General features: G+C 46.3%; 2 protein-coding genes and 1 pseudogene across 2 annotated transcripts in view; 1 reads left to right on the top strand and 2 right to left on the bottom strand.

Moving 5' to 3' along the window:
* The window catches only part of LOC142574648 (uncharacterized), a 2,657-nt gene extending 18 nt beyond the window's left edge, over nucleotides 1–2,639 (top strand). The window contains exons 1-2 of the mRNA XM_075683686.1: nucleotides 1–911; nucleotides 2,636–2,639. The exon at nucleotides 1–911 is cut by the window's left edge and continues 18 nt beyond it. Coding sequence (XP_075539801.1) covers nucleotides 1–911; nucleotides 2,636–2,639 — 915 coding nt within the window. The remainder of the gene's footprint in view (nucleotides 912–2,635) is intronic.
* Nucleotides 2,640–27,578: 24,939 nt separating this feature from the next.
* LOC142574647 (uncharacterized) lies at nucleotides 27,579–58,114 on the bottom strand (annotated as a pseudogene).
* A 12,046-nt stretch (nucleotides 58,115–70,160) lies between these two features.
* LOC142574646 (uncharacterized) overlaps nucleotides 70,161–72,089 on the bottom strand; it is a 12,782-nt gene continuing 10,853 nt past the window's right edge. Inside the window, exons 5-6 of the mRNA XM_075683685.1 lie at nucleotides 70,384–71,326; nucleotides 70,161–70,279 (exon numbers count right to left, since the gene is read on the bottom strand). Coding sequence (XP_075539800.1) covers nucleotides 70,278–70,279; nucleotides 70,384–71,326 — 945 coding nt within the window. The 3' untranslated portion in view covers nucleotides 70,161–70,277. The remainder of the gene's footprint in view (nucleotides 70,280–70,383; nucleotides 71,327–72,089) is intronic.

The following is a 72,089-nucleotide window of genomic DNA, read 5'->3' as shown; positions in this document are numbered from 1 at the left end:
ATCTCTCAGCTGCGTGCCTGCATCGTCCTCGCCTTGGCCACCAGCGCCTTCGCTGGACACATTGCTGGAGGTTACAACCTCGCGAGCAACCTCGGTTACGGCCTAGGCTACGGAAGCCTCGGCTATGGCGGTCTCGGCTATGGTGGCCTGGGTCTCTCCCATTATGGCCTTTCCCATGGAGTCGGCTACTCTGGCCTCACTGGCTATGGTGTTGGTTACGGATACGGATACGCCCCAGCCGCTAGCTACGCTGTCGCTGCCCCAGCTGTTACCCGCACCGTTTCCACCTACCACGCTGCTCCAGCTGTGACCGCAGTCCACGCTGCCCCCGCCGTTACCGCTGTCCACGCCGCTCCAGCCGTCGCCACCTACGCTGCTGCCCCAGCCGTGACCAGCGTTGTCCGTTCTGCTCAAGTCGTTGCTGCCGCCCCAGCTGTCACCAGGGTGGTGCAGGCCGCTCCAGTTGTTCAGACCTACGCTGCCGCCCCAGCCGTCACTCGTGTCGCCACTTACGCTGCTCCAGCTGTCACCAAGGTTGTCCAGTCGGCTCCACTTGTCGCCAGCTACGCCGCTGCCCCAGCCGTGACCGCTGTCCACGCTGCCCCAGCTGTTACCACCGTTGCTCACGCTGCCCCAGCCGTCGCTACTTACGGCGTTTCCCACGTTGCCCACGCTGCCCCAGCGGTGGCCACCTACGGCGTTGCTCACGTCGCCCACGCTGCCCCAGCCGTCGCTACCTACGGTGTTGCTCACACTGCCCCAGCCTACTACGGTTACGGTGTTGGCTCCCTCGGCTACGGTGTTGGCAGCTACGGTTACGGTCACGGCCTCCTCGGCTACGGCCTGAACTACGGCTACGGCCTTGGCTCTCCTCTCAGCTACTCCACCCTGCTCCGCAAGAAGAAGTGTAAGTTCTACTTTATTTTCACTTTCTTTTTTATTTCAATGCCGCTTTTGAACTCTCCTTTCCCACTAACAACTATGTTTTCTTGTTCTTGCAGAAATTTTCTTGTTCGAGGCCGTCTGAAAGAATCCAGTGTACAGAGCAACGGAGAAGCAGTCTTCAATGCGTCAATTAAGTGTACGGATTGTTACTGGAAAATAAACTGCTTCCGCCAACTAAGCTATATCATGTGTATTTCCGCAGATACGGCTCCTTGAAGCAAACATGCAAGAAAAGCCTAATATTGGGTACTATAGCCATGTAAGCCTTCCCAGCAGTGCAAAAGTTCAAGATGGCATAGCAATAGCGAAGCACTGACGACGTTTAAGCAATGGTACTCCTTGTCTGCTCTTTGTCTGTTCATTAGCAGAACAGCAGACTTTGTGAGATCTCGTTAGTGCTGAGCTTTTGTCTAACCAGCTCGCTAACGTACTGAGCAATGCTTTGACTTGCTGTGGATTTCGCTGTTCACTAATTTGTGTTCTGGTAACTGGCAGATTGCTTGGATGATAATAGCTCAACCTATATAAGACTGTGCAGCAGTATCGGCACTTCTGGAGGGTCTATATTTACAGGGATTGCATTTTCTACAAACTTACCCTCTAAATTCAATCCTCACGCATACATTTCATGTATAAAAATATACTGCTGTAGCGTCGTCCTTTACGATATAATTGGAACGTTTTTAGGCCATGCATGCATACAATGCGGCACAAGTGCAGCATAAGTAGTGCTGAAAGCAATACAAGTATTCAAATACGTGATATATACGCGCCCCCAAATTATAGTCCTATCGTCCTCCCCTCACTCTATTGCTTTTGTCAGAGCAAATAGAGGAAGCATTAGCCATAAACATAGCAGGTTACCTATCAAAGTACAACGTTTTACGGTCCAATCAATTCGCTTTCAGGAGAGTCTTTTACACTATATTAGCTTTATGTTTCCTAAAAGATGCATAGGAATTGTCACTGGCCACCTTAACCTAGTTCATATATGATTTGCAGATTATTCTAAAGTTTCAAAAAATAATTGTTGTTTCTCGTATGAAAACTGAATGTTATCGGTGTCAATATTTCCGCTTTACAACTAATACGCACCGACCTTTTTTGTAGAGAGAAGCTTTTCGGTATTTCCAGAATTGCGTCGCGGCCGTAAATAATATAATACCGTTGGCCCACAAGGGCCAGTCCTTGGTCCTGTTTTATCCTTTATATATATATATATATATACATAAACAAGAATGCTTGCAGTGTTCTGACACAACTGTATTTGTTCTGCGAAAGACATGGACTTTTTTATTTTTAAGTTTAATAGCGATGCTAGCAGCGTTCTAAGCCGGTGAGAGAAAAAGATTATCTAGAATTATTATGGCTAAAACATATTTTTTCCTTCACGCAAATGTTTCGGAATGGATCGACGCAACGAATTACCGCAAGTACTGATCACACTAGGTTCGTTGCTGTAAAACTGGATAAGTATTTTAGATTTGACAAAAGTATAAATTACTCAAAAATCAGTGGCTTATGATAAAGGGATTGTAAAAAAAGTTGGTTCCTATTTACTACTGATGACCATATTCTCATTTATTGGAGCAAAACATCGTTTGCCTTTTGCTTCGTATTTCCAGCAGCCGCTGCTGCTTCTGCTGATGGCTGATGTTGCTGCTGCTTCTGGTTGGTTGTTGTCTTGCAGATAAGCTCCATCCAAATACCTATGCCATATTGAAAGCCACGTCGTCGTCAGGTTCTCGTCGTCGTACTATTCTCAATGCCCTTGGCTCCTCTCCAGTCATTGAGAATTGGCCGGGGATGGTCAAAATCGAAGAAAATAAAAACTACCGGAAAAGGTGTCATTCGAAGGTTCTTTTAACGAATGCATGCCACATCATAGAGGAAGACATTCAACAAAAGCGGACACTCCCATACAGCCCAGCGGCCGAAGTGACTGTAGCGCACCACGCAGAAGGGATTACCATCTTCCGGTTTCGGTTTTGGGGCGCGCATTTTGAACGCTTTCTGGTACGCACAACGCTGGCTGTGCTACTTGTTTTGTTTCTTGTTCTGCTTAATCTTGCACAATCTTAGTGCGGCATCGTTTATATAGTTAAAATGATTGCGAACGGTTTTTTCATGCCTCCATGAATGCGTGCCACATACAATTTGATTAAGTAGACGGAAGACACCTTATAAAGAGGAAATCTTTGTTTCGCACTTTATAAATGCTCGTTTCGGGATTTTGATGCCTTCATCCAACGTTGTTCCACCAGGTAAGCAGCAGTAGTTTCCGTGCGAAGCTCCACCGGACGGCATCAGCTGAAAAAAGTAAATTACAACTATGTGTCATTTTGGTATTTAGACCTTATAGGAAAACAACGTGTAAAGGGGAAACATGCAAAAATGGTGAATAGGCGACATTACTAATATAAGAAATTCGCTTTTACATACATGGCGATGGCGATAGAACGCTACATACACCGACGTGGCCACAACAGAGGCTTTCTGCCAAACCATTCTGGATGCTCGCACAATGCCTTTTGCTCGCATCAAGAATAATGCGTGGGTGCAAAGCCTTAAAAATTAAAACTAAATTATCGGGTTTTACGTGCCAAAACCACTATCTGATTAACAGGCACGCCGTAGTGGGGCACTCCGGACATTTTGACCACCTGGGGTTCTTTAACGTGCACATATATCTAAGTTCACAGGTGTTTTCGCATTTCGCCCCCATCGAAATGCAGCCGCCGTGGCCGGGATTCGATCCCACGACCTCGTGCTTAGCAGAGTGCAAAGCCTGTTTTCAGTCGCTCAGAAGACAGCATTTCTGAGTTCTTGGATTTTGAGCTCCTCGGTCGTATCTTTTGCGTGTTCTGCCCGCGCAAGCAACACACTCCAGTGCTGGCCTTCGCTCGTCGCGTCTTCGGCAAGCGTGAGTACAGAAAGAAGGTATATGTTGCGGGGCCATAGAAAGGCTTCACAGACATGTCTAATATTCAGTACACGCCAAACTAACTGTCAGCACGACCGGCTTGCTTTTTGCTGTATCACAACCCCAGGATCTGCGTGTGTGCCTCAACAGTATCCCCAAGAAGCAACGAAATTAATTACAATAAATTTGGGGGTCAGGAAATGCGTCACGAACTTCTCCCAGTAACATTCAGTACACGCGAAACTAACGGCGCCACACGGGCGAGCAGCTTTTTGGTAAATGCGCCACAACGCCAGGCGTGGCCACTGTGCATCAAAAGCCCCGCAAAACACATTGAAATTGGTTACAATAATCTTGTGGGATAGAGAAAGCCCTAAAACATGTCTCGGTAAGATTTAGTAGACAAGAAACTGCATCGCCTTTTTCGCTACTGGGTCACAAAGCCGGCGGCGGCGAGAGCGCTCAAAAACTACCGAAATAAGTTATAATAATGTAGCGACTCATAGAAAGCGCCCATAACATCTCGCAGTACGATTCATTAACACAAATTGACCCCTCCAGGATGGCCGGGCTGTTTTTCGCTAACTGCATCATAAGTCTCGGTTCCGTGCCGTAAAGACAAAATTGCTTTAAATGCGTCGCATAATTTCAAACAAATTTTTGTCCGTGCCGCTGTCAAATAATCCAGTGATGCCGTGCAGAGGGAACGGAAGAAAACGCCAAACAAACATTCTAATCCAAATGAGACGGGTCGCCAAACAGGCGAACTTCACATGCGCAGGCCTCGCGGGCTTCGGTGGTGCGACTGGCACATGACGCATGCAGCATGCATCTGTTGTACCTGACGTGCCGTTAGCTTGTTGCTAGGTAACGCAAAAAAAATTTGTCAATAAGTATAAGTTCATTTATGCGCGAAATTTTTTTAGTTTTAGCGGGAAAGACTAAAAAAACATTGTCTAAGTTCATTTGACATTCTTTTTTTCCATGCTCGCATAAGATAACAGATGGGATTAACACTAACCATGACGTGTTTCCTTGTGCCAGTTTTCGCTGAGTGTCCGCTCTTGATGAATTTCTTTCTATATGGCGACATACTAAAAGTAATGTATTCATCACACCATTGTCGTCCTACCACTGTCATCGCTTCTGGTTGCTGCCTACACTTTGCACAATTAAATGGTACCGCAATTAGTACAAATACCTGATACAGCATGAATTAACGCTACCAATTTAGCCAGTACCTGAGAAAGTGCAAACACCAGACATTTTGCGAATTAAGGCGGCCTACGGTACCTAACATGCAAGCAAATTCCGGCTGTAGTGCGAAATAAGGTGGCAGGATTGGCCAGTACCAGGCTTAGAACAAACAAACACTATATATACTGCAAATGAAGGCATACCGAGTTGCCGGCACCATAAACAGTGTAAACAAAGGAAGTATAGATAGCGACTGAAGTTGGTCATAAGATATAAACAAACACCGGATTTAGTGCAAATTAAATCGGCCCGGTTGAGCGGTACCGGGTATAGTGAAAACACGCACCGGATATAAATCGAATTAAGGTGGCCTGGTGAGAAGCGATGTATATGAATGCGGACGGGAGCTTAGACATCAACACGTGGTCACTGTCCTGCCGTCGTCTCAAGTCATGCCATCATGCCTTCATATCATCGTGATCAATTTTTCGTTGTCAAGTCGTGGATTCATTCCGCACTTTAGACTATTTCGTTAGCGCTGCATTGTCATATCGTCATTCCGCCGCCATCTTCAAGCTATCGTCGTCATTCTTTCGGGCACATTAGATTGTGGTCAGGCAGTAGACGTCATCGAATCGCCATCACAGGGTTGCCGTCATGACGTCCTGGTATTCCCATCGTTGTAATGTTTTGTCTATTTATTCCCGTTGTCGTCATGCAATTGTCGGCACGCATTAGTCACCATGCCATTACCATTCCATCTCAGAGACTCCCTTCGTCGCACCAACGTGTCCATGACGCCATTGTCATTCTATTAGCACAATTTTAGCATCGGCACCGCGTTATTGTGTGTCCGTTGTCGTCACACCAGCGTCGCAATCCCATGGTAAGCAGAGGATTGCCGTCACATCAATGTTTTCAAACCACTGTTGCAACTCCAGCGTCGCTATCCCATGGTCGCGATGCAGTCGCTGTGACAACAACGTAAGCAAGCCACCATCGCCATACCAGCTTTGTCAACCCATGGTAGGCGCTCCATCGTCGTTATACCATCGCCTTCACTCAAGCGTCCCCATCCCATGGTGTTTACGCAGTCGTCGTCACACCACCGTGATCATAACATCGTCGCCATTCCACTGTTGTCAAGTCAACTTCGTCGCTTCACTGTCCGAACACCGTCATCGCCATATCATCGTCGTAATGCAGTCGTCATCAACCGTTGCAGTCGTTCCATCATGGTCATGTTTATGGTAGTGGTTTTACTGTCACGAAACCCTTCCCCTCAGGCCTTAGTCATAATTTCAACGCCGATTAGCGTCGTCATCATACCGTTATCAGCCTTGAAGCGCAGCACCCGCCGTGTTGGCTTAGCGGCTATAGTGTTGTGCTGCTAAGCACCAGATTGCGAGAATAAACCCCGGCTGCGGCGGCCGCATTTCACTATTGGCGAAATGTAAAAACCCCATTTCCCGTGCCTTGTTGATGACGACTTACTGGCATCCCCTGTGAAGCAGGGGATGCCAGTAAGTAAGCATATTGACTTAATTTTCGTGAGTTACTCAGGTATTTTTTTGTACATCAAAATTTTAACCTTTTTTCTCTTCCTCAAATCTTTTCTGTCTACCTTGTGATGTTACCTATGCCTGTATTGGATCAGGCCACATCGCTCTCTTCCCCACTTTTTTTCATGAATTGTTTTTAGCTCCCGTTGTCGGCGACGTTCAAGTGACCTAGAGCCAAAACCCAGAGTCGTTATCCGTGCACTCAAAATAAAACAACCAGGCAAGTTGCGAGAACAAAACGATATCATCTGGTACAAAACTTTAAGGATGCCATCTCTCGCTACGAAACTTAAAAAAAAAATTATGGGCTTTTGATGCCAAAATCACTTTCTTATTATGAGGCACGCCGTAGTGGAGGACTCCGGAAATTTCGACCACCTGGAGTTCTTTAACGTGCACTCAAATCTAAGTACACGGGTGTTTTCGCATTTTCACCCCATCGAAATGCGGCCGTTGTGAGTGGGATTCGACCCCGCGACCTTGTGCTCGACTACCTAACACCATAGCCAGTGAGAAAACACGGTGGGTGCCACCAAACCTTTGTACAGGACCCGATTACAAGGGCTAGTTACGGCCCAAATAAGTTAAAAAATATTGCTTCCGAGGTTTTCCTAATGTTTATTCGCAATGTCACTCAAGCTAACCTCTAGTATGCCGAACCTTTATTTGTCATTTCCAGTAACGAAGTTCAAAAGGCAAATATAGTGCACCATACACTTCATTGTTATCTTTTGGCGCTGATATTTGGATCCCAGTGGTTCGTGACTTCTGCAGCACTGGTTTTGCGGCGCCTTGGGAGATGTTGCCATGCTGCGTGCACCCTCTTCAGGGGCTTCTTTTCGCCGTGGAGGGTTAGCGGTTATGGTGTTGTGCTGCTAAGAACGAGGTTACGAGATCAAGTACCGGCCGTGGCAGCCTCATTTCGATGGAGTCGAAATGCAAAAACGCCCACGTGCCGGGCATTGCGAGAAGGTTAAAGATTTCCTGGTGGTCAAAATTAATCCGGAGTCTCTCACTACGGTGCGTCTCATAATCGAATCATGCTTTCGCCATGCAAAGCCCCCGAATTCAATTCATTCTTCTAGCTGGACCGTGCGGTCTGTATCCTTGGCGTCTCTTACTGCCTGTCGCGCGGCCTTCAGCCGGTTTTAATTCTTTTAGCTGGGCAGTGTGCATATGGCCCCTTGCACAGATTGCGTGGAGCCATGTGGTACCATGTCGTGTAGGGGGGGGGGGAGAGGGGGGTGCCGTTGCAAATAATCACTGCACCGATTTTAAGATTGTGGTTAGTATCATCTCCAACCAATCTGCATTGGCGGTTGCCATTTCATGCTCACTGCTACTGTCGACAAGGGGAGAGCGAGCAGTTTTTTATTTCCACCAGTGGTCCAAACGTCTCTTGCTTCTCTCGACGGCTGACTGGTGATGCGTACTTCTACTTCAAATCCAAGGGCTTCAGGAAGATGTACGTTATCTGCGGATCTTATACTGCGTGAATTACTTTGCATTTGATCAGAATGTGCTGCATTTTTGCTGCAGCGTACACATGCCTCATCTAGTTGCAAATATTTTCATTGGGCCATGTTGAAGATCCCCTGCTGGTCAAAGATGTTCTGGAGCACCCAAATGCAGCGTGTCTCATAATGAAATTGTGCTTTTGGCAGGTAAAGCCCTGGAATTCATTCTTCATGCGCAGCCATTCCATCGGTGTCATTTCTTCGTCGACAGGTGTGTCATGTTCACGATCGAACACCGCATGTTTTTTGTTGAAGGAGGTAGTTCCCAGTGGAAATGTCCATATTGGTCGAGTGGCGTCAACTGTAAGTGGTCGCTAAGAATGACACCGTTCTTAAAATACTCTTGTAAAGGCTTGTTTTACACCAATTCCCCATAACGCGCGTCTTGTGCAGTTTGCAGTGCGTTCGTTCTCAGCCATATCCATTATTCTATTTGATCATTAGGCAATACATACCCAACCCATCGCACTCCTTGAAAACGTGTTAAAGATCAGACCTAGAAACATATAACAATTGGAACCATTTCATGCAACCCTTTGTCACTAATCGCAGACACCACATGTGACTTAGATATCCGACACACTTATATTTGCTGTTTCATTGCAATATTTATTGAATTGCCCTTCGTTAAGGGTTGCAGTTCTTAAATTTTTACTTTCATCTATGTAATCTGGCGCAAATCACCTAAATACTACACTGAATGTGTAGTTTCCCACGTGACCTCAATACTGCAATGAATTTTTAGTGTTCTTGTCATGCGTTGTAGAAGAGATCTTACATCGGTACTTGACCCTGGGAACTGTTTCTGTGTGTTCGTTTTACCACGTGTCTATGCATACAATTTAGTAATAAAGCTTGAAAGTTTTGGTTATAAGATTCTAGGCAGGCAGAACGAGCACTCATATATGACTCTATATATTCGCTTCTGGCAAAGATCTGATCTTGCTTCACTGTGCTAAGTGTCTTACCCCGATTAGACTCTACAACCGTTTCATTTATGGCACTAAAACAAAATATGGCTTGACGACGACGGAGTAACGCAAATGTTGAATGGACAGACGCACGAAGCTCTGGTTTGACCTTCTAAGTACTGTCAGAGTAAAATGACAGATTTCCAATACAGGGCTTGTAACATAAGATACGCAAGAGCGGCATAGAAATCGCGTTATGTCTTCATCGCTCTCTGCAGTTACCCGGTATTTCTCGCCATTTTACAGATTAAGTATCATTAGTGCGGATTTCTTGTCATCAGTTCAACTTGTATTTTGGGGGGAGCTCTGGCTACCTATTGTTCTTGTATTCGTAGTTATCGCGGCGCGTCTGCGTGGGATAATTTGACTGTTTTCCTTGTCTGCTATTCTGCTTGTGGTAACTGCTCATCCTCATAGGTGTTTAAAGGCTAGGAGTCCGCTCTGCGCTGCCCTGCCATCAGCGCCAATTCTTCAGACGGAACGCAATGCACTGCTTTTGTAACTCAGTCTGCTCTTCCCTTCATTTCACTAGTACTCATGCGTTGATGGCATTACATGCTACCAGCGCTACTTTCGGAACGGGCTGCAATTCCATTTTCCAGGCGTCGCGCATACGCCTTGCACTCCAGTTGCGAGGTATTGCCCTTTGATTCGCAATATGTAAGAGTGGCTCCATATACGTTGTTGAACTGAAATACTGGCTGGCTTAATCGGAACGCCGAGTGCACCGGGTGTACGTGGATCCACGTAAAATTATACGCTGAACAAAACAGTTCATATTGCTATCACTTAAATTGGTCCAGTGATTACCAACGAATAATCAGCTATTGGCTGTTTCTCTAAGAGCTTGTTTGAATGCATCGCATGAGGGCAGGTCCCAAGAGAGGCCCTGAGGGGTCGGGTGGCTGCAACAGTTCGAAAGCTCGCGCGATACACTGTAATGGTCTTTTTGGTGTCACATTTATCAAGATGGCAGCGAATAAATGTTATTCGGCAAAACTTGCCGTCACCTTTATGCGCCAGAATAGTGTGTCAGTACGCGACCTTCTTGAATGGATGCAATGAATTGTTGCGTATTCGAAATTTGGTGGCGTTGAATTCACGCCTGCTGGGGTACATTATTCGTCGGATACGGAGTAGCAATAAGGTCGGATTTGCGTCGCGCTATGACAGCGAGGACGTATTCGGCGCACGTAGAAACAGTCGTTCTACCGATGAGTAGCTGTTTTTTTTGCCCCTGTCGAAAAAGGAGAATGCTATGAGGATAACGCGTTCGTGTATGTTCGTTTTGCTTTGCTCGTTTAGCGGTCTACTCTCACCCATTGGCAGGCACGTTTTCGCCGTGCCTTCCTTTTCATCCACCAAGCTTTTTTCACTCATAGCGTTATTCAGGCTGGTCTGCCACAAAGTTTTCCCATTCTATACCGTAACGTCGCAGTGACAAAATCATGAAAAGGAAGAAAAAGAAACAATTAACTGATGCATGTTTCAAAACTAAGATGTGTTGGCTAAGCACATCATGATATCACCTAGCCCAATAGGTGGTGTCTAAATTTCAAGCCAAACGATTCCTCTCTTTGGGTAAGGTGAGGTATGCTCGAAGGCCATACTTTCGCTAACTGCGTGGGCTATAAGCGATTGTGAAACCTGAAACTTCATATGTGCTCTTTTCTTGAGAGCGACCATTACTGAGCACGATACGTGAGCTTGACGTCGAAAAACACACTCCGCTGCTTTTCATGCATGCCTGGAGGTCGGATTCGAAGGTTGATACCCGGGTGGAACGCTTAAGTTGCCTGTGCAGGTCACGTCAAGCATAGCATATTTAAAGAGCTTAACGCATTAGTCCTTCTTGCGTGGATTGCAGCAAAAAGTCACATTGAAAATGGTGGCCATCTGGTTCGTGTCTTCCAAGGAAAGGTAAAAGCTTTGTAACGTGTAATTTTAATGTTGCACGGAAATGGTGCCGTTATTTATTGCAGATAATTGGAAGCCACTTTTCCAGAACAGAATTCTTTGCTAATCACATTTTAAGTTCTCAGAGCAGCCTGTGTAAGATGCGAAGCACAGTACAGCCCGCGTTTTGCCTACCCAACGCTCACGGCATGAATTATTATAAAAACATTTAAATTTTTTTCCATCGACAAATATAATTTTTTCCGCAGACAAATTAAAGTTATGCCATTGTTAATGATACATAATAGTACGATAAAAACTGTCATAAAAAAATATTCCTTTCGACAGTCACTCATAATCATCATCATCAGCCTATTTTATGTCCCCTGGAGGACGAAGGCCTCTCCCGGTGATCTCCAAAAACCGCTGTCCTGCGCCAACTGATTCTAAGTTGCGCATGTGAACTTCCTAATTTCGTAGCCCCAACTATTTTTCTGCCGTCCTCGACTGCGCTTCTCTTTTCTTGGCGCCCATTCTGTAACTTTGTGTAACTGTAGTGGTCCACCAGTTATATATCCTACATATTACATGGCTTGCCCAGCTCATTTTGTTTCTCTTATGATCAATTAAAATAACGCCTATTCCCGTTTGCTCTCTGATACACACCGCTCACTTTCTGACTCAACGTTATGCCTAGCTGCCTAGAATTCTTAGTTCCATCGCTCTTTTCATGTCCTGAACTTGTTCTCCTGCTTTTTCGTGAGTACACCTTCCTTTTCAATGACAGTGGTAAGGTTCAAGTCAGGATCTGGCAATGTGTGCCGTCTGCACTAGAAACCATCTATATTCTTCTATAAATTTATTCTCATGGTCCGGGTCCACTGTGAGACTTGACCTTGGTAAGCTTACTCCTGAGAAGGTTCTCGAGGCTAACTCGTGATCTTAACTCGGGTTCCCTGGCCAGGCTGTGGAATATTATTTTTTGTTTTCTCAATATTAGTCTTCAAAGCCACTCTAGTTCTTTCACTGTTAGGGTCCTCAATAATCTGTTGCAATTTGTCCCCAGTGTTGCTGAACAAGACAACGTCATCTGCAAAGCGAAGATCACTGAGATATTCACCGTTGATCCTCACTCCTAAGGCTTCCCAGTTTAACAGCTCGAATACTTCATCCAAGTATGCAGCGAATAGCATTCGAAAGATTGTATCTTCTTGACTGGCCCATTTGTTTAAAGTAATTTTTTTACTTTTCTTGTGGAGAATCAAGGTAGCTGTGGAACCATTGCAGATATTTTTGAAGATATTGGCATATGACTCCTGTATTTCTTGATAACGTTATGCCTCTGTGATTACTGGTATTTCGACTGAATAAAATACCTTTTCATGCTCTATGAAACTCTTATAGGGAGTTAGACTGTACTCTGCAAATTTCTCGATTATCTGATTGGCGACAGGAATGTGGTCCATTGTAGCGTACCCCTCCTGAAGCCAACCTTCTCCCTTGGTTGACTAAAGTGTTGCTCCTATAATATTGGAAATTATCTTGGTGAATGTTTTTACAATACTATCTGTTTACCAGAGAATTTATTATGACACAGAGCGCTAGTGCGTACACTGTGACGAGGCGCCGCTTTACAGATGTAATCATTTCTAACGACTGCCATATAGGTAGAACTGGTGGTAGTGAACATATAATTATTGTAAAATATGAAGACGGCGTTAATTTGAGCAGAGATGATGCTAATTTCATCACCATTTTTTATTAACGAATAATGTACCGCAATATCTTTATAGTGCCTCTGTTTTTGAGATATTAAAAACGCGAATCCTTCTGCTCACTGGCCAAGTACAAAGTGCTTCAACGTTTCTAACCTTGAAAGGTTGCTTTGTTAGGATGCCATCAATTTAGGAGCGCAGTACCTGACAAATGATTCAGTATAGATTTGGGAAAAAGAACACCTTTCCGGCTCATATTCATATGCTATCGGTTGTCGACTATGTAGTTGTTAGTAAAGAGATGAATAATTAACTTTCCGTTAGGGCATGGCGGATGGGATTTTTGCGCTTCGCCCATATCGAAATGCGGCCGCCGCAGCCGGGATTTCATCGCTCGGCCTCGTGCTTGGCAGCGCAACACCATCGCCGCTAAGCCCCCACGACGAGTGCAGCGCTTCAAGCGTGATCACGGTATGATGACGACGCTACGTCGACGACGAAATTATGACTAAGGCATGAGGCGAAAGGCATCCCGACACTGAAATCACCACCATAAACACGACCGGGATGGAACGACTACAACGGCTTCACGACGACTGCATTACCGCGATTGTATGACAACGATGGTGTTCCCACAGCGACGCGACGACGTTGACTTGACAAAAGTGGAATGGCGACTATGGTATGATGACGATGGTGTGACGACGACTGCGCGAACACCATGAGATTGAGACGCCCGAGTGAATTTGATGGTATAACGACGACAGAGCGCCGACCATGGATTGACAACTCTGGTATGGCGATGCTGGTTTGACTACGTTGGTGTGACGGTGACTGCATCGCGACCATGGGATAGCGACACCGGAGTTGCAACAGTGGTTTGAAAACACTGATGTGGCGTCAATCCTGTCCTTACCATGATATTGCGACGCTGTTGTGACGACAGCGGACAAAATAATGTGATGTTGATGCTAAAATTATGCTAATTGTATGACAACGGCGTCATGACGATGTTGGTGCAACGTAGGGCGTCTCTTAGATGGAATGGTGATGGCATGGTGACTAATGCGCGTCGACAATTGCTTGACGAAAACGGGAAGAATTGGACAAAAAATTGCAACGATGGGAAGACCAGCACACCATGACGGCCTCCCTGTGATGGCGATGCGACGACGTCTACTGCCTGACTAAAATGTCATCATCATGATCATCATAGTTACTCCCGCTGCAGGGCAAAGGCCTCTCCCTTACTTCTCCAACTACCCCGGTTATGTACTAATTGTGGCCATGTCGTCCCTGCAAACTTCTTAACCTCATCTGCCCACCTAACCTTCTACCGCCCCCTGCGACGCTTCCCGTTCCTTCGAATCCGGTCCGTAACCCTTAATGACCATCGGTTAACTTCCCTCCTCATTACATGTCCTGCCCATGCCCCATTTCTTTTTCTTGATTTCAACTAAGATGTCATTAACTCGAGTCTGTTCCGTCACCCAATCTGCTCTTTTTTATCGCTTAACGTTGCACCTATCATTCCTCTTCCCATAGCTCTTTGCGTCGTCCTCAACTTAAGTAGAACCCTTTTCGTAAGCCTCCAGGTTTCTGCCCCGTACGTGAGTACTGGTAACACACACCGGTTATATACACTTTTCTCTTCAGGGATAATGGCAACCTGCTGTTCATCATCTCAGAATGCCTCCCAAACACACCCCAGCCCATTCTTATTCTTCTGATTATTTTAGTCTCATGATCCGGATCCGCGGTCACTATCTCCCCTAAGTAGATGTATTCCCTTACCACTTCCAGTGCCTCGCTACCTATCGTAAAGTGCTGTTCTCTTCCGAGACTGTTAAACGTCACTTTCGTTTTATGCAGAATAATTTTTAGACCCACTCTTCCGCTTTGCCTCTCCAGGTCAGTGTGCATGCACTGCAATTGGTCCCCTGAGTTACTGAGCAAGGCAATATCATCACCGTATCGCAAGTTACTAAGGTATTCTCCATTAACTCTTATCCCCAATTCTTCCTATCCGTGTCTCTGAATACCTCCTGTAAACACGCTGTGAATATCATTGGAGATATAGTTTCTCCCTGCCTGACGCCTTCCTTTATTGGGGTTTTGTTGCTTTCTTTATGGAGGACTATGGTGGCTGTGGTGTCGCTACAGATATCGTTCAGCATTTTTACGTACGGCTCGTCTACACTCTCATTACGTAATACCTCCATGACTGCTGAGGTTTCGACAGAATCAGACGCTTTCTCGTAATCAGTGAAAGCTATATATAGGGGTTGGGTATATTCCGCACATATCTCTATCACCTGATTGATACTGTGAATGTGGTCTATTGTTGAGTAGCCTTTACGGAATCCTGTCTGGTCATTTGGTTGGCAGAAATCTAAGGTGTTCCTGATTATATCTGCGATTACCTTAGTAAATATTTTGTAGCCAACGGACATTAAGCTGATCGGTCTATAATTCTTCAAGTCCATGGCGTCCCCTTTCTTATGGATTAGGTTTATGTTAGCATTCTTCCAAGATTCCGGTACGCTCGAGGTCATGAGGCATTGTGTATACAGGGTGGCCAGTTTTTCTAGAACAATCTGCCCATCATCATTCAACAAATCTGCTGTTACCTGATCCTCCTCAGCTGCGTTCCCCCTTTGCATAGCTTCCATGGCTTTGTTTACTTCTTCCGGCGTTACTTGTGGGATTTCAAATTCGTTTAGACTATTCGCTCTTTCATTATCGTCGTGGGTGCCACTAGTGCTGTATAAATCTCTATATACCTCCGCAGCCACTTGAACTATCTCATCCATATTAGTATTAGTATTGCCGGATTTGTCACTTACCGCATACATCTGATTCTTGCCATTTCCTAGTTTCTTCTTTACTGCTTCTAGGCTTCCTCGTTCCTGAGAGCATGTTCAGTTCTATCCATATTATACTTCCTTCTGTCAGCTGTCTTACGCTTGTTTATTGACTTAGAAAGTTCTGCCAGTTCTATGTGTAGGGTTAGAGGCCTTCATACATTGGCGTTTCTTGATCAGATCTTTCGTCTCCTGCGTTAGCTTACTGGTATCCTTTCTAATGGAGTTAACACCTTCTTCTATTGCACACTCTTTAATGATGCCCATAAGATAGCGTTCATTGCTTCAACATTAAGGTCACCTTCCTGAGCTAAAGTCGAATACCTGTTCTGCAGCTTTATCCGGAATTGCTCTATTTTTCCTCTTACTGCTAACTCATTGATCGGCTTCTTATGTACCAGTTTCTTCCCATATTAACCTCCCATATGAATACTGCAATGTAATGTGCCCGAAAGAATGACAACGATGGCTTGAAGATGGCGGCGTAATGACAATATGACACTGCAGTGACAACGAAATCGTCTAATGTGTGGAATGAAACCATGACTTGACAACGAAAAGTTTTTCACAATGGTATGAAGGCATCATGGCATGACTTGTGACGACGGCAGGACAATGACCATGTGTTGATGCCTAAGTTCCCATCCACATTCATACACATCGCTTCTCACCATGGGCCAGCTTAAATGATGGTGTATTCGGTGCGTGTTTTCACCATATTTGTTACCGGTCACACGGGGCGATTTCATTTGGATTAAATCCGTTGTTTGTTTACACTACGTCCAGTATCATATGACCTACTTCAGTCGCTGTCTACACTTCCTTCCTTTACACTGTTTATGGCCCCGGCAATTCGGGATGCCTTAATTTGCCGTACATATAGTGTTTGTTTGTTCTATGCCCGGTAGTGGCCAATCCTGCTACCTAATTTCGTACTACAACCGGCATTTGTTTGCATGTCTGGTACCTTGGGCGCCTTGATTCGCATTACCTCCAAAGTTTGTCTGCACTTTATCCGGTACAAGCCAACTGGGTAGCACTAGTTCGCGTTATGTCAGGTATTTACGCTAATTCCTGCACCGTGCAAACGAGTAAACTTTAGCCAGCACCCAGCAGCAATGACACTGTTACGACGATGATGGTGCGTTGAATACATTACTTTCAGTATGCCGCATGCATTCAGTAAGTGCACCTTCGATTCACACTATTTCCGGCGCTTGTTTAGATTATGACCCTTCTCGGCCAATCTTCAATGACAAGCAAGGAGCCAAGAGCGTTGAGAATAAAACCACGACGAGAGCATGATGACGATGTAACATTCAATATGACACAGGTATTTTGCTAGAATTTATCTGCAAGACAACAGCAACTAACCAGAAGCAACAGCAGCAGCAGCAGCGGCAAATCTTAAGGAAAGGGCAAACAGTGTTTTGCTTTATAAATGGGAATGCGCTAACCAGTAGTAAATACGAACCATTTTTTTAATCCGCTCATCATAGGCCACTTTTTGACTAATTTACACGTTTGTCAAATCTAAAATACTTATCCACTTCTACACCAATGAACGTAGTTTGCTCAGTAATAGGAGTAATTCCGTTGCCTCGATCCATTCAGAAACGTTTGTAGCAAGGAAAAAAATTGTTTTAGTGATATTTCTACAGAATTTTTTCTCACCGGCTTGGAACGCGGGTAAGTTCGCTGCTAAATATAGAAAAATAAATAGTCCATGTCTTTGGCAGAACAGGAAACAGTTGCGTCATCAGAACAACGGAAACATTGTGAGTATTCAAGGCACCGCGATACGACATTTATATTGATACATGCCTATTGTGTGTTTCTTCTGGACGATGCACGCGGGCGCTCGGACGAAGATGACGAACGCTCTCTAGCTGTCGAGCTGTCGGCTGAACGGGCCAGCGCTGCATTATCCTTTGTAAGTATACTTTGAAAATTGTCTCCGGTTCTCAATTCTTCGTTCGCGTAACTTTTTTGGGGGAGGGTGCCGTTCCCCATCCTCGCCACGGAGCTTCGCAGCGGCCGCACCGTCCTGCTTTCCGCCATGGCTCCCAGTGACTACACCTCGTCTGCTTCTACTCCTGCGACACCGCCAACAACGCACGTTACGGTCGCCAACTCCCGCGATCCTGGCATATTCTCCGGCCAAGATAATGTCAACGCTGAAGATTGGCTCAACCCGTATGAGCGTGTTAGACAAAACAACCGCAAGGACCCTACCATTATGCTAGCGAATGTCCTATTCTGTTTGGGCGGAACTCCTCGTGTGTGGGTCCGGACACATGAGGACGAGATCTCTAGCTGGGATGCTTTCAAGGAGAAGCTCAGCGACTACTTTGGAAATACCACCTGTCGGCGCCTGGCTGCTAAAAAAGAGCTCGCTACCCGAGTTCAGTCTTCTACTGAATCATATGTCTCGTAAATACAAGACGTGCTCGCTCTTTGCCGAAAATCGACGACAAAATAGCCTAGGTTGAAAAACTCGGCCACGCACTCGAACGGATTGCGGATGACGTGTTCAACTTGTTGGTCTTCAACAGTATGTTCAACATCGACGTCACTGTCAAAAAATGCCGCCGCTATGAGCTCGCCAAAAGCCGCCGCGTCGTTCCACAGTTCTCCCGGCTCCGTAACACGGCTGTGACGTCGTCTTGCGTCGACCATACTGCTCCACCACCCTTTAATGGACTAATTGTTTCACGAAGCGTCTGAATCATACCCTAATAGACATCCTTGGAAAGCATGTCTCGTGCGACCATACTGATTGGGACATTCCCCTACTATATGTCACTTTGCACATAATTCTTCGCGTCACAACACTGCCGGTTATTCCCCGTTCTTTTTGTTGTTTAGCCGAGAACCCACATTGCCACTGGACGCATCGCTTCCATCCGCCTAGCAGACACCAAGAGATTAGCGAATATGCATTTGACGCGATCACCGGGGGTGCGATTTTGTAGGAATTTTATTACTTTTTTATGCCTTTCGCCGCCATCACCGCGCAGCCATTGGTCGAAAATGACCGGGTCGCACCCATTTTGTGTGTCGTCACGCAACGTAAGGAACCCGCAAAAACCAGAAACGTCATAGTGACGTTGACGCACTCATTATGCGGAACATAAGGCATAGATTTTTGGCACGGCCAGAGGCTGGGTCGTTTCTAAAGGAATAAAAAATGGCTGCCCCTCTCATCGCTATGGCCGTGGCTCTTCGCCATCGCCGACGTGAACGCGGAGAGCCAGACGACGCGTTTGACATGCCGGATGACCATTCTCGACAGCGTTTTCGCCTCTCGAAGGGTGCGCTGCGGTTGTTGTGCTAGGAACTGGCTGGGGAACTAGAAGCGGAGCGAGCGACGGGACTGTCAGTGGAGCGGAAAGTGTTGTGTGCACTGCGCTTCTTTGCCGCCGGGAGCTTCCAAGCGTCTGTTGGGAGCGAGGAGACGAGCCGTGTGTCGCAGTCGACGGCGAGCGAGTGCGTGCGACGGGTGGCAGAGGCTGTCGTGAACGGAGGGACCCGCAACAAGTGGGTCCATTTTCCAAAAACGGCCGAGGAAAAGGCAGCCGTGAAGGAGGGTTTCCTTCGGCGCGGCGCTATCCCCCGCGTCATCGAATGCGTCGACTGCAGCCTTAAAGCCATTATCGCACCCAAGGGTGAGCGCCAGGCGGCATTCAGGCGCCGCAAGGGATACTACGCCCTCAACTGCACGTTCGTAAGTAAACGTCGCGTTCTTTGGTGCCGATCCTTTTCGAAAGTTATGTCGCTCTTGTCAATGGGATCTTGCTCTGTTTATGTTTTACCCCAGATCTGTGACGCGGACATGAAGATCTTGGCCTTGGACCCTCTGCGACCGGGGTAGGATACGACGCTTTCGTATGGCGGACATGTCTGCGCCGGCGGTTCCAAGCGGGGCGCATCGCGAATCCCGAGGAATACCTCCTTGGTGAGACAAAAGATATTTTTTGGCGCAGTCATGCTTCAGTAGCGCAGAACGCCGTGCCCACTCCAGCCCAAACTTTTAACCAAACTACAACAACATGAGTGAGTCGGGAGTAAAAAAAGAAAATGGAGACATTGACTGCCACCATTGGCAATGCTCGAAGTCTTAAGTTACAGGCACATTATGTGCCTGTGCGGAGCAGACGAAAGCAACACGTATTAGTGCTGCTACTGCACCCAATGCCTGCCAGAAGCAGAAGAAATGCACACATTAGTGCTACTACTACTACTACTACTACTACTACTATCATTCATAGCACCAACAAGTGTTGACTTCTGCTAGTGGAAGGCACCGAGTCGTGCACTTGTAAATTGGTTAAGTTTGTGTCGGGTATGGACATGCTCAATTCGTGCTTTTATTTAGGACTCACAACCTCTGAGGTCTACCTTTGTTGAATGATGCTATAGCTTTCCTCAGTTTACAACTTGCCTGTCGTCAAAGGAGAACTCAATGTACTATTTCCATCTTCGTGCAGGTGACAGTGGCTACGCCTTGGAGCCGTGGCTCCTGACCCCAGTTCCCGGCCATCCTCCAGTGCAGATAGCTGAGGGGCTGTACAACACAGCACATGCCGCCATGCATTCCGTGGTGGAGAGGTGCATTGGGCTCCTAAAGGCCGTTCCCGCTGTCTTCAGCTATATCGCACCCTCCTCTACGAGCCGGAACGTGCGCCAACGTTGTCGCGGAGGTTGTGCTGTGGTGCACAACCTTCGCCCTTCTGAAGGCGACATAGAATCAGGCGATGACAGCGATGATAGCGATGACGACAGCAGCAGCGTAAGTAGTAGTGAGCTCAACGGTAACGGCAACCCCATTCCGCACGGTCTGCCCCGAAACACTGGGTCTAGAATGCATAATTTGTGAGGGCGGGCTGTTCGTGACACTGTGATTGGCATGTTTGGCACAACCCGTGCGCAGCACATGCGTTACCTTAGCAGTGTGCGGCGGCAGCTACGACGTCAACAGCAGCGTCAGCATCGCTAGGTGCGTGCACACAGTTGTAGTGTAACACATGCCAAGTAATTGCATTGTGCATTTCATGCTGGGAAATTGCAGAGGCATTTCCTATGCTAGTTGTAGTTGACGTCTACGTTATGCAAAGCATTCATGATTTGTTGAGCAATGTAAATGTTGTGTATTGAAGGGTTATGCAAAGCCTGTATTTAGAGTAAGTGAAACAGTATCTTTAGGGGTGACATATAAGATTGAAAGCAAGCTAAATATAGGTGGATTTTCAAAGCGTCTGCCACGATTTGCTTCTTGCTGCCGTCTTCACCTAGATGCCCTGCGTGGCGTGCATGTAGCCTGCTGTTGTGTAATTTTTATTCTTACTCGTATCGGTGAGAGTTCTCTTGTCTTCTTACGCATTAATGAACATAAGCGCCTGTCTCCTCACTTTCTACTTGCGCAGAGGAGCTCACAAAAGCCAAAATGTATAGTGCACGTCAAACCTTCCGCTCCACAGAACCTGCTGGTATACGCGCAGCTTCTAGGTCCTCCACCATTTTGTCTCGCAACAACCGCAAAGTTACTTTCTATTGACGAAATGCCATCCAACTGGTCATCCAACATGTCATACGCTGTGGCTTCCGTGAAGTGTGTGCACGCATGAACAGTTGACAGATTTCAACAAAGTGACCTCACTTGTAAATAGCAGAACTCAGCAATGTTACGCAGTAATATTTGTACTGTGGAAGCTTGCACTAGAAATGGAGTTGCGATGTGTAAATAAAAGCACTAGAGGAAAACTGCACCTTTCTGTATTTCAGCCTTCAACGTACACTTTTTTACAGTAACACTTGTGTATGTACACACCATATGCGACAGTCTCTACATTGAAGAAGTGTGAGAATCATGAGTACTACAGTAGTAGAGACATTATGCAACATATAACAGACACGTTGGAAGAAATATTGCATCACATTGTTCTTGCATCTAAAGGATTCACAGGTAACTGTATAATAAAATATCGCAAGTAACGGCATGCATCGTTTAAGAAAACTGTTGTACGCTGCACAAGTACACAGTAATAGCAACTGGCTTAAGCTAGCAGAATAAATGTGCAGGCGCTTAATTCACACAGCAACAGAATATTTATCACAGCGAAATATATAGGTACATCACTACATGTGAAAGGAACCTGCTGTTGCGGCGTTCTGAAACTGAAAGAGCCATAACATCATACTCTGATATTCAGTAAGAGAAACATGCATAAATACTGCACACAAATTGTACCACAAAGGCTAAATATACTATGTATCACAACCTGAAAGATCACTGAATGACAACAAAATATTTGATAATAAGACAGATGTACAAGAAAAGAGACATTCCTGATCTGTATGCAGCGACACAAACAAATATACATATGCATATGCAACAAATAAAAAATAAACATTACAAATGAAATGAAGGAGCATAGGCAAGGAAGTTTCATAACTTTTTATTTCTTTTTTGCTGTGTATATTGACAGGTTGCTTTCGACAACATATTAAGGCCTGAAACTTTCACCATTCGATGACAAGGAGTAAATTGCAGAACACTTGCAGTGTGGCGTCGTGCTTAAATTGACATGACAATAACTAGGCCCCTCCGAATTGCAGTGCCACGGTCTGAATGCCCGCACACACCAGGCCTACTGGCACTTGCGCATGTAAGCCTGATGGTGCGGACGGTCTTATTGCTGAAGTATAACTTCAAGAAAAAATCAAGCTGCAATGGCTATGCTACTTGTGGTTGAATTAAAGGGTGACTTCAGCAATTATTTCTTTGCAAACTGGCAATATTCGCCCTTCATACCATCACTAATACATCAGCAAATTTTAAGATCAGTTACGAATTTCTTGCCTATGCTACCTTTGCTTCCTTTAATTATTTGGGGCCTGAGAGGGGGGAGGGGCTTGGCCGCCACCAGGCCCCAGTTCAGCCAGCAGCAGCTGAAGCACGCGCTCATTGGTCTCGTGCGACCGACGTGCCACTTCGAGGCGCTGCTGCTGCACTTCCCGCATACCCGCCACCTCCTCCCCAAGGTGCCGCAAGCTCTTCATGTTGGCCTTGTGGTGCTGCCGCAGGCTCTGCATGTGGGCCTCGTGGTGCTGTTAGCAAAGATGTGTAATTAGTATAATTACAGACGCTCAGTAACAAGACCTTCGTGTGTTGCATTCATCCGCATTTGAAGGCTATTGTCTTGTCGTTGTATATTCAAAAGCTGTAAACATCCTTTTGGCCCATCAAACTTGTGCCGTTCCATTCCATTGAGATGTGTTACATGGTTATACCTACTTCCATGAACTTAATGCCGCATTTTTTGCCACATAACTGCGTAGATATTTACAAATGTTATATTGTGCGAATGTGTACAAGATATCACCACAGCACTACATGCATACGTTATGCTCGTTCACTGATTAATATAATTTTTAGACAGGTCATATGCTCACCAATTTCATGCGCAGAACAATATACATCTGCGGCCTTAGAAATACCTCCCGGTTTCGCTCCAGCATGTGTTGGCGGAAGCGGGCCTTCTCTTGAGCTCTGGCTTCCGCCAACTGGCCCTGCCGAACGTATTCGGCAGTAGCCTCAAGAGAAAAGTATATAATAGCTGTGTCTTACCAGTACTCACATACGGGGCAGAAACCTGGAGGCTTACGAAAAGGGTTCTACTCAAATTGAGGACGACGCAACGAGCTATGGAAAGAAGAATGATAGGGGTAACGTTAAGTGATAAGAAAAGAGCAGATTGGGTGTGGGAACAAACGCGAGTTAATGACATCTTAGTTGAAATAAAAAGAAATGGGCATGGGCAGGACATGTAATGAGGAGGGAAGATAACCGATGATCATTAAGGGTTACGGACTGGATCCCAGGGAAGGGAAGCGTAGCAGGGGGCGGCAGAAAGTTAGGTGGGCGGATGAGATTAAGAAGTTTGCAGGCACGGCATGGCCACAATTAGTACATGACCGGGGTTGTTGGAGAAGTATGGGAGAGGCCTTTGCCCTGCAGTGGGCGTAACCAGGCTGATGATGATGATGGTGATGATGATGATCCCCACGGCACCCTTGACCTCCTGCTGCCTGGGCTGTCTACGGGGTGCCCGTGGCTCTCTAAGGGTAGGCTGCGGCACCTGGGGTGTTGGCTGCGGCACCTGGGCGGTAGCCGGTGGCTCTTCATGCAAGACAAAAGCAAAGACTGCTGATTCACTGTTATCAGACCCACACAGCTTGATTGTCCTAACCAGTCACTTTGAAATGTCATTGTAGCTGCATAACTACAATAATGATACAGAAAGCAGGTAGTTAGAGCGAAAGAAGCCACAGAAAGTTGCTGGTAGCAGTAACCTCTAGGAAGCGCAAGGAATCTCTACTGTAACATCATGTCATTTGTAGACTTCCATTTCTGCTCCATGAATAAAAGCTGAATGCTGGACACAGCGGGTGATAGCAACACAGTGGCGTACTTTATTTCATAGGACGATCACACAGCAACTGCAAACAATGCTACTTCAAAAGCTAGGTCACTACCTTACGTGTAAGGCCACTTGGCCCACCAACAGCTGCAGGACCCGACACCACGAAGGCAGTTGTCGCTGGCGCATATCTGCGGGCACCACTGGGCCCTGCAGCTTCCTCCGAACTTGTGTCCTGTAGTCAGAGTAGTGTTGAGACATAGCGAGCAGTGTGTGCAATGCGCATCATGTATACAAGTTGCTGCTCAGAGTACATAACCTATATTGTCAGTTACACAAAAAAAAAACGAAAAAAGGTGGCTGAAAACAATTTGCAACATTGTGTTATGATGTAATACTGAAAATTTGTGAGGCCACAGCAGGTCACACAACACTTTTTAAATCCAGTGTACGCACCTCGCTATAGGCGAAGAACGGGGGGGCCAACAAAGACACCTACTGTCCTCATAAGGACGTCGAGGATGCGGCCGTCGACGCCACCCACTTTGCCGCCTCCAGTAGCCCTCCAAACAGGACGACAACAAGATTAAACCACGTTACTGTCAGCATCATTAGAAAGCTCACCTCTGCTCGCTCGCGGTCCTGGCCGCTTCTTTTTTCGCTTTATGGGCCATCTTGGCCCAATGATTGCGCCAACTGCTCGCGGTCTTGATGGCTGGGCCCTGTGCGTTAAGGACCGCTTCCACCTCCTCCCTCAGTTCGTTTTTTTCGAACAGCCGTCATAGGTGGCGAGAACTCTAAAGAAACTATCGCCGGGTATGGGTGCTGCTCGATAAAATACACGAGAATAGTCGCCTGCTCTTTTGACACCCGCGGCTCTTTTGCTGCCATTTTCTCTATGTCAACTTGGGAATTTCAGCCGGCCCGCAGCACAGTAATAAATTTAGAGGCAAACATTCTTTATAAGCAAAGCGCCTGCATAAAGTGCTGACCACGACTTAATTATTTCTGCCTTTTTACACCACTAATGTAAATATAGGCGAAGTCACTACTCACAGTTACCGTTGTAGCAGCTTCTTTCTCGGAGCGTATCAGTGCAGGAAGTAATACCGTTGCTGTGATCACTTTGACGAAGCTATTGTTCTGCCATGGCGGTGCCCTATTGAAAGGTGCTGAGTGCCTTGACAGTTCTCGATCCACTATGTTGCAAAGTTTGTCCTCGGATGTTACGGATAATTCTTGTTGGCCCTTTCTAAAGAAGAAATTATCACACGTCAGACATGCAGCGAAAACCACATGACAATGCAAGCACTACACGAGCAATATTTATTCACCTCACTCCTGCATCTAAAGGGGGGGTGGGGTGGCACAATTAGTTGCGTTGCATTACGGGCACGCTAGGGGCTCTCAGCTGTTCGGGTAAACAGAGGCTGCCATTTTGCGTGAGCTCAACGGCATGGATTAGATGTACATCCGACTATTATGTGGCTACGGCATCGAAAATAGGAGTACTTGGGTTTGTATTTCTTTGGGCTACGGCAGATTTTGCGTTGTAAGGTAACAAAATGAATTTGCTTTACGCAGCATGGGAGTCCGCTTTTATTAAGTGTCGTCTTACAAAAAAAATTTGCTATACAACCCCGGAAAAAGAGAACACGAAAGAAACATCCGGCCAATGAAGGGAGCTTCTGATTCGACGATGCAAGAAAAGTCATGCTTACGCAACCACAATTACCAAAATCGCTGACGTCACGCGAAAAGGCATTGGCACAAAAAAGGCATATCTGAAAAACCGCGGCTCAGGGCAGCCCAAGCACGCGCAATTGTCCGCGCTCGCTTGCTCACCACGAAAGAGAGGCAACTGCGTTTGTACGATCGCCTACACAGCGACGTTCCCTTTTCGCCTGGATCTCTAGTTCTTCTGTGGTCCCCGACTCGTCACGTTGGCCTGTCAGAAAAACTACTGTCTCGGTACACAGGCCCATATTGAGAGCTCGGTTTCGTGACTCCAGTTAGGTACGAAATCGCCCCAATCAGTACCAGTGCCGCATGTGCCCCGAATTCCACTGACGTTGTGCATGTCGCACGCCTCAAACCATATTACTCTCCTGTTATCACCGATATTTAGACGAACCGGGATGGTGCTTCCACCACCGGGGATAATGATACGTGCATTTTCCTTGTGGCTGACGCATGCAGGCGCCCGACAAAGACGACGAACGCGCTCTGGCTCTCGAGCTGTCGGCTGAACTGTCCAGCACTGCATTATCCTTTGTAATTATACTTTGCAAATAGTCTCCAGTTCTTAATCCTTTGTTCGCATAACAATATATTCAACGCATAAAAGAGGACCAAGGACTGACCCTTGTGGGTAACCGGTATCATATTATTTATGATTGGGATGTAATTCTGGAAATACCGAAAACCTGCTCTCTTCCAAGAAGGTAGGTTCATATTAGTTCCAAAGTTGAAATAGTGATACCAATAACATACACTTTTCATATGACAAACATGAATTATTCTTTGAAAGTTTAGAATCATGTAGAAATAATAGATCAACTAGGTTAATGCTGCCAGTGGAAATTTTTATTCATCTTTTAGCAAATTTAAAGGTAATTGAGTGTAAAAGCCCTCCTGAAAGCGAATTGATTGGACCATCGAATGTTGAACTTTGATAGGTAACTTGCTATGTTTAGGGCTAATACTTCCTCTAGTTGCACTACTAAAAGCGATAGAGTGAGGGTAGGACGATAGCGGAATGATTTGGGGGCACGTAAATATCAGGTATTTAAAGATTTGTGTTGCTTTCGGCACCACTTGGCCAGCACTTTTGTCGCATTGTATGCATGGCGTAAAAACCTTCCAATTATATCGTGAAGGACAACGCTACAGCAGTATATTTTTATGGATGAAATGTATGCGTGAGAAATGAATTTAAAGGGTGAGATTGTAGAAAATGCAAACCATTTAAATACAGACCCTCCAGATGTGCCGATACTGCTGCACAGTCTATGTTACCATGATATATTATCATCCAAGCAATGTGCCAGTTAACAGAACACAAAAAATGAACAGCGAAATCCAGAGAAAGTCAAAGCATTTCTCAGTATGTTAGCGTGCTGGTTAGCCAAAACCGCCGCACTATAGGGATCTTACAAAGTCTCCTGTTCTACTAATGAACATACAAAAATTTGAAAAAAATTAACTAGTGCTTGAACATCGTCAGTGCTTCGCTATTGCTATGCCATCGTGAACGTTTGCTCTGTTGGGAAGGCTTACATGCCTTTAGTACCCAATATTATGCTTTTCTTGCGTGTTTGCTTCAAGGAACCGTATCTGCGGAAATACAGACGATATAGATTAGTTGGGGGAAGCAGTTTATTCTACAGTAACAATCCGTACACTTGATTGATGCATTGAACACTGCTTCTCCGTTGCTCTGTACATTGTATTCTTTCAGGTGGCCTCGAACAAGAAAGTTTCTGCAAGAAGAAGAGAACGTGGATGTTCGTGAGAAAGGAGAGTTCAAAAGTGGCATTCAAATAAAAAAGGAAGTGAAAATAAACTAGAACTTACACTTCTTCTTGCGGAGCAGGGTGGAGTAGCTGAGAGGAGATCCAAGGCCGTAGCCGTAGTTCAGGCCGTAGCCGAGGAGACCGTGACCGTAACCGTAGCTGCCAACACCATAGCCCAGGGAGCCAACACCGTAACCGTAGTAGGCTGGGGCAGCGTGAGCAACACCGTAGGTAGCGATGGCTGGGGCAGCGTGGGCAACGTGAGCAATGCCGTAGGTGGCCACCGCTGGGGCAGCGTGGGCAACGTGCGAAACGCCGTAAGTAGCGACGGCTGGAGCAGCGTGAGCAACGGTGGCAACAGCTGGGGCAGCGTGGATAGTGGTGACGGCTGGGGCAGCGGCGTAGCTGGCGACAAGTGGAGCCGACTGGACAACCTTGGTGACAGCTGGGGCAGCGTAAGTGGTGACACGAGTGACGGCTGGGGCGGCAGCGTAGGTCTGAACAACTGGAGCGGACTGGACCACCCTGGTAACAGCTGGCGCGGCCTGGACCACCCTGGTGATAGCTGGGGCGGCAGCGTAGGTGACAGCTGGGGCGGCAGCAACGACTTGAGCAGAACGGACAACGCTGGTCACGGCTGGGGCAGCAGCGTAGGTGGCGACGGCTGGAGCGGCGTGGATAGCGGTCACAGCTGGAGCAGCGTGGTAGGTGGAAACGGTGCGGGCAACAGCTGGGGCAGCGACGGCGTAGCTAGCGGCTGGGGCGTATCCATATCCGTAACCAACACCATAGCCAGTGAGGCCGGAGTAGCCGACTCCGTGGGACAGGCCGTAATGGGAGAGACCCAGGCCACCCTAGCCTAGACCGGCATAGCCGAGGCTTCCGTAACCAAGGCCGTAACCGAGGTTGCCGGCGAGGGTGTAACCTCCAGCAATGTGACCAGCAAAGGCGCTGGTGGCCAAGGCGAGGATGATGCAGGCACGCAGCTGAGAGATCAAAAACATTTACAGCATGTAAAAAAGTGCCGCTAACTGCACCAAATCAGTGCGCCTAATTGTTTCGTTTTCTGGACGTGTCCTGGTGGATTAATGTAATTTTAATTGATGTTTCCTTATTGGACGGGTAGGTCCATTCTTGGTCTTCATTTAAAGAACTCCTTACAAACAATGCACTAAAAAGATACGGAGTTGGGAGTCTCTACAATTTAGTTCAGAGTCTCCTTAAGCACTTTCGATTAACCTTGCAAAAAGCAATAATAAGCTTGAAATCATTTTTGCTTGAGACATTTTTGAAGTGTTTGCAATCTCCATACAAAAGTCAACATTTCATTGTTGACTTACCATGGTGGTCCGATGGGAAGAAACTTCTGATTTTGGTCTCAGAGGAGTGGCCTTTTATACCCGAGCGTTCAGTTCGACAAGAAGTCCGAAGCCGGACTTTTGGAGTGGCGAAGGAGTCATATTTATATTCTTCAATAACATGCAGCAAGAAAACACCGTGTCCTGGCATGAAGTAAAGATTTTGCTATTTTTCACCGTCGTTAATCTTTTTACGTACAATATAGCTCAAAGGCAAGGCCATGCTCTTGTTTTTCTTGAACGCTGCTTTTGCATGCAAGGCTCGATTTAAAGAATTCTTTCCAGTGGGTCAGTACTCAAACATTAAGTAAAACACTTCTTTGAATACGATGAACTACCATGAAGAGTAAAAGTAGGATGCTTTCATGAGCGCTGCATAAGCGGATGCCTCTTGAACGGCGGCCGACATACACGTGCGATGCTTTCTTTATTATTATTAGACCGGTTTCGACAGGCAGGGGAAGAAATTAGTATTGCTACCGTCAATTTAGGCATCTGCAGCGGTTTTGCATGAACAAGAAATGGGTGGAGGAACGTTGGATCTTTTGATGTTTCGCGAAAGAAAACAGTCACTCAGAAGAAACTAGACATGCACTGTATTTTCTGCGCCATGTGGCATGGCTCAAGTCTCACTTTCTAATGAGCTGAAATAAATACAAAGAATAAGACTCACGCGTGGGGCTCACCCTACAATGTAGGACAAAAACTATTAAAATATGGGGTTTTACGTGCCAGAACGACTTTCTGATTATGAGACACGCCGTAGTGGGGGACTCCAGAAATTTACAGCACTTGCGGTTCTTTAACGAGCTCCTAAGTCTAAGTACACGGTTGCTTTCGCATTTCGCCCACATCGAAATGCCGCCGCCACGGCCGGGATTCGGTTGCGTAACCACGTGCTCAGCAGCTCCACACCATAGCCACTGAACTATGACGGCGGGTACAATGCAGGACAGTGGAATAAAGGAAAATCTCAAACCGTACGATAATAATTATATGGACATTCCAAACAAATTTTTGTCGACGACGTCGGGTTCTGCATATATTGAGGTATACGTATGCTATATGTTTATGCATGCGGTAGTCACAGGCTATATTGCTACACCATTCAATCACCAAAGTTGCTCGTACCAGGTGCGACGTTCGTGACTAAATTATTCCTCAGTACTTTGAGAATGACAGATTACAAGCAAATCTGATCAAACAAACCATCCACAACTCATGCATTTAATCTTATATTTTCTCAGATTATTAAGTGTTAAAATGGCAAAACAATATTAGTGCTCAAACCTGAAAGTGATACAATCTCACTGGCGTGGATGTTTACCGGCAGCTTAGTGGTGCTTCTCCGATGCAATTACTATTCCTATACGGCCTGGTAAAACATTTGAGTGTGCTAATAATTATTGGTGTAGCTGCGTACGTCGCGATCGCGATACCCAGACCCGCGTACATTCAGAACACCATCCTAGAAGTTCAAGTCCAACACTAAAGCTTGCTATCGCAGTCAATGCATCCCTAGCTAGAGAAAACTGCCATTATTTTATTTCTTCGTGTCAACGCGAGTAAGACATGCATTCGCGGAATCAGGCGATCGTTATATAAAGGTTAGGTCCATTGATTGTTGACTTTCCGGTTCATGAACTCCACTGGAAGGTTGCAGCGGTTTAAAGTGCCCAATAAGCAGTTTCGGAAACCCTTATGACGTCAACGCACTCTTCTCTTCCTTTCGAGAGGTAATAGTGATATATTACGGAATCAATTCTTTAGGGTTGCTCGTTCACCGGCGTGTAGAGGTGGATGCCAGTAAATTATTGAAAAATAAAGGAACTGGGGTCGCAAGGGGGTGGAAAGGAAAATTCGGCTATAAAATATGTGGCTTAAGGTATTTGATCATTGAATTGGATTGAATTGAATGGAACGTCTGGGCCTCTCGCAAATTCTATTTAACGCAGGAAGGCGTTCACTATAGCGCGCCAGTCCTACTGGGCCAAATAATATCAAACCGGAAACAGGACATGCCCTGACCTCCCAACTCATCTTTTATTGGGAGACATTTCAGCATATACCTGATGAAAAAGGGGCGAGAGAATATCAGAGGTCACTTAGTTGTTTCAGCAGTTGTTGTCGACAATGACTGCGCGATTAACACGAGCGTTTGGGGAAAGCATGAGAGTACAGTTAAACGTCGCATATGGAACTTACTGTATATGTAACTGTATATAACTGTGTATAACTGTAACTATATATAACTGTATGTAACTGTATATGTGACTGTATGTAACCTACTGTACACTAACTGTACTTTGGAAAAGGGGGTCGTACAGTTGATGGTATTATACACAAATTTAATTGCGTAGAGCAAACGGGAATAAATTTGGCACGTGGCAACTTAGAAGCTTCAAATCGGTAACTGAAATCTGGAATTCTCATATCACGAACCAAAGCACAAAACGCATTATGCCACCCGGTAACCTTAATTCCTTAACCTCACCTGTTCCTCCATTTCGAAAATTTCTTTCCTGCCTACAACTCAATTTAATATACCATTTGGTGTTTTTATGTTTATATCAACTGTATGACCCCTTTTTTCCCAAATACACTTGCCTCTGCCCGCTTTTGCGCACGTCACCCTCCTATTTGTTATTCCGGTTTCGGCTCGACCCCATTTTTTTGTCTGTTTCTTATTATATACATATTTTTTCAAACACCCACACCAAGACATTCTAAAGTCACAGACGCAAGTATACCTTTTTCGGTGCCTCAGCCACACAGGGTATCGCCATTTCTGTATACTTCCGTAACAACACCTACGTTGAGCTACTGTGGCTAACGTCCTTTGAAAGACCATGCAGCTGCCTTACAGTTACCCCATTCATTGCACCCCAGATTCCTGGTCGCCACCTTAACTCATCCAAAATTAGTATACGCATCGCTACTACGCTACTAATGTCACTATTTCAACTGATGTCTTTTTGGGTCTTTTTGGTGCTCACGCACTGACCACCTGACCGGCTCTTCTAAAGCCACAAGAACATGCCGCCAACGACACCCCTGAATGCTCCATTACCTCTTGCTTTCCCAGCACCCTCCAATTCCCCTCTTTTTTTTTTGCTTTTTTTCTTTCATTTTTGTTCCTCCCGGTGCCCCCCCTTCATTTCCTTCATTTTTCTCTCCTTTTCTTTCTTTTCTTTTCTCCCCGCCTTCCCACTCTCCCGCTCTTGTCCTCTTATCTTGGGAACCACGCTCACAGACATCAGGCGAAAGTGCTCATTCTCTTTGAGGTCTCTCCCTTTACAACCAGCCGCCACCGACAACAACCGCACGTGACTTCAGTGCACGAACCCTTTAAAATCAACATGCCGAGGATGACGAGGCCGCCTTTGACGAAGATAGGTCCTCCTATCGAAACCTTGGGCAGCCTTTTTGAGGCACCTTATCCCTGTTTACATACTTTATACCACAGTGTGCTATTTCCATCTGTCATCACATTTCTTGATTTTACCCGCCGTGGTTGCTCAGTGGCTATGGTGTTGGGCTGCTGAGCACGAGGTCGCGGGATCGAATCCCGGCCACGGCGGCCGCATTTCGATGGGGGCGAAATGCGAAAACACCCGTGTGCTTAGATTTAGGTGCACGTTAAAGAACCCCAGGTAGTCAAAATTTCCGGAGTCCTCCACTACGGCGTGCCTCATAATCAGAAAGTGGTTTTGGCATGTAAAACCCCAAATATTATTATATACATTTTTTGATTTTGTAGTACCCATGTGACAATGCCAAAGCTGTCAGGAACATAACCAACAAGCAGCTTTGCTCAAGAATGTACGTACAGCACGTTGGTCAAACTATAATTGGAAAAACTAAAGAAAATGAACCATGAAAGTTTACGGACCATGCGATCTGAGAAAACGGTCAATTTCCGGGCAGCCCGTAGCAGTGTTCAGTAAAACGGGACAGCAAAATGTTGTTCACGTATTCTGGTAGAAGCTGTAAATGCGAATACTAGGCCGCCTTTTGAGGCTGCGCAGGTACTCAACTTGTTCTCATATGTCGCGTTCCCTAGAAATTTGTGGCCGAGTGTACGTTGGCTCTATTTATAGCTGTATTACGGATTCCAAGAAATAAATTTGGTAAATTTATGTGGAGTCTACTTTTCGCTCCTGGCGCTGCACTAACTATTTTCTACAATTGTACTTCAGTTGTACGACGTTTTATGAGAGCGTATTCTAATGGCAAACCAGCTCTCACTTATAGAGGATTCTCTGAAGGAGCCAATCTTTTGCTTAGTGGTCATATATAAACAGCACTGTTTGTGCACGAGTCAATGCAAAGTGAACTTTAGTTTAAGACAAGGAGAAAAAAAATCACGTTATTACAATTTGCCCCAACATTCACAAAAGTCTACGGAACCACTTTCCCACTGCGCGCCTCTCCGAACGCGGCCGCCGCAGCCAAGGCTAACCACCGCATAAGCTCTGTGGCGTGTTTTCAGGCAAGCAATGGCTAGAAGTACTGGAAGCGCCATCTCGATTTCAGTAAGCCAACTTGTCGCCGAAACGGTTGTGTACGCAGAAAGCGAGATCACGTGTACGACCATCAAAGTAAATAGAATTCTTGGATTTTAAGTGGCATAGGAGAAATTGAGAATAAATTTGACCACCTGGTATTCTATAACTTGAACGCATGGGCGCTCTTTCATTTCACCTCCATCAAAATGCGGTCATCGCGACCGGGGCAGAACCCGTAATCGAAATGGCTACCGCGGCACCATTAAACACGTGTGTGCTAACACGTCTGCCTTCTCGTTTTCTCTCCTCTTCCTTATCCTATCTTAGCGGGACCATTACCAGAATTTAAGAAAAAAGACCGCCAGGTATCTTCACATGCGATAAGGCGGAAATGTACAGAGCTTACCATGCGTAGTGTGTACAGAATGAAACAATTATTGTTTATGCTGAGTTGAGAACCGCAACACATTTGATGATTCCTCCTTTCTGCTTTCTCCAGCGTTTCATAATAGCCTTACAGCAAATTTAGCTCAATGCAAATTATAAGAAGGCAGCAGCATTACCTATAATTACTTGTGTTCCTAACATACATCTCAATTAAATAATCACCACGCTGTGTGCAAAATACAAATATCTCTCTTGTCTTCCTTCTAATACATTTGCCTTATCAAGTGAGAACTGCTGCAATATATAGCACTTCCCAAAGACATAAGGAAATCGAGGCGTTACGAACGCATGTCATTGCTTTTTGTGTCGAATGAAATTGTGCCTCCAGAAATCGTCGTCCTCTGGAATCCTACTCAAGCTGGCTCATGGCAAATATCACCAAGCACAGTAAGTAAATTAATGTAAGTATATTTAGCGATAGCAACTTCTTATTATGGCTAAGCGCATGCTTGCGTGCATGAATGCGGAGTATGTGATAGCTGGAACAGATAATGCATTTAGGAAAGCGACACCTTGCACTAGCGGACACAGTATCGCTTTGCGAGAACTGAACTCATTGAGTAGATGTACACCCTGTACGTGAATATATGTGTGTGTGTGTTTTTTTTTTGCGAATGTCTTATGGCACAGTCCAATTAGTCATTGTCGTGCTAAAAAAATCCGAAGACTCCTAAGCAGTTTTTATGAGCTGGGAATGCGAAAACATTATTGTGAATTTGAACGTGGCGGTGCGGTTATTCGTGTTACCAACTCCTAGTGGGCAAGCGAGCGCGTTGACACGCTTGGCCGGTGCACTTGAATCCGTGACGCCATGGTACCCTACTGGACTGCCGTGGAATCTAATGGGGACGCTCCTGAGTAACTCGCCCGAATTTTGACGCCACCGCTCTCGTCACGCCGGACTTGGCAATTGTCCGAGTAGCATGGCGTCATAAAGCAGAGTGTACCGGTCGGCTACCTAGAATGCGCTGGTTTACCCCAGTAAGACATTCGGCTTCCGTCCCTGGGGTCATACATTCGAAACTCACTACCGCCAACGTTCCTCCTTTCGAACTTATTCTGTGTTTTACACATTAATTTACAAACAGTATGTTTACCTTATAAATAATTGATGCGTGTAAATAATTAGGCACATTAATTACACATTAACAGAGGCGAAGTTAAAACGCAGGCGAAGGCTTGCGAGGACAAGGAATACGCGGATAACACGGGCTCGCGAGAGCGAGGGTGGCGCAGTGTCCCAGCGGTGTCCTCTCACCTCACGCAACGACTGGCGTGCCAGCGAGGCAGCAGCGTGGCAACAGGACAGCGGGCCTCTTCTGTTACATCGAGGCCGTCACAGCCCATCGCAATTCAGGTGCCCATCCGCTACTACATGCGCCGGCTTCTTCGCTTAGAGGGTCAATTGATACTTTTGCCTCAAGAATTTGTCCAGTTAGGTTGTGCCGAAAACAGAGCGCGCTGAGCTCTGCGCCTGGAGCGCGATAACGTAAAGCTATTCCAATTTTTTTCTAATCCGTTCCAGCAATCAGCCCTTCACGATGGGCCTGCTTTTTTAACTGCCACAGTTTCGCTTGTTTAATTCTCCTTGATTAAACCAAACAGAAGAATAGTTATTTCTGATTTGTCGCCTTTTTCGCCATTAGCCATCCACTATTGGTCAAAAGATTTCTCACTGCGCCCACTTCAGCTTTCTCTCAGTCGAAGACACAAAAATACGAAGACTCCCCACGTGAAAGAGATGTGTACGTGTTAAAGATGCATTAAGGTGCTGAACGAAAATTTTTTTTCGAAAAGCCTTCCCGACACGAATAGGACACGTCTGACCACCGATAGCTGTGGCACTGGCTACTCGGATTTGCCATGGAGAACGAACTTGTTTTTGCAGAACAAAATTTTTACGTGACAATATAACGTTGTCAAACCTTCCACCACTTACAAAGCATTGCTCTACGATCTTTTCGTTAAGAGGAAGCTTTAGCTCGTGGGCTGCTATCTAAATACATGTAAAAAGTGAATTCGTTTTTCTCGGCAACCACTGCACCAGATTTGGCGAGGTTTGCTGCATTTAAAAGAAGAGCTTAATATCTAGCGACTGCTCCTTTTAAATTTTTGAGTTACGTCGTTAATTCTGTATTAAAAATCGGCAAAAACAGAAAATTTTCATAAGACGAAACTATAAAGTTTACAATTCTGTAACTCAACAACGAAAAAGGAAAACACTATTCTGTGTATTTGCATCTAATATTACATCTAACGCGGATAACATTGGTATGTTACTCATGAACACAAAAAATTTAGTAATATGGAAATACAGCTTTTGCAGAACCCTTGCAACCAACGTAACAAATCCACGTAAGTTGCAAAATTACATATCGAATTCGTCCGTTTCTATGATTTAATGGATGCCGTTTACAGAACCGCATAATCTGTTCCTGATGCAGAGCTATGAATTTGTAAACTTCGTGCGTCTATTTTTTCAAATGGTCGAATATTTGAAAATTTTTAAACAATATTCAGGCGCTAAATCGAAATTCCGCTTCAGACAGTTACTAGAATTTAACACTCACTCTCAAATGCAACAAATTTCATTAAAGTCGATCAAGGGGTTGTTTCAGAAAAACGTTCTTGCGTTTTACGTGTATTTCAATAGACCGCGTTGGCGTTCGGCCCTAGCTAAAGCTTCCTCCTAACTTGGGTTCGCGTTTGTAGCCTATGTTTGATGTTCAACTGACAATACTTCAGACATCACTGTACTTTAACATTCCGTAGTAGCCTGACCTGCAGTGATCATCCCTACTCTGACCGACCTGTGCTGTATGTGCTCTACTTTATTCGTTTAGATTTGTCATCTTCCACTTCCTTTCCTCCTTCGTCCCCTTTTTGCTATATTTCATTTCTATGTTTATGCCTCCTTCTTTCTCAAGGGTAGGCAGGCGCTCTGCCTCTTCCGGTAGCAACTGCCAGCCTGCTCGCTTCCCCTTTCCTGGCATGTGTATATGTGCTTTCAAATCAAATAACAATATTAACTTATCTCTGACAATTCGCTTTATTTGCATTTTTAACCTTCCGCTGCACGCCGTTGCGTCTTTAGGCCAGCCACAGCAAGCTAAGCAAGGGTATGGGGGCCAATCCCTATCACCGGCGCGGGATTCCTCATCGAGTTGCCTACTTTCACTGCGCTAGGTCGGCCTGTATGAAATCTTCTCCATTTCGGCCTGTTCCTAGCATCTTGCCAGCCAACTAAATTTTAAGAAAACCTGTCAATTTAAGCAGTGGAGTTCGTTTTAAAATGAAACAGCAGTAACCTCCTATACACAAGGAGAGCGTTCGACTGGACGATTCAAAGAACGGTTTGGGTCACTGTCAGATGCTTAATTCGGCGGCTATGTAACGTTCACATCCGTAAACTCGGACAAAAACATATTCGAATATTTTTACGTTATAGCGCCCATGATGCATGTTACTTATCAACATAACAATGCTGCTAGGATAAAACACAGTACATGTCGAGAAGTAGTTGTGTAAAATGTGTATACGATGCTTCCGCCCTTCTTAATACGTAAGCACTCTTAGGCAACTCACCAAGAAAATGTGTCTGATGGTCTGTTGGTGCAACCGTAGCGCGTAACACGATGTGTCCCATAATGAAAAACAAAAGAGAATAAATTATAGTGTAAGAACGTTGGTGGCGGTGAGCTTCGAACCTATGACTCCCCGCTCTGGCCCACTGGGCTAAAGAACTATCTTTTTCTTCGTTCATGGCATTTGTTGCAGTAAAATTCAACCCAATAAGACATTCACTGATTGGGCATAGAGACAGAATAGTGGTCACAATGACAGTCGCACTCAGAAGAGGCACTTCGCATTCTTTAGGTGGTGTTGAAATCGCACCGCTGGCACGAGTTGTTGGGAACTCGGCGCTGACGCCCGTTGTTGCACCTGGGTCGCAAGCCCCAAGGGTAGCGTTGGCCTGGCGGCCTGGGGTACAACTGGAAGCATCCGAAGGTCCCGGCAAAGCATGAGTCGACTGGTAACAACAAAACAACTTGTTTATTCTAACATCGCAAAGAGTTGGCGGTCAGGTTGACCGAAGTAGAGAGACGGGAGTGCACGTTACTCAACAGAAGAAATCGGAGCCCTCCTTGGCGTCCGGGGGCAGCTGCTTTTATACTCTCGCAGTTGAGGGCAAGAAGGAACCCCTCTATGGACGAGCACGTGACTGTGCCGCTCGGGTACAATGGGATGAGAAGGTGGCGTAGCCGTCGTGCCGGCGCCGTTCGGGCACAATGGGAAGAGCAGGTGGCGCATACGCCGGGCCGGCGCCGCTCAGAACCCCTCGCTTCACAGTTGGGGGAGCTCCTCTCCCCGGCTGCCGCGCTTCGACAAGCGTGGGCACCAACATGCACATACACACACACACGCACATGAAGACACGTGGCATTAGAACAGGCCTGGACGCGCTTGGCGGGGAGGCGTAGCGGCGGCGCCGAACGGGCCAAAATGTCTGCCGCTTTGAACGAAGCCCCGGCGTCCGTTGCAGCCGCGCCGGCTAAACCGCGCGTCGTAGGCGAAACGTAACAGACCGCCCCGCCGGGGGAAGGAGATCCCGATGGTCAGGGGACTGCATCCGCTGTCCGGAGGGATGTCGCTCGATGATGCTCATAACCGAAGTCGGGCGTCCCTCGACGTTTCTTGAGCGCAGCGCACAGAGAAGGCCTCGTTCTCTCGTTCAGGTTCGCACGGGACACTGCAAAGTGACTTCGGGAGAGTTCACATTTTTGTTCTCGTTCCCGGCAAGCGTTAGAACTACGCTGAAACTCAACCGCTTAGTCAGCAAGCACGGCACAACCCTCACTAAGCCCTGCCAGGCTCTTTCCCCTTCTATACCAGTGCCTAGTTCCTTACAGTAGTCTAGCAGCACTCAGAACGCGTCCACAAATTGGAAAATTGCACTAGAAAGAACATCATCACTTTGAAACACTACACAAAAGCAATATGTTAAAAATCCTGCCTCAGGAAGAAAAACATCAGTAACAAACAATTTTGAGGCTGATTCCTACGTTAGGGGCTTCGACTTAAGCCATCGGCGTTACCGTTGAGACTCCCCTTTTTGTAACGCACCTCAAAGGAATATTGTTGCAAAGCGAGGCTCCAGCGCAGGAGGCGGCCATTTTTGGGAGAGATGGTCTGCAGCCATTGGAGAGGGCAGTGATCCGTCTCAATGATAAACCTTGAGCCGGCTAGATAGCATGACAATTTCTGAACGGCCCACACGAGACACGCACACTCTTTCTCGGTGGCGCTATACGCCTGCTCACGACTGGTCAGCTTACGACTAGCATACAGGACGGGGTGTTCTACTTCTCCCTTTTCCCGTTGGCACAGTACAACGCCCATGCCTCGCTCACTAGCATCGCACTGAACAACGAACCCTTTTGTATAGTCTGGTGATCGTAGCACAGGCTGGCTTGTTAGGGCACTCTTTAGGGCGCTAAAAGCTCTTTCCTTTGTCTCGTCCCATACGACTGTTTGGGGCTCTGTTTTTCTTAGAGCATCCGTCAGGGGAGCCGCGATATCAGAGTACCTGGGGATGTACCTCTGATAGTAGCCGGCGACACCTAAGAACGACCGAATATCGGTCTTCGTGCGCGGTTGCGGGAAGTCTCGCACAGCGGCCACCTTTATTTCAGAGGGGCGGCGACGACCCCGACCAATCACGTGACCGAGGTAGACAACCTCGGCCTGTGCTAACTGGCACTTAGGAGCCTTGACTGTCAAGCCCGCTTCGCGCAGGCGGGTTAGCACTGCCCGCAAGTGTGCCATATGCTCAGACCAGGATGCGGAGAATATCGCTACGTCGTCTAGATACGGTAAAGCGAATTCTTGCTGTCCCCGCAACACTTTATCCATGAGGCTTGAAAAGCAGTATGGCGCGTTCTTCAAACCAAAACTCAACACTTTAGGACGGAATGTTCCCATTGGTGAAATGAACGCCGCATACCTACTAGCCTCTTCTGTAAGTGGAACCTGCCAATACCCCTGACAAGATCTAGGGTGGAAATAAACTGAGCGCTACTAACTTTCTCAAGGCGCTCCTCGATGTTAGGGATCGGATAAATTTGATCCTTAGTGATGGAATTAAGCCTGCGGTAGTCGACGCAAGGACGAGGTTCCTTGCCCGGTACCTCAACTAAAATCAAAGGGGAGGTATAATCACTCTCACCTGCCTCAATAACACCGAGCTGTAGCATTTTCTTTACCTCAGCCTCCATAATATCGCTCTGGCGGGGTGACACCCGATACGCCTTGGATCGAACTGGCTCTGGGGAGGTAAGTTCTATATCATGAGTAAGGACAGAAGTCCTACCAGGCCTCTCAGAGAACAGACCTTGAAACTCTTGTAAGAGCTGGTGTAGTTCGATTTTCTGCTCAGGCGACAGCGATGCTCCACTGACTAAGTCACTAATGACCTGATCGGTGTCTTTCCTGTTCGTCACTGAGCTTAGTCCCGGAAGCTCGACCGGAAGCTCTTCCGGAACGTTTACCATCATGCACACTACTGCTTCCCTTTGTCTATAAGGTTTGAGCAGATTACAGTGGTAAACTTGCTGTGCTTTCCGCTTTCCTGGCAGACTCACCACGTAGTTGACGTCTGACAGTTTTTGAACAATCCGTGCTGGGCCCTCCCACTGCACGTCTAGTTTGTTGTTTAGCGATGTGCGCAATATCATGACCTCATCGCCCACCTCAAAACGACGGGCCCTGGCGGTCCGATCATAATAAACCTTGGCCCTCTGCTGGGCCTTTACCATTGCTTCACCTGACAACTCCTGTGCCCTTCTTAAGCGTTCGAGGAGCTTAAGCACGTACTCCACCACGACTGGGTCGTCGCCCCTGCCTTCCCACGATTCTCGAAGCATGCGAAGCGGAGATCGCAGTGAGCGACCGTACACCAGCTCAGCTGGCGAAAACCCCGTAGCCGCATGCGGCGCGGTCCGTAATGCAAACATCACCCCAGGCAGACACAGCTCCCAGTCAGTTTGATGCTCAAAACACAAGGCTCTCAACACGCGCTTCATGACGGAGTGGAGCTTCTCAACGGAATTCGACTGTGGGTGGTACACTGAGCTGTGTAACAGCTTTACCCCACACCTTTCGAGAAAAGTTGTCGTCAAAGCGCTAGTAAACACTGTGCCCTGATCTGATTGGATTTCCGCAGGAAAACCAACTCGCGCAAATATGGACAGTAGTGCATTGACAATCTCAACTGAGCTGAGTTCTTTAAGCGGCACTGCTTCAGGGAACTTTGTCGCTGGGCAGATCACAGTCAAAATGTGTCTGTACCCCGTGGCTGTTACCGGCAGAGGTCCCACTGTATCAATAACGAGCCGTCTAAAAGGCTCCGTAATGATAGGTACCAATCTCAACGGCGCCCTCGATTTGTCCCCTGGTTTGCCCACCCGCTGACAGGTGTCACATGTCCTCACGAAGTGGTCTGCGTCCCGAAAACACCCTGGCCAATAGTACTCTTGCAAGAGACGGTCCTTTGTTTTATTAGCTCCTAGGTGTCCGGACCACGAACCCCCGTGCGACAAGCGCAACAGATCCTGACGATAGCATTGAGGAACGATCAGCTGATCGAACTCCACTCCCCTGCGGTCTAGATACTTCCGGTACAGGACCCCACCTCTTTCCACAAAGCAAGCATTTTTCTTGGCGATGCCTTCCTTGACAATGCAGCGTATGTTTTCTAGGCTGCCATCCTTCTTTTGCTCGGCTATCAAAGCCGACCGGCTGACTTTTAGCAACCTATTAAGTCCGTCTGACGTAGGCGCGATGAGCAAATCTGCAGATAGCTCTTCTAACTTTCCCGCATCGGGAATTTCCTCTCCAGTATCTGGTGCCTTTAACGTTACAGACTCAATTTTATTCAGTTCAGGCGTGCTCTGAATATCAGCTTGCTGCGCCTCTGACCCTTTTTCATTGTTGGACAACGTCGGCCCCGCAACTACCGCCTTTGCAGCGAGCTCCCGAACCTTCGATCTGGTTAAGGCCTGAACGCTAGCCTCACCAAACAAAAGCCCCTTCTCGCGCAGGAGGTGATCGGACCTGTTCGAAAATAGGTACGGGTACTGGGGGGGCAGCATAGATGACACTGCCGTCTCCGTCTCAAGCGCTCCGAAAGGTCCTTCAATAAGCACTTTTGCTACCGGCAGACACACGCTATGAGCTTCCACGGCTTGCTTGATCCATGCGCACTCGCCCGTGAACATATGGGGTTCTACGTAAGAGGGGTGAACTACATCCATTGTAGCTGCGGAATCGCGAAGCACTCGGCACTCTTTCCCGTTCACGAGGAGGTCTCGCATGTAAGGCTCGAGAAGCTTCATGTTCTCGTCAGTGCTGCATATTGACAAAAACACAACTTTTGGTTTTGTTTCCGGACACTGCGCCGAAAAGTGACCCGGCTTCTGGCACGTATAAAAAACGCGCGCTTGCCTCATCTCGAACCGCTTTCTGCGTTCGTCTTCGGCTGCCGCCGTCTCCTTACGTTTGGTCGGACACTGCGCCGAAAAGTGACCCGGCTTCTGGCACGTATAACACACGCGCGCTTGCCTCATCTCGAACCGCTTTCTGCGTTCGGCTTCGGCTGCCGCCGTCTCCTTACGTTCTGTCGGACTGCTTTCACTCGCATCCGCACTACGTGTGTTCCCCTTTGCTCTCATGGGTGTGAACTTTGGCCTCTCAAACTTCGAGCCAAATTAACCCTTTTGACCGTCCTTAGCTCCGCGAGCCCGACGCGTCACAAACTCCTCGGCTTGCTCAGCGGCTTTAGCCACCGTACAAACGTCTCGCCTATCCAAGACCCAGTACCGCACGTTCTCAGGTAACCGACTATAAAACTGTTCCAGCCCGAAGCACTGCAGAAGTTTATCGTGGTCACCAAACGCTTTCTCTTCTTTGAGCCACTCCTGCATGTTTGACATAAGCCTGTACGCAAACTCTGTATATGACTCACTTTTGCCTTTCTCATTTTCCCGAAACTTCCGACGGAACGCCTCCGCTGACAGCCTGTACTTCTTTAGCGGACTCGATTTCACTTTGTCGAAATCCTCTGCCTCCTCTCTATTCAAGCGAGCGACTACGTCGGCCGCCTCGCCGGGTAACAAAGTGAACAAGCGCTGTGGCCACGTTTCCCGAGAGAACCCCTGCTTCTCGCACGTCCACTCAAAGTTAACCAGGAACAAACCAATGTCCTCTCCAAGCTTAAACGGCCGCATCAGGTCAGTCATTTTGAACAATACGCGTTCTCCTGCACCGTGTGCCTGACTTCCATTACGAGCGCGTTCCATCTCTACCTCAAGACGCTTCATTTCCAAAGCGTGTTGACGGTCGCGCTCTTCTTTTTTCTCTTGTTGCTCTCGCTCTTTTTGTTCTTTAAGTTCGCGCTCCTGTTTCTCTTTTTGCTCTGTAAGTTCGCGCTCCTGTCTTTTTGACCTCTCCTCAATAGTCTCAAGGCATTCCGACAGCTCGTCATCCTCAGCCTCTAACTCAAGAATAGCCTTTAGCAGTTCTGGTTTTCTGAGTTTGTCTAAGACATCCAGACCCAACTCTCTTGCAAGCTCCAGCAATTTCGGTTTGCGCAACGACTTCAAATCCATGGCTGCTCTGAATGCTGCTTTCTCTACTGCCTATTATTGTCTTGCCGCAAACTAACCCGGCAGCAACGACAACCACAATTACCAGCTCTGTTTCTGACTCTAACAAAAGCCTGGCAAAACTCAGAAGAAGAAAGTCCCGCACTCACCAAACCTCGCAGCCAAGAATTCAGCGCAGTCGTTCCGCTGCAGGCAACCAGTCATCACACAGGGCTCGTAGCACTGCTCCCGGATCGTCGATGAGCTGCTCAGCATACAGTCAACCGCATATCTTCGCTGCTGGCCTCCGTTGTCGCGATCTCACCGCTGGCAGACAGTTGTTGAAATCGCACCGCTGGCACGAGTTGTTGGGAACTCGGCGCTGACGCCCGTTGTTGCACCTGGGTCGCAAGCCCCAAGGGTAGCGTTGGCCTGGCGGCCTGGGGTACAACTGGAAGCATCCGAAGGTCCCGGCAAAGCATGAGTCGACTGGTAACAACAAAACAACTTGTTTATTCTAACATCGCAAAGAGTTGGCGGTCAGGTTGACCGAAGTAGAGAGACGGGAGTGCACGTTACTCAACAGAAGAAATCGGAGCCCTCCTTGGCGTCCGGGGGCAGCTGCTTTTATACTCTCGCAGTTGAGGGCAAGAAGGAACCCCTCTATAGACGAGCACGTGACTGTGTCGCTCGGGTACAATGGGATGAGAAGGTGGCGTAGCCGTCGTGCCGGCGCCGTTCGGGCACAATGGGAAGAGAAGGTGGCGCATACGCCGGGCCGGCGCCGCTCAGAACCCCTCGCTTCACAGTTGGGGGAGCTCCTCTCCCCGGCTGCCGCGCTTCGACAAGCGTGGGCACCAACATGCACATACACACACACACGCACATGAAGACACGTGGCATTAGAACAGGCCTGGACGCGCTTGGCGGGGAGGCGTAGCGGCGGCGCCGAACGGGCCAAAATGTCTGCCGCTTTGAACGAAGCCCCGGCGTCCGTTGCAGCCGCGCCGGCTAAACCGCGCGTCGTAGGCGAAACGTAACAGTGGAAATGCTTGTTGCGCTTTATAATGGTACTAAGCATAAGCACCTCGCCAAAATGGAGTGCCTGTCCTTAATATCAATAAAATTGTAAAGATGTTTTAGGTGCGCAGCCATCTGGATAAATTTCACCCTTGAACGTACAAACCATTCGGCGTCGCCATCCATTGTTCATACTTTCCACAAGGCGAATTCAAGTGAAATTGAATTCAATTGAAAAGCACAAGTAATTTCTCCTATGCTGTCATTGCTGACCTTCGTTTTTGACTTTTTTATTAGATCACTAATAACAATCGGGTCCTCGGTTTCCTTTCCTTTGGTTAATTACATAGCGAGGCCTCGAATCCGTCAGCATTGATTCCTTGAGGTAGCGTATGTGGGTTTATTAACGAACTTCCTTCGCCCAAAATGATCACGGACATGTGCCGCCTGCGCCACAAGGAATCGTCCACATCCGCCGTCAAGGCCATTAGTGGTGACGCTGGCTGACCCTCACAGCTTTAGTTCTAGCATACAAACATAAACACCTAAGAAAGTGAATGGGAAAATGGCGACGCAATCTTTCAGTGAGCATCGCACGCGTAATGCGAAGGCCTCGGTTCGTGCCCCACCTGCGACGAGTTCTGCTTTCATCCACTTTATTTCTCATTTTTATCACTTCTTTATTTCAATTTTAAGGTACAAGTAATTTCCCCTGTGCGGTCCTCGGTGACTTTGTTGGCTTCTTATGATATAAATAATGAAAATCGGGCTGTCGCTTACCTTTCATCTTCTTCATTGCGTATTCCAAGTTATACATTGTACGAGCCTCTACATCCATCCCTTTCATTGAATTCTTGCATCTTTTGTATGGTCTTCAACTTAAAGCTTACGAGGCGAGACAATATTTTTAGGCCGGTTAGTGAGAGTACGCAATCTGAGTTCTGACGCGCCACTACTACCGTAAAACTCCTACTTCACAAAACCTGTATGTGACCCAAATTTGAGCATGCCTTCTAAAATTGGGCTACTGGCCAGGTAATGCTAACAAACCTTTAGAGCTTGTCCAGAATCTCCGCACCTGGTTTGTTCTTTCTGACTATAGCTCGTATTTTAGTATTTTCTCAATGAAACTGACACCCAGGAACATGCATTTCCAACCTACACAAAGCACGCAGAAAGCCGAGGCCTGAATACCTACACAAGACACTAGCAGCCCAAGAAACGACGGTATACGTGGACGCAGCCACTCACGCCAGAGCAGACGGGCAGAGCAACATTAACGCGGTAGCAACGGTGATTGATTCGAACCTACGCGAGATCACCAGCGCATCACTAGAAGACTGTACGAAAGTCGAGGTTGAAAGTCCAAAGTCGATGCGGACGTGGAACGGTCTGATATGTGGGTTTATTGACCAGTTGCCTTCACCCAAAAAGATCACGTTCTCGTGACGCCTGCGGCAACAAGGACGTTATACCCAAGATACACACAAAAAAAATACCCAAGAAAGTGGATGGAGAAACAGCGCCTCGGTAGCTCAATTGTTAGAGCATCGCACGCGAAATGCGAAGGTTGTGGGTTCGGTTCCCGCCTGCGGCAAGTTGTTATTTCATCCACTTCAATTTCCTTTAATTTATCGTTTCTTCATTCCACTTATTAAGCACAAGTAATTTCCCCTATGCTGTCCTTGGTGTCAGTGTTTGTTGGCTTCTTATGATGTTGCTATATATATATATATATATATATATATATATATATATATATATATATATATATATATCATTAAAGAAGACACACGAGCATTCATAGACGACAGGAAGGAAGCGGTGCCTTCGCCACGAGTTACTGGAAGCGACGGACAACAGCAAGCGCTCTGTAGCCCTCTCATACCCGCACCGTTCGCTCCTTCGCGCCATTATTGTGTTTTTAGTCATAAGAAAAATCGATGGCGGCCGCCTACAGGTTCTGCAAATTTTCATCTATATAATTCGAGGCAGCAGGACGGAGGGCACGAGGTGAGGCGCGTCACTGCGAGCCCCACCACACAATGGCGCAATTCTGCGAATAAGGTAAACTGCCGCTCTGGACTTTTTGCTTATCATCTTGAAGCACTTTACGCTAGGCCCCCCCTAGTGAATATCCCCAGTCTCTGGAATCAGTCGTGACCCAATCTTGGTTGCCTCTCCGGTTTGTTGGCGCAGGTTCTATTAGTAGATTCTGCTGCATGTTCACAGACTCTGATACAGGGAGGATGTGTTCGGCACATTAGTTTCATCCACCGAAGCGAACAGATATTTCAGTTGCGTAAATTAGGAACATTGGGCGAATGAAAGCGAACTGGCTTTCCAACCATCCGTGGCGCTGTCATTCATCTATGTATCATCACTCACTGTGCCGGAGGCTCGCCTTCTGCGGCACATCCAAATGAATGCACTGGTCACCCCTTCCCGCCTCTTTCTCTATCGCTATCGCTCCGACCTCTCGTGTTCCAACTGCCCCTCTACTTATGCAGACCTGTCCAATTGCCTATTCGACTGTCCGGCTGCTCAGCAACGAAGTTCCTATCCTCCCTCTTCGCTTTCCATCACCACCTGGCTCGACTGGCGTGGCGGTGAAGGTGAAGAAGAACAGCGTCGACTGGCCGCCCAGGCGGTCGATATGCTCGACCTGTAATTTTCGGCTGAATAAAAGTCTTATACTACTACTACTACTACTACTACTACTACTACTACTACTGCTGCTACTACTACTACTACTACTACTACTACTACTACTACTAGTACTATGTATGTATGTATGTATGTATGTAATTCATCACACTGTCAAGCAATGTAGCAAAGCAGATTTGAAGACGCACTTGCGCTGAAGCAGATACGACCAGCAGGTTTCAAGAATTATATAGGCATCGCGTAGCGGTGAAAGGGCCGGACACTGAAAAAAATTATGGGCCATATGGCACAAAGTTGTGGCTACTCGGCGGGACGTCCTTCTTCTCTATGCTGCGACATTGTTTGAAGAAAAAAAATTACGTGTAAATATAGGTGACAGGACACTGTGCTAGACTTCAACTGACGAAGTTTTAGAAATGAAGGACGCGCAAGGGCGCTAGCATATGCGCGAACAAATTCGCAGACAAACGCGCTAGCGAATGCCGAAGGAAACCGGTAATAGGCATAAAAACCACATACAAAAGGTCCCTGCAAACTACTGAATCAAAGAGGTAAAGATCTAGATATGAAGCGCTTCAAAGACAAAATGGTTTATTTACTTCCTCATCAATCGGACTGCTGAGCCGTCTGGGCATATGCTCATTACCAAAACACGGGCAGCTTTTGCATTTTCGCAATGGTTACCTATGTGGCCAGCAGCGGATATAGAACTGACAGCGGTATTGTGCTATCTGAGGCCGTCGTTGAGGCATGTCCCCACCTGGACTGTATAACAGTTGCCACAGCAAACGATATCTAGTGAGCCATCGCAACCTAGCACTACACAAAGCAGGAGGCATGGTATGTGCAGGGATTGTTTTATGCAGAACTATTTCCTCAGTGGCGCCTCACTGAGATATTTTGCAGTGCGGAAACAACATGACCACTTCACTCGCTCGCCACCTTCTTAAGTGGTCGAGCACCTTATGTATGTATAGCAGAGCCTTAGGGCACCTATCGAGAGATGTTTTTTGCATCTAGTAGACGCTGAGTCTGCTTTTACCTTTTTTATGAGGCTTTCAGTGACAGGCACTCAGCCGTGTTATAGACAGCCAGCGCTACGCAAACGGTGCACCTCTTGCTCCACGCTGCAGAATACGTGGTGCTCACAAAATTTCAAAAGAGCGGCTCTGAGGCAGTTCACAGATACTCCTCCCTCGACTATCTTCGAATCTGCCGTATCACATTTACAGATAGGTTTCTTGCCGCTAGAGACATAGTCCGATAACTGTATTGGTATGTCACATTCAGACGGATATCTGAGAATCGTAAGCGACCATCTCCTGGTATTGCTTTGATGAAGTTTAGCCCGTTTACACTACGGCTCCTGCCTTAGGCCGAATATTTTTAAAAATGAAATGAAGTAATCTAGAACCCTCGGCAGTTTAGCAACAAAAGCAGTGAAGTGAAAAAGCGGTACTTCTATACAGCAAGCCCAACTATCCATCCTAACATTCTATACAGCAATACAGCACCCATACCACCTCCGCATAATGCTAAGTAGCGCAAAGCTGTACCTCTTGTCCATGGTGCTACGACCTAACCAAGCATATTATGACGTCAGAAATGCTACTTGCAAATCTTAAGATTGCAGAAAGCTCCTACTGTCTTGGGCTAGGTGACCTATAAAAGCGTATATTCACGCTATTTTCTGTTAGTACATGTTTTCTTTATAATAGGTATCTCGCATTGCGCAAAACACTATTCTATAACATCGGGCTGTGATGACTCGCCATATGTACGATTCTGAAGCCGCATATACATGCACTCCCGTTTTAAAAATATCATCTAACGATACAGTCAGGCCTTCCGTATAAGTCAAATTTAAAGTTCACGAGGGTTGCAATGTGGGCTTGTTGGTAATGCATCTTCAAGGGGAGTACGGCAGCGCGATTCAAAGACGGGACAAAAGAAGACACACAGGGAACGCACAGCGCTAAGTTTAAAGTTAATTTAAAGCCGATTTTCTTGTGCACTTCCACGTTGAAAGAATTTGATGCTCGAGATGCTGATAAAAGGCGAACCAATTTGGACGAAACCGTTTATTTTGTCGACAATCAATACATTTGATTGAAATCTCGAAACAAATCGCTCCGTTGATTTGCGCCGTCAATGCGAGTCGAGGGCTTGAAAGACGTAAATTTCTGCAGAGACGGAAAAAAAGGTACTATTAGTGCTGCACATGGATATGTCAAGCCAATGCTATAGTAAAATTAACTGCCGACTAGAAAATACTACTTACACTTCTTCTTGCGGAGCAGGGTGGCGTAGTTCAGAGGGGAACCAAGTCCATAGCCATAGTTCAGGCCGTATCCGAGGAGACCATGGCCGTAACCATAGTGACCGGTACCGTAGCCCAGGGAGCCAACGCCATAGCCGTAGTGGACTGGTGCGGCGTGGGCAACACCGTAGGTAGTGAGGGCAGGGGCAGCGTGGGCGACGCCATAGGTAGCGACGGCTGGGGCAGCGTGGGTGACGCCGTAAGTAGCAAGCGCTGGGGCAGCATGGGCAACGGTGGTAACAGCTGGGGCCGCGTGGACGGCAGCGAAAGCTGGAGCAGCGTGGACAGCGGTCACGGCTGGGGCAGCAGCGTAACTCTGCACAAGAGGAGCGGACTGGACAACCTTGGTTACTGCGGGGGCAGCATAGGTGGCGACACGAGTTACGGCTGGGGTGGCAGCATAGGTCTGGACAAGTGGAGCCGACTGGACCACCCTTGTGACAGCTGGGGCGGCAGCGTAGGTGACAGCTGGAGCCGACTGGACCACCCTTGTGACAGCTGGGGCGGCAGCGTAGGTGACAGCTGGAGCCGACTGGACCAGCCTTGTGACAGCTGGGGCGGCAGCGTAGGTGACAGCTGGAGCGGACTGGACCACCCTTGTGACAGCTGGGGCGGCAGCGTAGGTGACAGCTGGAGCGGACTGGACCACCCTGGTGACAGCTGGGGCAGCAACAACTTGAGCAGAGCGGACAACGCTGGTCACAGCGGGGGCGGCAGCGTAGGTAGCGACAGCTGGGGCGGCGTGGACAGCGGTTACCGCTGGAGCAGCGTGGACGGCAGTCACAGCTGGAGCAGCGTGGTAGCTGGAAACGGTGCGGGTAACAGCTGGGGCTGCGACAGCGTAGCTAGCGGCTGGGACGTATCCGTGTCCGTAACCCAGGCCATAGCCAGTCAGGCCGGAGTACCCAACTCCATGAGAAAGGCCGTAATGGGAGAGCCCGAGGCCACCGTAGCCAAGGCCGGCGTAGCCGAGGTTGCCATAGCCGAGTCCGTAACCAAGGTTACTGGCGAGAGTGTAGCTGGTGGTAGGATGACCAAAGGCACAGGTGGCTAAGGCGAGGACAATGCAGGTGCGCAGCTGATAGAGAAAAGCAAATGCATAGTTTCTATAATTTAGCATTGACTGAAGCTAACCATACCACCGTGTGCATGTAAATTTGAGTTGTCGTATCCTGGCAGAATTGCGTTGCTCGAGACACTTCCGGTACACTATTTTCATTTCTTAGTCGTTTTTTTTTATGTTCAATAAAGAACATTAGGTAACAACTCCATTGAGAAGACACGGGGTAGTATGTTCGCGCTGCTTAATTGACGTTTGGGACTTGGCTAATGGTGACACTGTCGCAAGACGAGTGCATTAACGGCTTAAAGGCTGTATGTTAGCGTGAAATTGTTTTTCCTGTGCTACATGCGTTTCCAGCATCAGAGTTTTATAATGGGATGCACAAAGGTTTCTGTGTAGCCGGAGCCCCTGTGTGACGCAGAGATATTGATTGAGGTTGTCACATGACTTTGGACAGTTGAATGGTAACTTACCATGGTGGTGGTCCTAGAGCGATGGAGGAGCAGAAGCTTCTGGTATGGGTCACTGTCGAGTGGGCTTTTATACTGAATAGTCGGCTTCGAGCAGGTAGAACCGGCCTATACAAGGGGCGAGGGAGATGTGATGCTTGCTCTGATACTTGAGCAATGTGCAGGAAAAGTACATGCGCTTGCTTTGCAAGTAAAAGCTGAGGTATCATTCACGTCCTTCATTATTTTTATTCGTATACTGTACCACCGGTGGGAAAAGCTGTCTTTTCGCTTTTATTGAAATACTGCATGTTTATACGTGCTCGCACAAGACGCCTTATAAAAAAGGCCTCTAATCGCGAAATACTCAATTAAAGATTCGGTTCTAGTTCTGCTGCGAATACCGTAAAGAGCAAGCCAGACGAACGGCGGAGGCGCCTTCGCAAGCACAGAATACCCGGGTGTCTTCTAAATTGTGGCCGTAGAAAATCGTGCGTTTCTTCGTAACTTATTATTTTATAAATGCTTGACCATTTCTGCAGACACAGCGAGAACTCAGTATTGGACATGTTATTTCAGGCACATACCTCTGTCGAAAATATGTGCTAATGCAGGATCATCAATTGTAATTCTCGTAAGAACCAGTCGTGGCCATGAATATTTAAGACATTTATTATATCCTCTCCAGTGTGCGTATTGAGTCAAACATCGGGCTACAAAATCAATTGAAGTTTGAAGAAAGAAACACTGACATGCGTGTTTGCTCGAGCTGCAACGTGAATCTCATTGAAATGAAACCAACAGCTTCAACCATCTCCTTTTCTTACTTTGAGGAAAATTCAAAGAAAGTTGTTTATTGGTGTTATTAGCAAATGACAGAACCTGCATTGATGAAATGCTGCTTTTTAATCCACCAGAGTATTATTGATCAGCCGAAGAATTAGCAAGAGGGACCGTACTATTATGGAAGCGACATTTTAAGAGATATAAAGTAGCTAAACAAAACTGAAGCCCTCCTACAGCTACGGCTTTTGTACGCTCATATGCACAGGAGGCTTTAGACCGCATCTGAAGTCAACCACAAGTGACAATGTCGTGAAACCATGGGAAGCCCACACGATATCATTTATTCTTTTAACATCTAGATTTCATTATGATAGACAGGTAAATTTGTATTAGCAGATTTTACTTGAGGTTTCATAGAAATACTTCTACATTTATGTAAAACAAGTAATTTCATCTATGCGTCAGTGCTTATTAGCCTCATACGCTTGTTAATTAAAAAAAGGAGCCCCTTGGTTCACTTGTTTCTTCTGGCACTTCTACAGACAGTCTATTGAAGCAAGACTGAACATCACTGGCCTCGTGCAGCCATCAGCACCTCACAGCCTTACCGCTCACAGTCAAACACTTCAGCGGAAATCATAGATACAAAAGTAGTCGCGAAAAAAAATTGTTTGTCGAACGAGACGTTCTCTCTTGTCAGCGAGAGGGATCATTATATAAGTCTATGCATGAACCATGACCGAAAGGAACATATCGAACGCACAAAAGGGGAAATGGAATGAGGATATGATCGTTAATGAGCCACAGGAAATTTCTAGGTTCTGCTAGAACAGATCGTGGCAACGCATCCCACCTTTTTCCGAAGAGAAAGGGTTTGTCTCTTCTCACCTGGATTATATGGTGCTATTTATGGAATTTGGTACTGTTCATTTGCGTAACATCTTTCTTTTAAGGTGTGAAGCAAATATTAGGAACAACAAATGACTCATTTCTAACTGCGTATTCTTTCTTTAATAAAGTCCCCTATTAGAGGCTAAACATGCGAATTACTCGCAGGACATAAACACTATCTTCAAACAAGATAAACACGAAATATACTTGCCTAATGGCACTAAAGAAGCTAAAAGAATATCGGCATAAATGCATAAACCGAACTTTTCGTGTGGCCTTTCTGTGTGCTCCGTAATAGTGATTTTAAGGACACGGCACATTTGAGTGCCGTTAACAATTTCGTTGAGCATACATGAAAACCCACAAAAGCTGCTTTTACCAGGTGTATTTGTTGTTGTTGTTGTTGTATGGACCGAAAAGTGAAAAAATAAATTGCGCGGGACACGCAGCACAATTCTTACCCTTGCACATAATTACTCGATGAACCAGACAATATTTATACGAGTAACAACAGGACATAACCAACTGCTTACCAGTATTTTACTGATTCAGCTTATCATTGTATATATCAGGATATTGCAATGTACAAAATAGAAGCCGGTGAGGTAGCACGGAATATTATATTAAAACGAAATCTTGAGATGATAGAGGTTTAGAGATACGGGCTGACAAATTTGCTGCAAGAACGCCGGGTGTTTCCGCTTACATCTTTAACAAGTGCCGACTTATTCATTCAAGCACAAGAAAGGTACAGCAACAACTTGTTTACTCACCGTGGTTACTTAGTGGCTATGGCACTGCGCTGCTAAGCATGAGGTTGCGGTATTAAATTTCGACGGCGGCTGCTGCATTTTGTTGGGGGTGAAAGCGAAAAGGACCACGTACCCAGATTGAATGAAGCCTAAAGGTCCCTAGGGGGTCTAATTTAATCCGGAGTCTCACACTACGGCCTGCCTCATCATCAAATCATAGTTTTGTCACGTAAAACGCTAAAACTAAATTACTAACAATATCTTTCTTTACACGCTATGGGAATTTGCGTATCGAAACCTGCGTAATCATCCCAATTCTGTCGAAGTAGATACGCGCTCTAAGGTAATTAGTTCAAATTTGCCGCGAAGTGGTTAGCTGAATTATAATTGGTGTCAGATTATTAAGTAAACAGTAATGTATCTAAATATCTCAATTTTTATTGAATGCCCGTCTCTTCGAGCAGTCTGTTTCCGGGACATACTTATTGGGACGGTCACAGGCAGTTTTTAAATTTATCAGTGCACCGACATCACCGGTTGATTTCTTGCTTGTTGTGTTTACATATGTAGGGAATTTTTCGCCCACGCAAGAAAGAGTAGACGAGCGAAATATACTTAGATGCGCAAATTTTGGAAGCAGCAGCAGAACTGCAGTCATACTGATGAACGTTCACCTGCGACAACTGTTCGTCTTGCAGCAACTCCATCTGGATTCCCGCGTCACAGCGTGAAATTCTACGGTAAAAACTTGGGCAATTCTGGTTCTCTGTCTTGTCCACCCGCGCATGATCCGTTGCTGGCCAACATGCTACACAGAAGCACCCAGCTGTGCGCACACAGTGCAGCCACATTATTGCTCACCAGATCCAGCCAGCGCACCGATGTGGCGATGTCTTTTCAACACGTTAAGACACCTGGACACCCGCTCAACACCTTGGTTTCTTACATTCCTGTCCGCCGGAACTAAGTGCACACCAATATGCATGCATGATGCCCCGCCCCTGTCCTGGTGCCCTGCAGCGCCACCAAACTGACGAATAATCGTCGTCGTTATTACCAACTCTCGTTGGCCCACTAATATCTAATCGGCTCACAGTTTTTTTCATTTTTTTTATAGCGCCAGTTTGCCATGCAGCATAAGTAATCAATTCAATTCTATTCACTCTTTATTTTCTATTAGACAGAGAAGGTGAGAGAACAAAAAGTTAGAGCTTGACAGAGGTCCTGCCCCCTTTATGAACTTGGCAGTACAGTAGACAGGGAGAGATTTTCTTTTTTACAAATAAACACTCAAACAAGATAACAAAAGCACGTTGTAAAAAGCAGCGCTATTCAAGGCAGCACAAAGACTTGCATTAGAAAAACAAATAACGTGTTATATGGGAAAAGAAAAAAAACTGTATAGCTTTAAACTCAGTGCAATATCATCACGTCATTTCGCTAAGAAAAAATCGCTTAATAGCATCATTCGATTGCTCAAACGGGTCAAGCGATTCCTTGTTTTATTGATTTAATAAAACTGGAAGAGTATAAGAAAAAGACTGCTCGATATAATGTGCCCTAGGTGTCGGCACTAACCAAATTTCTTTATGTCTAGTTCGCGGGAAATGCGTCTTTTCGTGAAGTTTTGCCCGATAACGAGTATAATTTTCATCACTTCGTGAGGAGCATTTATAGATCATTAAAAGGTCATAATTGTATAAAGTATAGAGTGGCAGCATATCATATTTTAAACACAAGTCATGCGTGGAGGGGGAGTGAGACAGAGCAGCAATTCATCCTACAGCTCTTTTTGTAAGAAGGTGAAGCTTGGATAAATTTGTGACACCCGTAGTGCCCCAAACGATACAAGAATATTGCAAGAGAGAAAGAGAACTAATGAGTTATATAGCAACAGCCTAACCTTGACAGGAACAACACCGTGCAAGCGCAACTTTACACCGACAGCGGAAGACACGTTTGATCCGTTATAGTCAATATCATCATTTCAAGTGAAATGCTTAGAAAATATAACACCACGGATTTTAGCAGAATCTACTATTTCAACAGTATCAGAGCTTATAAACACGTTGAACGTCCTGGAAATTACCTACCCTTTGTAAAGTACAGTGCTATTTTCGTCTTTTTAGAATTCATCTTGAAACAACATTTGTCCATGTATATATAGCATTAAGTGTTCTGGTTGCTTTCTCTTAAATGTCACTTTTTGACCTCCCGGATATGAACAAGGAAGTGTCATCAGCGTAGGATACAATCTTAGCATCAATTACACCCATTGCACAATATCATTTACATAAATTCAAAGTAAGAGCGGTCAAAAGTGCTTCCTTGGGGGACTCCTGAAGTAATATTTTGTATTGAAGACAATAAATTTTAAAGTCTACATATTGTGTTGTGTTCAGCAAATACGATTTTAGCACGGCATCGACGGTATCCGAAAATTCGACGCTCATGGGAATGATGTTCGCTACTTTCACAGCCACTTTATTTGTGGGCCATATTTTTGCCTTCAAATGGCTCCCTCAAGCTCTCCAGTGAACTTTACGTCCCAGTTCTCATGATCAGCTAGTACCCGAGGTAAGGCAATTTTACTATAGTAAAGCAGTAACAGAACAACTCGCTTTGATATAAACGCCGAACACTTCATCTGTTACACAATTACCAAAGGCATTGCTCACATTCTTTCATGATGAACCTGATACAACTGCAGTTAAATTTACCCGTTTGTTATATATTTTGCAACATCCTGTGTCCCTAACCTCGAGCGCTTTCACATGTATCGCAGCAAGAAATGAGAATGGATTCAGGAAAGACATAAACTGTCACGTGGGTCCGATTATTGATGCATAGAATGGTCTGATTCGCTGAGCAGATCGAGCCTACCTATGTAAGCAAACGTTTTCTGCTCATTTCAGCCCACTCTCCTGCTTGAATTTGGAACTCTAGCGCTTATATGCATGTGTATAAGTAATCACCTGGTAAATAACTTTATGACAAAGATCTCTGCTGTGAAGGCGCTAGCAGAATTTACTATACTTTGTCTTTTGGTCTGATCACATGCCGTTCTTGACAAGAAACACTGAACCAACGCAAGCGATCCGGCAGTGTGTTAGGTTCTTTCAATTCCTCCACCATTTTTCTTCGTGAACTGAAGGAATGCTTAACGAAAATGCAACCCTTTCATCGGTGGTCTAGAGCGAGATCACGCATCAGTTGCAACACACGAACTGCTATTGCGCTGACCACTATAAGAGTTCTAGGCCTGTCGTGACTTGCATTGGAAAATTTCATTATGCTTTATGAGCTGGTTGTTATCCAGGGAATTACACATGCTTTGCTTTGGAATGTCTTTCTTTCCTTAAGTTTTTCAATCTGGCCGTGCAACTCGTACAGGCGAAGTAGAGATGTGCCTAGCCTGCATAATTTGGTCGTTTTGAAAAATACGGTGGTGCTCTTCGTATTTCTCTGATTTCTCGCATTTAGAGCAAGGTGGGTATGCACTTGAAACAACTTCTATTTTTGTATCAACTCTGCGTGAAATTGTTTTCTTCGGGAGTTTAAATTAGACACGTAGGCCAAAATGAAAGCGACGCAAGAGCACAACTGGGACTGAATAAAAATAGGCGCTTTAACGAGTTCAACGTCAAGCAACTGCGCGAAATAAACTCAAGTTCCCCCTTTATCGAAAGTCACAGTGAAAAAGCTAGCGGTTACAAGAACGTTTGTGTCTGTGAGCCTCAAGTGTTTATTCATCGCGCACCCTTACAGAAGTTCGGCAGATAATACAGCCTATGCAGAAGACAGTAGGTTTTGTTGCATGAGCCAAGCGTCACTTTCGGTAGAAGTAAATTCTTCGGTTCTACTTTCACTTGAATTTTCGGTCATACCAAGATGTTTGCAAGGATTCCGTCTCAAAATAAACTCGCGCTACGGGAAGAACAACTTAGTTTGACGGATGAATACATTCTTATACATATATATCGTTCATAACGAATTATTCTATGTGGATTTGTCGGCCGACATTCATTCTGTTTATCACGTATGCCTGTACAATGAAATAAAGCTTACCGGGACGCGCCGACTACTAAACCGTTTGCCTGATTGTAGCTGTTCTTTATTAGCAAGGCTGAACACGCTAACAGAGCTAAGAAAAGCCCACACCCACTATGACTCCTTAACAACATCGAAGTGCAGTTCTGAGCCCATGACTGCCAAATTCCTTTATTCAGTCTGCCGTGGTCATCAGAAAAAGCACCGTTATAGTCCGTGAAAATGGAGACAACTGAGAGTAGGCCATGAACGAGAACTCGTGAGAACATGCGGACCGCATTACAGGTTGCTCTACAATCTGAAGAAGGACGTAGCTTACGTGCTGCAGTTGACACACACTTTACACAACTGTGTCTGTTGAAAGCAGTGCCCTCCAAGGCAGACCTCGAAATGGCATTTACCGAGATCGCCTTTATCCTCGACACATTTTACTGCAGAAACGGTTTGGGTCTCAGCCGCCCCCAGAAAGAGATGAATGGCAAATGACGTCATGGTCCGACACGGCAGCACTCAGCCTGCCAACATCTGGCCCAACACGTGGTAACACCAGTCCTGTCCGCCCGCCTAACGAGAGGTGAATAATCTAACTTTCGCTTACCTTCACCTCGCCTCGATAGCTAAGTTCGGGTGCCATCTGAAATGTCTTCTTGAGACTGGTTCTCGATCTTATTTAAAAAAGATTTAGCCCATATTCTCAAACGATCCTCCACTCGCAGCTCTTCCACCACTCAACCGAGTTGAACAAAGCGCCATCACTTCAAAGAAGAAAAAAAAGCTAGAAGAATTAGGCCTTCTCAAGAATTGCCGCAACGTGTGAATGAGTGACCAACTTTTTTGCCACCTCAAGTCTATGTAGAGAGCTGAGTCAAGGGACGTTCTAAAATACGAAAATACGTAGGTTAGACACCAACATAGACCCAAACCCTAACCCGCCGTGGTTGCTCAGTGGCTATGGTGTTGGGCTGCTGAGCACGAAGTCGCGGGATCGAATCCCGGCCACGGCGGCCGCATTTCGATGGGGGCGAAATGCGAAAACACCCGTGTGCTTAGATTTAGGTGCACGTTAAAGAACCCCAGGTGGTCAAAATTTCCGGAGTCCTCCACTACGGCGTGCCTCATAATCAGAAAGTTGCTTTGGCACGTAAAACCCCGAATATTATTATTATTATTAACATAGACCCATTGTCATGAAAATGAAGACCACTCGCCATGTCACTGGTTTCGATTAGCGTTGCTTCAAGTGCATACATTTTCCTCCTCTTGCCTTCTAAAAGTGCTGTACACATGTTTTTATTCTCCTTCACTCGAGGGTGCTCGCAGCTTTCAGCAACATAAGGAAATGTTGGCCGCACACAAATGCACCACCAGTCAAAACGCTTTAAGACGCAGACACGGTAGGCATGAGCAAGCCTATACCCCTTCAATTCTCCTCGGTGCCGGTAATTTGGCGCCTTGAGAGAAGTAAAGTATTCAATGGCGCTCACAAACTCATAAAAGCACCAGAATGCTCATATGAATATTTCTCGCCTGACACTGGTGAAACAACAAGGAGTTTGCTGTGTCTGGCACGCATGCATGAACTGAGAGAAAAATCTGCATTGACGACACTAAACTGAAAGAACTGAATTTGGCAGCAAATCCTGCAGAAGGGTCAGGTTGTCAATCCCATAGGGTCTTTAAATAGAGCTAGCGAGTACATTGTGAGTATGCTAGTCATGCAGACTGAGGCCATCACGAAAAGGTGTTTCTTGAACTCAATTCATTGTCTCTGTTCTAGCACTACAATGCAGTATTCGTCTAGCACATACCAGCAGCAATTTCTCTCTGCCTCCCACACCGACCAAAGCTTCTATGGCCACCCAGTTGGTTTTACATACTAAAATGTTAAATTTGTTCTGAACATTTGAATCACGAATCTATGAATGTTGCTGAAATATTGCCCAGCGCTACAGGAAAGCTGGTACCGGAAGGAAGGCTTGTGCAGTGCGGTCGTACCAACGTCATTGGAACCGTATACCAAACCGCGTTATGCACAGACGGGACTATGAAGCGAAAGACGGTAGCTGAAAATGTGGTTCGCATATTTTTAGTAAGTGGAAAAGTTTGCAAAAGGGTACAAGTGCCGTTGATGGATGAGATATGGATGAGATAGTTCAACCGGCTGAGGAGTTCTGCAGAAATTTATACAATACCAGTGGCACTCACAACGATAATGGAATAGAGAATCCCACAAGTACGCAAGAAGTAAACATCCCACAAGTAACGCCAGAAGAAGTAAAGAAAGCCTTGGGAGCTATGCAAAGCGGGAAGGCAGCTGGTAGGATCAGGTAAAAGCAGATTTGTTGAAGGATGTTGGCCAGATTGTTCTAGAAAAGCTGGCCACCTTGTATACACAATGCGGCATGAACTCGAGCGTACCGGAATCCTGGAAGAACGCCAACATTATCCTGATCCATAAGAAAGGGGACGCCAAAGACTTGAAAAATTATAGACCGAACAGCTTACTGTTCGTTGCCTACAAAGTATTTACTAAGGTAATCGCAAATAGAATCAGGAACACCTTAGACTTCTGTCAACCAAAGGACCAGGCAGGGTTCCGTAAAGGCTACTCAACAATACACCATATTCACACTATCAGGTGATAGAGAAATGTGCGTAATATAACCAACCCTTATATACAGCTTTCAATTATTACGAGAAAGCGTTTGATTCAGTCGAAACCTCAGCAGTCATGGATGCATTACGGAATCAGGGTGTAGACGAGCCGTATGCAAAAATACTGAAAGATATCTGCAGTGGCTGCACAGCCACAGTAGTCCTACATAAAGAAAGCAACAAAATCCCAATAAAGAAAGGCGTCAGGCAGGGAGATGCGATCTCTCCAATGCTGTTCACAGCGTGTTTACAGGAGGTATTCAGAAACCTGGATTGGGAAGAATTGGGCTTAAGAGTTAATGGAGAATACCTTAGTAACTTGAGATTCACTGATGATATTTGCTTGCTTAGTAACTCAGGGGACCAATTTCAATGCATGCTCACTGACCTGGAGAGGCAAAGCAGAAAGGTGGGTCTACAAATTAATCTGCAGAAAACTATAGTAATGTTTAACAGTCTCGGAAGAGAACAGCAGTTTACGATAGGTAACGATGCACTGGAAGTGGTAAGGGAATACATCTATTTAGGGCAGGCAGTGACCGCGGATCCAGATCATGAGACTGAAATAATCAGAATAAGAATGGTCTTGGGTGCGTTTGGCAGGTATCTCAGGTCATGAACAGGAGGTTCTCATTATCCCTCAAGAGAAAAGTGTATAACAGCTGTGTCTTACCAGTACTCACGTACGGGGCAGAAACCTGGAGGCTTACGAGAAGGGCTCTACTTAAATTAAGGATGACGCAACGAGCTATGTAAAGAAGAATGATGGTTGTAACGCTAAGGGATAAGAGCAGATTGGGTGAGGGAACAAGCGTGAATTAATGGCATCTTAGTTCAAATTAAGAAAGAGAAATTGGCATGGGCAGGACGTGTAATGAGGAGGGAAGATAACGGATGGTCATAAAGGGTTACGGACTGGATTCGAAGACAAGGGATGCGTAGCAGGGGGCGGCAGAAAGTTAGGTGGACGAATGAGATTATGAAGTGTGCAGGGACAACATGGCCACAATTATCACATAACCGGGATAGTTCGAGAAATATGGGAGAGGCCTTTGCCCTGCAGTGGGCGTAACCAGGATGATGAAGATGACAATGATAATTGCAGCGAACGTGGCTTTTCGCACATGACTTCGTAGGCGAGGTGGACATACTTCGCCACGAATTTCCAGGGCGTCGAATCACTACTTAAGAAGGAGGTAATAACTTTTTAATAGTGCAATAAAGTCACTTGGTTAAATTGCGAATTTGAAGGAAGTCACATTTTACTGCTATCCTTGTGTATAAAAATTTTTGAAAGTCGCACCTAAAGCGAGATACTTATCATTCAATTTGAGTGGTACATCTCGACAATACAGAAATCCAGTGCTGCGGATCGCCGGATAGGCCACGTGGTGATGATATCAGATTGAAATGCACCCTGACAAGAATTGCGAAAAAGTCTGAAACAGAACGTCTCGGCAAGTCGCTGTAGCTACACGTACAAAAAATTATTGAGAAGGCATTGAACTCTCGTTAGTCAATGTTGAGTTTCTTATCGAGGAATTATAGAGAGTTTGTTGGAGAATTGTTGGGTGGAGTGTTGAGGACCCTTGAATATTGGCCACTGAAATTTAATTGAAACACCATTGGGTACCTCAATGTTGAATAATTGTTAAGTTACCATTGAAAGTCCATCGTGCTTAGACGGCCCGTTGAGTTCGTTTTGTTGAATGGTTGCTGAGTTACTATTGATTCTCCGTTGAACTGACGTTGTGATTGTTCTGTTGACCTGTTGTTGAATTATGATTGCCACAGCACTGAAAAACACATTGTGGCACAGTTGAGATGGCATTGATATTTCATAAGTCGCCATTGAAATAAGATTGACGTTTCGTTGGGCTAATGGATTTTTATTCATATATTGAAATTGCTTTGCTGTTCACACTTGCATGCCCCGGTGCCTGCTCATAACTTTCCCAAACTCAAGCAAAATCAAAGGAGAGACTGATCAACTTGAACTACCTTTATTTACACTAAAGATGCGTGCACGTGAAACATTATTACAGTACATAAGGCACCACTACATCGAACCTGGAGACATAGGCTAGTACCTACAGCACTCTAGCAGTGTAAATAAATCTGAAAAAACCTATACATATGAATTCAATCAAAACGATCATTGTGGTCTTCACTTTCAACTTAAGTTTATGACCAGAAGGCAAAGCGACTCAAAAGGCAGGGCTTAAGCGTACCCTTGTAACAACCAACTTCGAACACATGAACACTTGAAGCTGCTTGCGTGTGAATACACAAAATACATCTGAATATGTTACATTAAAATGTTTCGTACGCTAACACATCACAGGAAGAGCTACAGCTGACTGTGAGAAGGCAAAATAACAGATTTGAAACAAATGACTTCACGTAAATATATACAAGCTTTATCACACGTCTTTCACCGCGATTAAAACAACAGAGATGAGAGCTTGCTAGTGAATCAGCCACATATTAACGTGTGTCTCTTGCACGACGCCAAGGTGCTTTTGGCGTAGAACACTTTAGCACCTGGGAATTTGCTGCATGCGTGACCTGTGAGAAGGGAATGTGGACTGAAAATGAGATTACGCGGAGAAAGAATCAGCCACACAATGCACATAACTACGCAAGAAATAGAAGCACACACTATACTGGCAAGTAAAAATTTGCGACTCTGTACGAGTGCCGTCGAGAAAAGGAAGAAATGGGTTGCTACGGTAAATGTTAACTAAAACACGCACAGCGATGTTTCACAGCGGGGAAAAATATTCCCGGCTCTCTTGCGGAACCAAAGAGCACGCGACAGTGCATAGCCGATACCAAGCAGATATGGAATCTTTGGGTAGAAGTCCAGCAGAAGGAATCACCTAAAGATACGCCGAGAGCGATGCGAGCGTGAGCGTGCCTGTACGAGTGAGAACATGTACCACTTCTTTAAAGCTAGCCGCTCCAGCGTGGCTCCGATCATCCCGCGTGATTTATGTGCAGAACGTCGCGTACACCCCCTTGCGCGTTTCGCGCGGTAGCGTCCGCGCAGTGAGCTAGCTTCATGCACGCGTCATTCTTCACCGCGCAAACGGTACTCGAGTGCGACGCTTAGCTCGAGGCGACAACGCGCCGATTGGCGCTCCTTTCGCTTCTGGAAGCAATGCACATTCGGATCGGTCCAACTCAAAGAGGCAGCAGAGAACGGTGGCATGTTTCGGTTATCGCCTATTAAAATTGTACAGTACGCCTTCAACGGCAACCCACCGCGCTAAATAAAGATGCTTACTGCGGTAGTTTTGGCGGTGATAGGCGATAAGGTGAGCCCGTCGGCGGCTGTGTTTTTTGCCGACGTCGTCACCACACCTCTGTTCATTTGCGCTGTGTATCCGTGTACAGTCACCGCGCGGAAGCTGTGACTAATCGGTTGGCCGTTCTCCGCGAGTCCCAAAGAGGCGAAATATATTTCGCGGTGCGCTGCATCATTAGCCGCAACATAAATCGAGGCGCGCTTAACCGCTACGGCACAAAAGGTGATCAGAATAACCGTATGGTATACGATGAGCCACTACGAAAAAAAAAATAATTCTACTCTTCCGCGTGCCAAATCAACAATATGATTATGATGCACGTCGTAGTTGGGGACTCCGTATTAATTTTGACTTCCTGGAAATTTTTACGTGCATACAATGCACAATGCACGAGCGTTCTTGCATTCCGCTCCTTTGGAATGCAGCCGCTGCAGGGATCGTATCCACGACCTCGAGCCCCAAATTGCCACGGCGGCCGCCATAGTTACGAAATGTGTAAGCGTGAAGTGCAACGCTGCCTTCCGGTACGAGTGTGGTACAAGCGCAGCACAGCTGCACACCTGCTGCACAATTATTTGTCACGGTTCTCCTAAGGTCGTAGTGCCTGCCTAAATACCTTGAAAGGCAGCGCGCCTCTCACGTATCGGAACGCGATAACAAGCGCTTAGACGGCCCACGTGAGCCCCCATGAAAGATGACGCGGCCACTGTACAAAATTATCACTGCGCAGAGAAGCCGATCCTTATGTTCCAATTGTGTTCTCTCATACAAATGAAGGAAACTTTATTAGACAGGAACAAATGAAACAATGCACTTTTACGCACATGGGCCGCCGCTGCCTCTTCTCCTACCATTGTATCAAACGAATTGACGGCGGCAGCGAGAGTTAATATCGCGCGCATTTGCTCCGGGGCATGCGGTTTGCTAGAAGAAAGTGAACGGTGTGCTTAACATCTCACGCTCGTCAATGTCAAAATAGAAAAAGAGGCTACGTGCCCAAGAAAACGAGATTACTTACCTATCTTCAGAAGTGCGGCTGCGACTGTTTCGGGGTGCCTTCTCTCCAACAGGCATTATGACCTCTGCCGCGCAACTGATCAAAACAACCAGGCTCGCACATCAGTAGAAGACTAGTAATTGGGTGAGCCGACCACTTCAACGGATAAACGTCGCATTTCACTAAAATGTGCGTCATGATGTCCGAAAAGAAAAAAATATTTTCATCAAGAAGCACGAGGCGTGAACCACCGCACAACTGCAACCGAATAACTGAGTCCGAAAGCCGTTCACAGTTTCACTATCGTATTCAGTTATAAAAACTTTTCAAACACAGCATAACGGCACTTAAAAACCGCTAAGTAATGAGCAATAATTTTTTATCAACTAACCTTTATAAAGTTTTAAGAACAACCTAATTTGTAGCGTAAACAATAAATACTACGACCAAAAAATGCGACTACGAAACTAGCGGTAACCGTGTGTAGTTGGAAAAGTGTGCGCAAAACGAAGCTCGGTTGCACCCGCGTGCGCGCACACATACACACCCGAACGCTACCTTGACGTTTTTCGCGCCACCTAGAAATAAAGATTACTACTAGTTTTGCTATTTTTACAAAAATAAAGTTTTTAAAATAGTTTGTAATGCCTTTGCAGATGGCAAGGTGACAAGTAAGGTATGTTAAGAGTCCGTTACCTGTATTTCTTTCATTTCCCTTTGGTGTTCTTAACTGAACATACGAGACGTGCAGGCTTGGGAGATGAGACGACGACAGTTCGGCGAGGCTCAACTAAACCGCGTGCTTCTTGCAAGGCGAGAGACGGGTGCAACCGCAGATACAGCGATTACCTGTTATACTCTTGCGGCCGTTGCTGAATCTGAAGCTCCTTGAAGTCAATGGTTATAGCGGCTGCGTGCTGCGATCTCAAAGCACGTTCATTCTTTGATCTCTAGTACCACGCACATTGGATAAAAAAACTATATTTGCTTTTCGGACAGAGGGTACGTCGCAGGAAAGTCAAAGACCTCACCTGTGTATGTTCGTAGCGTGTGCGCGCTTGCATCATATGGTTCCCACAGCGCGTCCGATGCTCGAAGGTAGCGTCGTCGCCTGTCGGCACCTGTCTTATCGTCGGCCGCGCTGCCGCCGTGTCTACTTTTGGGGAACTTCACATGCGCGTAGTCACCGAGTTTGCAAGTGAATTTCGCATTCTTCTGCTCCCCGAAACGTGCTCATTTCGGATCGTACCAATGGTTATGTCATCTAGTGTATGTTAAAACGACGATGGCATTTGTACAGCGGCGAAGAAATAAATCGTTATGAACTTGGGCAGTCATGAATCTAGTCTAACGTTGCAGTTTTTACGTAGCGAAAATGGCTACGAAAGTGGGGCGGTCCCGGAGATAGGCATTTCAAAGCGCCAGCTGTAGCGACAGCACCAGGAAGTGGCGCGCAGCGCACGCACCAAGCACTTCAGAGCTTACTGGCTTTCGAATGAGAGGAGTATGCGCGCGCTCGTGGCCTATTCGTTAGAGTACCGGGCTCGACGGCCGACGTTCGTTTCCACCCCATCGGTCACACATTATTTTCTTTTAATGAAAGCGAGGCGAAGGGAGAACCTACCTGCCGCAAAGTGACAGGAATGAGGTTGGAACTCATCGCAATAAATGTTTGCAATGTCTTCATATTCGAGTCCTAATTATTGCATACTGGACTCAACTGCTACACAACAAAAAAACAACTGGAAAAGTCAACACAAATTACCCAATAAATCGTTTATTGAGAACACTCAACAGTAATATTGTTGTGCAAGGGTTGAGTGAACTCAATTGCTCTTGGAAATTTGTTGAAGTCCGTTGTTTCAACAATTCCCCAACAATATATGAATGGTTAATCAACAGTTATTTTTGTACGCGCAGCTCCGTAGTAGCCGAAGAGCCAAGGCATGATACGTTGAAATTATGCTGATAAGGCACGCTCCGCCTGTAAGCAAGTATTGATTTTTGGCCGTGTTAAGATTTGACGTGGCATGCTATTATTTCGTGCCAACACTTCTCCCTGCAAATCATTATTGGGCTTTCATGTCTGACGAAGAGCGGGATGCGCTCAATCTCAATATTGCCTCGATTGAGTGCCGCGCGGAAGAGTAACTTTCGTGCTTCCCACTAAGCATATGCGGTTAGAACACGTCTAAAGCAGACATCCCAGCAGATGCAGCGAGAACGTATCTGAGAAAAGAACATTCGAATGCGCACCTCAAATGCAGCCATTTCCTTCCGTCTCCCACACTACCCGCAACTCTCACCAGAAGGCAGCGCCTGGTATCCTGCGTGGCACGACACAGACGCAGCAAATGAAATCTAGACAGCGAAATGGGCACAAATAATCTAAAATTTTTATAGAAGTTTCCTGCTTTATATCAGTACCTGCTATTGATATTTCACCTGGATAAAGATACTCTTCCATAGATTCTGCGGGCTTAATGTCACTCATGAATTTCTGTTATCTCACCGAGTTAGTGAAGGTTACCTTCATCTTTTCCATATTTCCGCAGGCCCACGTGCATGTAAAAGCACGAACACTTATTGGTTCTCAATGCCTTTTTAAACTGCTGGACATTCAGTTCGTTACCACACGAAAGTGACTTAATCCGTGCACTCTTATTATGCTAAGTATGAAACAGTAGAAATATACTTATCTGCAGTTTGTCGATGGCTCCTTCACTGTGTTGGTAGCGAAATTCATCGTCGGCACCACCTGCATGTCGCATCGTAGCTATATAGGCTGTCTTCCTTTTGCACACACTATGTAATATGCGTGGCGCTTGCAGTCACGCAGAGTGGAGGAACTCGGCGCGCTGGCAGACGCAGCACCGGACAAGTTGTTTCTTCAGCAGTGCGCTGTGAACATTAGGTGCGCGTTGCGATCTGTAAGATCGCCGAAGCTATTGGCAGTCTTACGGGGTGCGCGGAAAGATTGCTCACGGCGGAACAGAACTATCCAAGAAATGGTGGCCATCGTCGAGCCTGATCACTACGACGCGCACTGCAAGTTCGCTGTACGAGTTTGTTTACACTGTGCCTCTTCGATGTTTAGCTGCCATGATCGCCCGGTGAATGGATGGGATGACGCCATCACAGCGTTCCCTCGTGGCATAATACGAAGCGCACTAAATTACAAATTAGACTAATACGCATTCAGTGTACATCTTGTAAGCTTTAAAATGCTTCTAAACCACGTTAAAGTGACTAATAATATTGTACTAGCTGCACTTGCTTTATAACTTGCTTGTGCTTGTAATGCACTCGGTGGAACGACACACAAGTGAAAGAAGGCACGACCATGCACCGACGGTGTGATCCCGTGAGCCCCAGTTTGTCTACCGCCCAGAAGGCAACGCCCAAGGAATAATAGCCGCCCAAAGACACTCTAGATAAATCAATGAAACTGAAGGCTTGACGGAAGATAAGCTGTGTCTCTGTATCATTTGTGCTTTCATCCTAGGGTGTCGTGAAGATCCAGAGTTTCGCCAAACTCTGTGCATTCTGCATAGCACCCCTGGTGCCGACTAAACAGACTACACATTAATACTGCCAAATCTAACTTCGTCATCTTCTCAGCTAAATAAAAGCATATCTCAGTGTATCCATCGCTAACCTTTGCTTTCAGTTCACTTTATCCTAGTTATATTGTATTGTTTCTTGGCGTCATATTAGATAAACACCTAGAATTTGACGAGCATGTTTTATCCTTAACAAAGAAGGCAGCATTTAGAATTAGAATATTAATTAAAGTTCGCAATTTTTTAATGTGAAGACACTCATCTTCCTCTACTACGCTTTGATCCACACGCATATTAATTATAGCATATCATCCTGGGGAAACACGTATCCCACGCATTTATTCCCACTACAGCATACCGAAAATCAAGCAATTCGCATTATTACACGTAGCAGCTACACATCGGAAGCATCTCCATTGCTCAGATCTAACGGAATTTTGGCGGTACAGAAACTAAATAAATACTCACTTGGAATACTTGTTTATAAATGTGTTAACGGAAAGCTCCCATTCCCTATAATTACCAACAGCCAGTATCCATATTCCACGTCTACCCGTTTCGTTTCTACCAACAGCTAGAACAAATTATGGTAAAGTTACTACTAATTTTCCAGCCACACTACTTTGGAACTCATTACCGTCTCATAATTATATACTCTATATTTTTTTAATATTCAAATCAAGCCTTCGTAAATTTTTGCACTCAATATAACAATTCCATCGTTACCGTTATATTAATAAGTGCTTTGTGTCATTAAATATTCTACAGGGTTAGCTAGTGACTAACTTAATCTAGGGCCGTATAACGGAAAACGATTCCAATATGTTTTTATTCCAATCTCCTGACGTCAAATTTGCACAACCGCCGACGCAAGCATCGGGCAGTCTACCCGCAGGGTTGCTTGAACAAGCCAATCAAATGCTCCGCTCGTTCATAGGAGGTCACTTTTTATTGCTTGAAAAACGAATAACATTGCCTGCACTGAGCGTCTTGTCTTATCTAATTGGCTCACAAGAGGCGAGGAGCATGCTCAAGTGGAGAGGGGTTCGATGGGGCCGAGCCACTGCACTGAATATCGATAACCGGTTGAAGAGGCTGGTGCCGCCGTGTGTGATTAGTCCGCTTTCTCTTACTTAGCTTGCGTTGGCTCGTCGACAATAGCGGCGGCATGCAACGGAAGCTTAAGAATGACGCTAAAATGGATCCTCAGCAAAGAAGAGTTGGCAGAACGAGGTCGTAATCGTGCCGAAAGTTCTCGAAAACGTTACACGGCCACGCAAAAGGTTTTATTACGCGGAAATAGACAATTGCCCTCCGGCAGGGGCGAGTAGCCAGTGCCGGAGCAATCGGCGGCAGCCATCTTTTATTTCTTTTGGAACGGGGCAGCCTACGGCTATTCCGAAGAAAATTCAGTTTTGTTCGGCACATTAATGCATCTTTAACGCGTACGAGTCACTTTGTAGCGGTAAGTTTTTGCGGCTTTGTGACCTCGCGTGAGGGGCAGGTGCAGTGGGTACAGCCCGAAAACTTTTGACAAATAGCCGAAGGCTAATGGCAAAAAGGCGTCGAATCAGAAATAGCTATTTTTGTTTTGTTCGATCATATTATGCATAATCAGTGTGTACACGTTATATCAGATGGGGAGCTATTGCGGTTTTCGTGGCGTCCAGTGACAGACAGGTAAAGTGGAGGTTGTCCAAAAAGTTTTTGACCAAGCGCGGTGGGCTGATTGCAGAATTGGTAGTTTTCCGTTATAATGGCCATGGTGTCTAGCTTGTTTCCATGTAGCTGCTTTGTATTTACATATCCTACTTATTTGTAATAGCAAGTCCCCAGTAAAGTCTCTTGACTATGGGACCGCCCTCTGTATGTATGTAGAATCCCCATTTATGACCTTATTATTTTGCACAATAAAGAACTCTCGATCCTAAAAAACAAAAAAAAATCAGTTGAACTCATTTTTTATATCATTCCCTTTACGTTGCGAAAAAAATCATCTGTATAACGTTGCGAGCTGTCGCCAAGGCCGTAAGGCTGTTAGCTGCTACTAGAACCTAATACACAAGTCAAGCGACTTAATGTCGCATTATATTGGAAAGACAATCTTCGTGTCATTGTAGGCAGTGATAATGTTCACAATAAAAATACAAGCATTTTTGACAGAACAGTTTATTATGAAGTGGCAATCAGTAAACCTGATTGAAAACTCCAAGTAACCTGCTCCATTGCTTTGTGAATTCCGTGCGATCGGAGGGTCAGGACTATGTAAATTTCTGCAAGGAGAGAAAAGGATAAATTAACCATTATTGCTCACAACAATACACCACAAGTAATCTGAAATAAGAACACTAAGTGCTGGATAGGAAGCAGTACTTACACTTCTTCTTGCGGAGGAGGGTGGAGTAGCTGAGAGGAGAGCCAAGACCGTAACCGTAGTTCAGGCCGTAGCCGAGGAGACCGTGGCCATAACCGTAGCTGCCGACACCGTATCCGAGGGAGCCAACGCCGTAGCCGTAGTAAGCTGGGACAGCGTGAGCAACACCATAAGAGGCGACGGCTGGGACAGCGTGGGCGACAGTGGCAACAGCTGGGGCAGCGTGAACGGCAGCAAAAGCTGGAGCAGCGTGAACAGCGGTCACGGCTGGGGCAGCGTGGACGGTAGCCACAGCTGGAGCAGCGTGGACAGTGGTCACGGCTGGGGCAGCGTGGACGGCAGCCACAGCTGGGGCAGCGTGGACAGTGGTCACGGCTGGGGCAGCAGCGTAGCTCTGGACAAGAGGAGCGGACTGGACCACCCTGGTTACAGCTGGGGCAGCGGCGTAGGTGGCAACTGCTGGAGCGGACTGGACAACCCTGGTGACAGCTGGGGCAGCGGCGTAGGTGGAGACAACTGGAGCGGATTGGACAACCCTGGTGACAGCTGGGGCAGCGGCGTAGGTGGCGACGGCTGGGGCGGCGTGGACAGCGGTCACAGCTGGAGCAGCGTGGACGGCGGTCACGGCTGGAGCAGCGTGGACAGCGGTCACAGCTGGAGCGGCGTGATAGGTGGAGACGGTACGGGTAACGGCTGGGGCAGCGACCGCGTAGCTGGCGGATGGGGCGTAACCGTATCCGTAACCAACACCGTAGCCAGTCAGGCCGGAGTAGCCCACTCCGTGTGAAAGGCCATAATGGGAAAGACCAAGGCCACCATAGCCGAGGCCGGAATAGCCAAGGCTGCCGTAGCCGACGCCGTAGCCGAGGTTACTGGCGAGGGTGTAGGTGCCGGTTGGGTGGCCAAAGGCACAAGTGGCCAAGGCGAGGACAATGCAGGCACGCAGCTGGAAAAGGAGAAACATTAGTAGTTATGAATATGCGCTTAATTGCCAAAAGGGTGCTGATGCAATAATTGAGCATGTAGCCTCGGACCGTGTGATAGGTGTACGCCTATGCCCTTTATTGAATCATGCTCATTGTAGGCAAACATCCTTAGAATAAATATTCATATGGTACAAATTGTTGTAACACTGTGGTGAGCAAGTGAGACTGTGCGCATGGAACATGTTTATGGTTCCCATTAAAAACCGGTAGGCCTCTGTAAGTATACCGCGAGGTTTTAGAAAAACCACGACTGCACTCTTAACGACCTCTGTGATGTCAGGCGATGAAGGTAACTTACGCTTGTAGGCACCTGAAATCTGCATAACAAATCTGTGATTCTCCGTTGCGTTTAAAGTTGGGGCTGTGTAAGAAGATGGCTTCAAATACTAGCTGGAATTAGCCGACCGACCCGAGTGTATCAGCGACTATGTTCGGAAAACCTAAAATCAATTGATTATGTGTGCACTCATAAGAAATGGTTGCGTTAGCAAAATAACTGTTAATAGACTCGATAGCCTATTATTCTGAATGTTCTATTGTATGCAATTTACATATGTAGAGAACATTTAAAGCAGCGTTGAATAAGTCTATCAATTGGTGTATATATACGATGTGGTATCTGCAAAAGATAAAAAAAATTCATTCTGGGGTTTTACATGCCAAAACCACGAAATGATTATGAGGCGCGGCGTAGTGGGTGTGTTTGTGCTAATGTTGACCACA

Source organism: Dermacentor variabilis, chromosome 3, assembly GCF_050947875.1.
Source record: "Dermacentor variabilis isolate Ectoservices chromosome 3, ASM5094787v1, whole genome shotgun sequence".
NCBI lineage: Eukaryota > Metazoa > Arthropoda > Arachnida > Ixodida > Ixodidae > Dermacentor > Dermacentor variabilis.
The sequence above is the reverse complement of the archived record's forward strand: the minus strand, read 5'-3'. Positions and strand labels throughout refer to the sequence as shown.